The sequence below is a fragment of the Oncorhynchus mykiss genome, chromosome 6, assembly GCF_057628025.1.
Source record: "Oncorhynchus mykiss isolate SJ-2025 chromosome 6, ASM5762802v1, whole genome shotgun sequence".
Lineage (NCBI taxonomy): Eukaryota > Metazoa > Chordata > Actinopteri > Salmoniformes > Salmonidae > Oncorhynchus > Oncorhynchus mykiss.
The window spans coordinates 40,200,335-40,271,100 of NC_143027.1; the positions used below are offsets into that span (position 1 = coordinate 40,200,335).

General features: G+C 42.9%; 5 protein-coding genes across 10 annotated transcripts; 2 read left to right on the forward strand and 3 right to left on the reverse strand.

The window, feature by feature from the left end:
* The first annotated feature begins 2,745 nt into the window (after positions 1-2,745).
* LOC110525933 (glycerol-3-phosphate acyltransferase 3-like) lies at positions 2,746-21,179 on the forward strand. 3 transcript variants are annotated; one of them, XM_021606456.3, is made up of 14 exons: positions 2,746-2,868; positions 9,229-9,396; positions 10,079-10,145; positions 11,704-11,852; positions 13,061-13,206; positions 13,441-13,515; positions 13,658-13,747; positions 13,932-14,025; positions 15,095-15,210; positions 16,805-16,860; positions 17,142-17,227; positions 17,357-17,485; positions 17,587-17,666; positions 17,831-21,179. In XM_021606456.3, exons 2-14 carry the CDS (start codon positions 9,253-9,255, stop codon positions 17,943-17,945), a joined length of 1,347 nt encoding a protein of 448 aa, XP_021462131.3. In that variant the 5' UTR covers positions 2,746-2,868; positions 9,229-9,252; the 3' UTR covers positions 17,946-21,179. The 3 variants fall into 3 exon arrangements, with proteins under 3 accessions (XP_021462131.3, XP_021462132.3, XP_090094048.1); XM_021606457.3 differs by having other exon boundaries at positions 2,756-2,868; positions 9,237-9,396; XM_090237922.1 differs by lacking the exon at positions 2,746-2,868 and adding an exon at positions 7,741-7,895.
* Positions 21,180-21,187: 8 nt separating this feature from the next.
* On the reverse strand, positions 21,188-24,952 carry LOC110525935 (myosin regulatory light chain 2, atrial isoform-like). Its single transcript, XM_021606461.3, has 7 exons — positions 24,852-24,952; positions 22,340-22,441; positions 22,087-22,162; positions 21,901-22,005; positions 21,727-21,805; positions 21,587-21,635; positions 21,188-21,400 (listed from the first exon to the last, which is right to left on the reverse strand). Exons 1-7 carry the CDS (start codon positions 24,852-24,854, stop codon positions 21,296-21,298), a joined length of 519 nt encoding a protein of 172 aa, XP_021462136.2. The 5' UTR covers positions 24,855-24,952; the 3' UTR covers positions 21,188-21,295.
* A 1,328-nt stretch (positions 24,953-26,280) lies between these two features.
* Positions 26,281-31,534, reverse strand: gk (glucokinase). 2 transcript variants are annotated; one of them, NM_001124249.2, is given in 10 exon segments: positions 26,281-27,518; positions 27,635-27,868; positions 28,037-28,192; positions 28,983-29,166; positions 29,347-29,446; positions 29,597-29,692; positions 29,830-29,949; positions 30,090-30,244; positions 30,500-30,662; positions 31,352-31,531. In NM_001124249.2, coding segments are annotated over 10 exon segments (1,416 nt in total). In that variant the 5' UTR covers positions 31,412-31,531; the 3' UTR covers positions 26,281-27,370.
* Positions 31,535-35,743: 4,209 nt separating this feature from the next.
* LOC110525934 (synaptobrevin homolog YKT6) lies at positions 35,744-41,414 on the forward strand. Of its 3 annotated transcripts, none has more exons than XM_021606458.3 (8): positions 35,744-36,151; positions 36,451-36,621; positions 36,841-36,923; positions 37,015-37,115; positions 37,291-37,395; positions 38,554-38,619; positions 38,785-38,886; positions 39,094-41,414. In XM_021606458.3, exons 2-8 carry the CDS (start codon positions 36,518-36,520, stop codon positions 39,127-39,129), a joined length of 597 nt encoding a protein of 198 aa, XP_021462133.1. In that variant the 5' UTR covers positions 35,744-36,151; positions 36,451-36,517; the 3' UTR covers positions 39,130-41,414. The 3 variants fall into 3 exon arrangements, with proteins under 3 accessions (XP_021462133.1, XP_021462134.1, XP_036835989.1); XM_021606459.3 differs by having other exon boundaries at positions 35,747-36,068; XM_036980094.2 differs by having other exon boundaries at positions 35,768-36,014.
* Positions 41,415-54,539: 13,125 nt separating this feature from the next.
* npc1l1 (NPC1-like 1) lies at positions 54,540-66,021 on the reverse strand. The gene is made up of 20 exons (XM_021606462.3): positions 65,436-66,021; positions 64,303-64,464; positions 62,906-64,111; positions 62,472-62,695; positions 62,213-62,313; positions 61,692-61,864; positions 61,335-61,463; positions 60,748-60,930; positions 60,410-60,524; positions 59,758-60,023; positions 59,552-59,641; positions 59,175-59,365; positions 57,642-57,769; positions 57,375-57,504; positions 57,087-57,142; positions 56,840-56,990; positions 56,460-56,691; positions 56,105-56,218; positions 55,789-55,951; positions 54,540-55,659 (listed from the first exon to the last, which is right to left on the reverse strand). The coding sequence occupies exons 1-20, from the start codon at positions 65,490-65,492 to the stop codon at positions 55,499-55,501; spliced, it is 4,032 nt and encodes a 1,343-aa protein (XP_021462137.3). The 5' UTR covers positions 65,493-66,021; the 3' UTR covers positions 54,540-55,498.
* Between the last annotated feature and the right edge of the window lie 4,745 nt (positions 66,022-70,766).

A 70,766-nucleotide genomic window follows, 5' to 3' on the forward strand; every position in this document is an offset into this window, starting at 1 on the left:
GTGTAACACTCATCGTCGGTGGAAGGAAGAGTGGACCAAAGCGCAGCGTGGAAAGTGTTCATGATATTTATTTTCAAGAAACACTCAAACAAAAATAACAAAACCAAAAACGAAAGCGAACAGTTCCGTTAGGCACAGACAGACACTAAACAGAAAATAACACCCCAACAAAACCCAAACGGAAAATCACAACTTATATAGTGTATGATCCCCAATCAGAGACAACAATAGACCTCTGATTGGGAACCACACTTGGCAAAACCAACAAAGAAATAGAAAACATAGATATTCCCACCCGAGTCACACCCTGACCTAACCAAACATAGAGAATAAATAAGGATCTCTAAGGTCAGGGCTGACATATATCAATATATCTAAATATATGTATCTGTCTTATCCTACAGCAATATATCTAAATATATGGCTCTGGCTTATCCCAAAATGTTTCTTAAATCAGAATTATGATCACAGTATTTTTTAAATTATCAGTCCCAGAGCTGTTTCCCAAACAGACCTCCAAAAAGCTGCTGTTTATTGTGAAACAGACTGTAAAAAGTGTAGAAGTGTGTGTGTGTTAAATTAATGAATGAATCGGCAGTTAGTGACCCATCCCTTTCAGGATTAATTGACACATAAAGAAATATTAACTGATACAACATTACAAGGATTCACAGTAATAACTCTTCTGGGGCTTCATTTATCAATCATGCATAGGCACAAATCTGTGTGTAAGCCACGCGTGAGCTCATTTCAATGCAAAGTGTGAGATTTATCAGAGAGGAAGAGAGAGGCCCAACTCGGGGGAAAATCTGTCTCTCTCCAGCGTTTTTGTTGTTTCACCAACCAAGCAAGGAGTTTTTGTATGGAGGTCAATGAGAGTGTTGAATTTGGTCAACATAAAAATGTAGGGCTTATTTGCTCCTTTAGGTTTATTTGATCGAATAGAAGTTTTGTAATGCTTAGGTTGTTACAAGTGTACTGACATACTGTAAGTAGGACACATGACATCCCAGAAACTTTGAGAAAAAACCCTTTATATCAGTCGTCTCAAGATGGCTATGCATATTCATGCCATGAGGCTAGTAGCATAGCCTCTCCCTCCATCGAATACAGTCGGTTGGCGTCAACAACCCTCATCCAAACAATTATCACAATAATGAGATGTATCCACCAATCCAAAGAAAGGATAGGCGGGAGCTAGACAGCCTGCTGTGCCGCTTTGTGGACAATGACTCCCATTGTTAGGGCAGAGAGACATTCATCTTGTCAGTATATCCGTAATCTTTGGATTTATCAATATAAATGTTTGCTTGAGTGTGTACGTACAGACATTACCATGTGTACGCACAGTACCAAGTGGTGGAATGAAGGAACTGCTTTACTATAGAATAGAGAAAATATATTTTGAAAATGTGTGAAATTGTGAGAGTAGGCCTAATAATTTAATAATATTCCGATTTACTTGTATTCCCAATCAGTGAATTTTTACGATAATAATCCATATAATGTACAGTCATTTGTTAAATTACAGGGCACGTGTGAAAGTGAAACCATTGTGTAAATACTATAAAAGACTGAGATAATGGGAAATCGAATGAGAGGTGCCTGATCTTGCCCTGTTGGAAGATTTGGAACAAGCTGCATTTCGCCGAGAGCACATTTTTTGAGACAGGTGGGACTTTTTTTGCGGAAAGTACAGATTGGTTTTGGGAAACGATATCTGACGAGGCAATTTTATAGGATCTTTGCGAGGATTAAGACATACTTTAAAAAGGAAAACGCATGCCATTCCGGTGCACATCAAGGTGCTATCCACCCTCAGGTTTTGGCAACGGGCACTTCAGCAGGAGCTTGCCGATAGGCATCTCACATCCCTCTCACATCCGTCAACAAAACAAAGGCGCTGATCGTGGACTACAGCAGAGAGAACACACCCTTATCCACATCGATGGGCCGCAGCGTAGAGAGTCAAAAGATGAGGCTGAAGAAATGCGGCTTGGCCCCTATGACCCTCGTAAACTTCTACAGATGCACCATTGAGAGCATCCTGTCAGACTGTATCACTGCGTGGTATGGCAATTGCACCGGGTGGTTGTGCGGTAAGTCCAACGCATCAGCGGGGGCACACTGCCTGTCCTCCAGGACACCCCTGCCAGCCATCTACCGTATCACATCCGGTATCACAGGATGGCCAAGAAGATCATCAAGAACCTCAGCCACCCGAGCCACTGCCTGTACAACCTACTAGCATCTAGAAGGTGGAGACAGTACATGTGCATCAAAGCTGGGAACGAGAGACTGAGAAACAGCTTCTATCTCCAGTCCATCGTACTGTTAAATAGTTACCACTATTCGGCCTCCGCCCAGTGCCCTGCCCTGAACCTTAGTCATTGTTCTAGCCGGCTACCACCCAGTACTCTACCCTGCACCTTAGAGACTACTGCCCTATGGGCGCTACATACTACATACTGCCCTATGTGCCTAGAGTCAATGAACACTGGTCACTTGAATAATGTTTACATGCTGTACCCACTTTGTATGTATTTACTGTATTCTAATCATGGTTCATCCTTCATAACGTATTTGTTTATTTTTATGGATTGCATGTATATATTTTTTTTTATTGCTAGGTATTACTGCACCTTTGGAGCTAGAAAAACAATAATTTCGCTGCACCTGAGATAACGTCTGCAAATTTGCGTATATGACCAATAAACGTTTATTTTAATTGTTCCAATGGATGGCGCTGTTCTACATGAAGGCGCGCTTTCACTACAGCGGTGGCTTGCCGTCTCACCCTCAGTCACAGTTATTTGTATGAGTTCTACAACAGGGAAGGGCATGGTAGTATGGACTGAAGTTTGAAAGGTAAGATCCACTACGCGCAGGGCTGAATATCAAGGAAAAACTTTGTGATTGTCCGGCCAGGTCTGGAAGATTCGCCCACGGTTCTTTGTTTAGGGATTTGGTGAAGTTGTATATTAATTTGACTGTTAATTAATATGATTGACTTGTTGTTGAATTAGGTTTTTGATGACGTGCGTATATGTTGTTCAAGCTAAATTAAGTTGGTAGGCTTTCTTTTAAATGTCATTGACCACTCAGCCTACCAACGTTTCTGATAATTAAACGTTGGGCTTTTTTCTATCGCTTTAGAAATCGTCACGTGTTGCTGTTTTAGACATGCACCTTGGATGTGTTGATGAACGCTCATTTTGCGTTTGGTCAAACTGAACCTTGCTATGTTATTCATGTTTGTTTCATTCAGCTTTACGTAGTCACATACGAACCTTCTGTGAGCCCGTGTTCTGTGTTCTTCCTGAAAATCTTAGTTGTATAATTTTCTACCTTTTATCTAGCCTATAGTTAAAGGGATAATTCACCCCAAAACGACAGGTTGGTTTCTTTACCCAGTAAGCAGTCTATGGACAAGACAGCGATCTATGCTTTTGTGGCAGAGTCAATTTGTCTACCAAGTCAATATGTCTATTGGTATTTTTCACATTTCATGTCAAAAGCTAGCCCAAGATGTACTGCTTAGGAGTGTAGACAAGCCTACTCCTTTTAACATCCAATGACCTTATTAAATGTTATGTTCATTGGTAAACAGGCGTTGGCAGCCAAGACAGCCATTACTTTGTCTAAACTTGAATGGATTCTTAATTACTATACGGTTTTAGAAACAAAGGCTTATACTTTCATATCACATCAAAACATTTTCACAAATGCTAAATATACACTTATTGTACACTGTTGTAATACAGTTGCAGCCGATTAGTACTCACAGTCTTGTTCCAAACAGGTATTCGGAGACAAGATAGCTAATTAGAACAGGTGGTCTCGCCTCTCTTCTGTAAACAAGCGCTGTAACATGGAAATATGATCGTGTGGGAACCTAAACCCTATAAATGTGTGTAGTAATTGAACCTTTTGTTTTATGACACATCTTTCTTGATTTTTGAAAGCAAACTTCCAAAGGTTTCCAAAACCGTATCACAAGCGAGGATTATTAACGCGTAGACAGAGCGTCAGGACTGTTGCACAGTACACAGTCCCACGCCGTCGTTAATGCTTCAACTGAGAGGGAGCCCTCTTTGCTGAACAAGAGCTAGCCCAAAGCATCATTGATCAAAGCATGCCCATAGATAGGGTTGGGGAGTAACCGATTGCATGTAACCCGTTACATGTAAGGGATTACATGAACTGTAACTAATGCGTTATGTTACCAGCAAAAATATTGTAATCAGATTACAGATACTTTTGAAAAACTAGATGATTACTTCGAGGATTACTTTTAAATTCAGAAAGGATGTTTGCGGAAAAAAATATTTGACACTTCTAGGTTTCCTCTGACATTCAAATCAACGTTGAATAAAGGCTCACGTTTTTATGTTTGTTCCACCTGAGCAAGTCTGACCACAAATCAGAGACCACTATGATGACATCCCAAATGTGTTTGATGGATCGTGGGAAAAGAGCAGGAATATGCTTTTGTAGGCTTCAGTCCAAGCTATGTCTTCCAATGGTGCGACTGGTATCGAAATCCAAAGATTATCCAACTTGAATAAACACTTCGAGGTAAGGATGACAGCAGTGTTGTATTCTTTGGCGATACAGATATCACTTATTTTTTTATTGAATCCAAAACATACAATATACTTGCAGTGAAGCTGCCCAACAACTACACCACACCAGTCATCCAACAGACTCCCATTCAGAGCGACACACAGAAGTATCCATGGTCAATGCCCTGCTCAAGGGCATGTCGACAGATCTCCCACAAGGCCAAAAACGGGGACCCGAACCCCCCAATATCCCCCCCACTGTTCCCCAATAGCAGCCCATCAACCATCCGAGACCCCTCCCGCAGTCCCCCCAAGAACATATTTTTTTTATTCCATTCCCCACCCCCAAGAACCCTCCCAATGCACCAACAACCAAGAAAATGAACTAAATAGGGAAAAGACAATGAAAACAGGAAAAAAAACAAAGCACATCAAGGACAACTAAAATCATAACAGCAAGGCCAACTGTATATGTTTGAGTGCATGTCTGTCACTATTTACATGTGTTTGTGTCTATGTATGTGTGTATTTGAATGAGAGTGTGTGTATATGCATGTGTACAAACCTCTGCACGGCATCAGCCTCAGGCAAACCGGCATTAGCTGTAAAAACACGGTCATTCAAACATACTTTTTATTATGTTATATTGGTACTTTATTTTTTATACTTTTATCTTTGACCATCATTCTATCTTCCGCCCAGCAACTCCACATCCCAACCCTCAGCTTCCCTCAGCTCATCCCACCTATCTCTGCTGGCCACCCTCTTTGGATTTCTATGCATCATATATCTTTCAACTATGCTGTGATGTTTAACGTACAATTTCTATCTATCTAATCAAATAGAATTCACAGATTGCGAGTTGAAGATAAATACTTGTACTAATTGACTGACCCGGTCTCTCCAGATCTCCTAACAGTACTATTTCTAGGGTCAATTTTAGATAAATGCTGTGCATTTTCAGCCATTCCTGAACCTGAGACCAGAAACAGGCTACCTGAGGGCAATACAAAAATAAATGGTCTTTTGATTCTCTATCCTCACAAACAAATCTGCAGAGTTTCGATGATTTTATGCCCTAAATATTTAACATTTTGTTGGTGGCAAGAGTTCTATATAATAATTTTAGCTGAAAAGCACAGTCTTGTCTCTTACGTCGTTTTATATATCAACTCATACACCTTGTAACATGGAATTGGTACATCATAAATCTCTTCCAAACTATTTTGCAATCTGTATGGCACAGTTGTCAACATCCTGGTCCTCAAATGAAACTGGTATACTTTCCTATTTATGCTATTTTATTCCTCAACCAGTTTGTATCCTTTACATTGGTCAGACTGACCAGTTCCCTACCTCATCCCGCTGCCACTTGCCTCCTCCATTTTTGGGGTAATGCTGTAATCAATTGGTTGTACTCTTGGATTGAGTAGACCTTCCTGTACAATTCTGATAACTCCATGAAATACACAACTCTACCATTCCAATTTACAATATCATTGTAATGTTTGTCATCGGAAGGAGACCAAGGTGCAGCGTGGTAAGTGTTCATGATTCTTTAATTACTATGAACACCAAACAAAAAACAACAAAAGAATAACGAACGTCACGTTCTGCAGGCTTCACAGAGCTAACAAAAACAATATCCCACAAACACCAAAAGGAGAATGACAACGATAAACGGCTGCCTCTGATTGGGAACCACACTCGGCAAAAAATAAAGAAATATAAATAAAGAAACTAGAATGCCCACCCTAGTCACACCCTGGCCTAACCAAAATAAAGAATAAAAGCCCCCCCCCCCCCCCCCCCCCCCCCCCCAAAAAAAAGGTGCGGACTCCGGCCGCAAAACCTGACTTTAAAGGGGAGGGTCCGGGTAGGCATCTCTCCACGGCGGCGGCTCCGGTGCGGGACGTAGACCCCCCTCTGCCCGCAGATCCTTTCGCTTTGATGGCGGCCCTGGTGCATGGACCTTCACTGGAGGAACGATCATCGCCGGAGGAACCAGACCACCGATCATCGCCGGGGGCTCCGGACTGGGGACCGTCACTGCAGGCTCCGGACCGAGGACCGTCGCTGCAGGCTCCGGACTGGGGACCGTCGTTGGAGGCTCCTGACCGGGGACTGTCTTTGGAGGCTCCTGACCGGGGACTGTCTTTGGAGGCTCCTGACCGGGGCCCGTCTTTGGAGGCTCCTGACCGGGGACCGTCTCTGCAGGCTCCGGACCGGGGACCGTCTCTGCAGGCACCGGACCGGGGACCGTCTCTGCAGGCTCCGGACCGGGGACCGTCTCTGCAGGCTCCGGACCGGGGACCGTCTCTGCAGGCTCCGGACCGGGGACCGTCTCTGCAGGCTCCGGACCGGGGACCGTCGCTGCAGGCTCCGGACCGTGGATCAACGCTGGAGGCTCCGTGGCGTGGATCCTCACTGGAGGCTCCGTGCCGTGGATCATCACTGGAGGCTTCGGGCCATGGATCATCACTGGAGGCTTTGAACGTGGAGCTGGAACAGGTCCCCCCTGGACTGAGGAGACGTACTGGCAGCCTAGTGAGTGGAGCTGCCACAACATGTCCTGGCTGGATACCCACTCTAGCTCGGTGAGTGTGGAGTGCTGGCACCAGACGCACCGGGCTGTGCAGACACACCGGAGACACAGTGCACAGAGCCGGCGCAGGATATCCTGGGCCGTGGAGGCGCACCGGAGGTCTGGAGCGCAGATCTGGCATAACTCGTCCTGGCTGGATACCCCCCTTAGTCCGGCAAGTGCGGGTAGCAGGAACAGGCCGCACTGGGCTTTGCTGGCGAACCGGGGACACCGTGCGTAGAGCTGACGCAAGATAACCTGGGCCGAAGAGACGCACCGGAGGCCAGGAACGCTGAGCCGGCACAATCCGTCCTGGCTGAATGCCCACTCTAGCATGACCACTGAGAGGAGCTTGCACAGAGTGCACCGGGCTGTGGCTGCGCACCGAAGGCATAGTGCGCAGAACCGGATAACACGGTGCTTGACCAGTCATTCTCTCCCCATGGTAAGAACGGGGAGTTGGCTCAGGTCTACAACCTGACTCCGCCAATCTCCCCGTGTGCCCCAACCAATTTTTTTGGGGGGGGCTGCCTCTCGTGCTTGCTTCGTTGCCATGACTCCCTCGCTGCTTCCCCCTGTTCCCATGGGAGGCGATCCCTTCCGGCCAGGATCTCCTCCCAAGTCCAGGATCCTTTGCCATCCAGGCTGTCCTCCCATGTCCAGTTCTCCTGACCATGCTGCTTGGTCTGTTTGTGGTGGGATCTTCTGTAACGTTTGTCGTCGGAAGGAGTCCAAGGTGCAGCGTGGTAAGTGTTCATGATTCTTTAATTACTATGAACACAAACAAAAAACAACAAAAGAACAACGAACGTTCTGCAGGCTTCACAGAGCTAACAAAAACAAGATCCCACAAACACCAAAAGGAGAATGACAACTATTATGTTAGTCTCCCACTTTAATGATTTGATCATTTGCTGCCTGTAAGTTCAATAAATTGGTAAAAATATTTTCGAACAAGTATGGATCATCCTGATTTGGACCATCTAGATTAATGAGCCAAATCTCTTTTTCGTCCACTTTCATATTCAAAAAGATCCACCTTCCTTGCGAATCATTCCTGACAATATGTAGTTGAAAGCCATGGGTTAGAAGAAGCCTACATAACCAACCCATAAAGTAAAATGTAACATCCATATATGGCCAGAGATTACATTACTGAGTTTGGGTAATCCAAAAATGACGTTAGTGATTACAATTTTGGACAGGTAACTAGTAACAACAGATTACATTTAGAAAGTAACTACCCAACCCTGCCCATAAACTGCTTACAGGGTATGTAATTTGGGTGAACTATATCTTTAACTGTAGCAATTGAGGTAGTACTGTCAGTTATTGAACCAACAACATCCTGAACTCCTGTGTCATAAAAGACCAGTCAGCATGCCAGACATGGGCTAAAGTACACTTACAGACGGAGGTAGTAGCTCTTAGCAACACTAGTATTTACACACTAGCATTGCTGCGAATTAGCTTGGAGAAAAAAAAAGGAATCGTTTTCCAGAAGTTAAATAAAATAAAATGTCAACTTACTCTCTCGATTGCCTGTAGGCTCGGTCCTTATGCAGGGGAGAATTTGAGGAAAAAACGTCTAATGGAACGTATAATTACAGGGGGGTCTGTTGTAGACCCATGCAGTTCCTCAGCATGGTCAGTTTCTCTCTCTGCTTACCTCATTCCAAAATAAAAGTCTCCCACAAGTTCTTGCTTTTTTTGCAGTTATGCTGCACGTGCAGGACTTCTTTATTTTGACATAAGGTAAACGGAGAGGAAGTGGCTCTACAACAGACCCACATTTGGAAAGTCTGTTTACTTTATGCTCTATTAGATGTTTTTTTTTCTCAATTTCCCCCCTGCACACGGACCAACCCTATGGACAATTGGCGGACTATTCCGTTTTTTGGCAAGCCAATTTCTAGCAACGCTCGTGTGTAAATACTAGCATTGCTAAAACCAGCTAAAAGGAAGGTTACTCTGACACCCTTGGTTGAATGTTGTGTGTATTTATGTCCCCTAGCCCCCTATGTGTACACTACGACTACTACTACTACTACTATCTTTCTCCTGTTACTATTTCCGCAGGGTGACAGAGTGAGATCTGTAGCGATGGAGGATTTCTGGGCCATGGTCCTGGCAGGGCTGAAGGTGTGGGTCTGCCTCATTGTGTCTCTTCTCATGGTGCCTGCAATGTTTGGCTTCTCCCTGGGCATCTCCGAGACATACATGAAGATCCTGGTCAAAATCTTGGAGGTAAAATGCGTCTGTCCAGAAGTTGCCATCCATCAAACATTTACTCGCACAATGGTACAACAAATGGGAAAGAGGAATTCTACTACCTACACACTGTTTAAAGGCTGGTATACTGCCTCACTCAGACAATATGAGGTGCACAGCTGCATGTGTCTATAATTGTCTTAAATGTTTATTATGTATCATGTTCTAAATATAAGCCTGGTGTCCTAAATGTATGCTGTTTTCATACTACACAATATAATAAGATACAGTACACATGACTTGGCTAGCCATGGTCGTTAATTTTATTTACATTGGAAATTGTATCAGTTTCAGGAATGCGGGAACAAGAAATGCATTGTCACTGCGCTGTCATGATCAGCTGTCACATATTTACTGTAGGGAAAGTCTACTGTACACAACAATCAATTAGCACAACTCTGCACATGTGACGTATAGACATGGAATGTATGTGTGTTTTTTGACAGAAAAGCATGTATGTTCTACAGTGTAATATTTGTTATATTTTTTTGTAATTGTCCTGTAACCTTACGACCTTCTGAATAAGCCTCTGGACAGTGATTGAAAGGTTTTCTGGCATGAGAGTTCAGGGGTAAATGTGTGTGTCCTTTCTCTTCTGTCCTTGTGTGGGTGAGGGAGTGAGAGGTCAAAGACTAAAGGTGTTTCTCCTGTCCTCCAGTGGGCCACGTTGAGGATCCAAACAGTCAACAAAGCGCAACGGATAATCCAATCCTCCTCATTCAATAGTGAGTCAATGAGCAGAGCTCTCACACCGATCAATAGATTCATTTGATTGGTTTATTGGTTGAATGATGGATAGCGAGATGAAGGGATTGATTGATTTATTCATTGCTCTCTGATAATGACATCCACTCACATCCACTCTTGTTCATCTGCTGTGTTCAGAAGCTCAGATGTAAAGTGCCCTAGAATGAATGAAGTGTGTTAGTGTAGTTAGAAGGGTTGAGTGCATGGAAATCAGTCCTGACATGAGTTTCGCTCAGGTGTCAATGGTTGACTGCGAGTTGATAATAGGTTGCATTTGACAGTATACAGCTTCTCAATGTGCCCAAGCCACGTTAAACGATAAGGGAGTGGTACATTTATATAAAACGATACCTCTTGAGAACCTAGAGACCGTGTAAACCTGTTTATAGTGCTGGGCAGGGGATTGCAGTGGAGATGGCTTGGAGCAGTGTTTGTTGAATAGAAGACGGTATTTGGTCCAGCTCAGTCCCCAGAGCATTTCCGATGTGATATACGGTATTATGTGGCGCTGGGCTTGCTGCCTATCTGTCGGGCTGACGCAATTCCTCCCCTCACAATCAGCAGTCATATAGGCTAATCGGGGGGTAATTCAATTAAACTCGCAGTGCGGTGTTCACTAGCTAGCACAGCACATCAATGTGCTCTTTTTATTTTGTTAGCATATCAACTCGCAGGATGGATGGTTTCTGTATTATATGGATACCATAGACCCCTCACTTGTACTGTACTGAAGTTTTCCTAAAATAAAGAGTTTGCGTAGTTTTCAAAGAAAGCAAAGGGTGGATTGAATTCAACACAAAGTCAGTCAGTCACTCAGTCTCTCTCTCTCCTGGACTTTGTCCTGTGTTATCAGATAGTGTATCCTTAGCTGATCCCACTGTCTTCAGACCTGCTGGAGGGAGGGATACACTTTGGGTTGGAGTTGGGTAATCTGATCCTAGTACTGTGATTACCTCGATGATAGACACAAAGGGAGGCCCTTTTAAGGAAAGAAAGGAGCCTCATTTATCAGTGAACACTGCTCTCTGATAGCTGTTATCTGAAGTGGTCCCAGTTTGTAAAGTGCAAGGCCACTGACATTTTCTCTGTTTGATGGCCTGTCATTTAATATGGATTCTGTATGACAATTCTATTGGTGAGGCCTTGCCCACAGTGATAAACTCTGGATTTCATTGATTTAAATAAGTTTATATAAGGATTACTCAGATATCAGCCCAGGATATCTTGTTTTCTCAATATGGGGCAACAGTGTGAGAGTTAGTGACACAAGTGTGTTGCAATCCTCTGATTCATTTCCTTCCTCACCAGCTCCTAACAAGTCCACAGTGGTTTGACCAATTTGTCCTCCTTTCATTCAAAATGTATGAAAATTCTAAGCCTATTGACTCTAGGATTTGTAACACTGTGAATGTTGTCTTTTATCAATGGTAAAAGAAACACGGAATCATCTTCCTTATCAAATATAAATATGTGGTACGATACAATCCAATCTAAAAATGATGAGGTGGATTAGTTGAGCGTGTGTGTTTTCCCCAGGCCTCGTCCAGAGGGATGATGGTTCTATGGAGGAGGAGCTGAGGGGGTTAAGGCGCAGTCGCCCCAAACCACCAGTGGGGGGAGACTTCACCCTCAGCGACTGTTTCTACTTCTACAGACGAGGCATTGAGGATATCGTAGAGGATGAGGTGAGTCCACAGACTAGAATAAGATTGATGCCTAATTCCAAATGTATCCCTAACCCCAGACATTCCATGATGGCCCCTAAAAGAAATGAGTAAAACCTGTAGCTTCACCTAACCCTCTGGTAGTCTAGGATGAGTTTTGTAATTTATTGCCTACTGCACACCCCTCCAGTCCTTTCAAATCAATGATCACGTTTACATGCACACCAATATCCTGTTGTTATTCGGGATACTCAAGTATTCTGTTGTGAGTTGACGCATACAAATGTCATATCCCGTTTACAATAACCCGAATAAGCTTGTATCCCAGTTTTGAGAAACCCGAAAAAGATGCCTGGGTTATGCTGGTCTTGGACGGATACTTTGGCATGTAAACATCTTATCCCGTTTACTGTTGTTTTCTTGCAGTAAAATTATAGACCAAATGTATATTCTGTCTCAGTAACAGGAATCGAGAAATATTATTGATTTATTTCATCTTGAGGAAATGTGAATGTGCAATTTTCTTCTGCGACATAAAAGCTGACAGTATTTCACTTTCAACTAAAATAAGATTCCAAAATGGACTGAGTTACTATCAGAAACATGTTGGCTTGTTATTACATCTTTTAATTTCCCTGAAACTGGTCAACAAACCGATGCCATTTGGACATTTTGTGTGGAAAATCTTCCCGGGCCCTAAACGTCTTCTCTGCAAGAGAAGCAGAAATGAAAGAGAACTTTACCGCTTTCATTCCATCGATTTATTACATTATTCTGGTGAGCAAGGCTATATTTAGCATTCTAGAGGATCAAGTAATGACAGAAGCCGACCTAACGCCGGAAATTATAAGCCGAACAATATCTAAATAAGGCTTAGCTTTATTTTCAGCACCCCCTTCAAAAAATCGTTCTGTCATCACTGGGAAAATGAGGAGTTTTCTGTTTATTCATGTTTACAGGGATCCCTGTGAGCAGGATATATCAAAGGTGCATGTAAACATGTTATTCTGAATAAGACCTTAACCAGGATATGAGCTATTATCCCGGAATGCTGTGCGCATGTAAACGTGGCTGTTGAATGGGTATCAGGAAGTGCTTAGGGCCTGGGAAATAGGCATTGATTCAGGATTGGGCAAAAGAGTACAACATCAATTTTTCAAAACCCAGACTTACTTTCTGTACAGGTAGGCCTACTAAGTTGTTTTTCATGTTGTTCCTCTGACCTCCAGGTGACCCAGCGGTTTTCGTCAGAGGAGCTGGTGTCGTGGAACCTGCTAACTCGGACCAACATCGACTTCCAGTACATCAGCCTCAAACTGACTATGGTCTGGGGCCTGGGCGTGTTCATACGCTACTGCATCCTGACTCCGCTCAGGTCATTACTGAGAGTGTGAAATCAGTCATCGTCACTGTGCTCACCTTTTTTTAATAAGGCCTTAGCTCTCTTACGGTTCACATCCATAAACCAAGCACTGACTGACGTTTATGTTGCTGAATAGACAGGATTTACAGGCAGGATTTAAACCACGTAGCGTTCGACAGTGCGTTAATCCATGACCAGTGTTGTCGTGTCTCGTGTATGTTTCTGAGTCCGAATGTTTTCTTTCAGGATCATGCTGGCGTCTATAGGCCTGACCTGGCTGGTGATAGGAACCACTGCTGTAGGATTCCTCCCTAACTGGAGGTACAGTAACACTGCTTTGAATCTACAGGTTCACACGGGATTGTTTTTTAAAAACTGAGACGTTTTGTCTTGTGTGATTTTTGTATTTAATCAGCTTCATGGTAGCTTCTTACTTGCGTGCCCGTGTGTGTGTGTTTTCTAGGCTCAAGTCCTGGCTGAGTGAGTGGGTCCATGTGATGTGCTACAGGATCTGTGCTCGAGGCCTCTCCTGCACCATCCACTACCACAACAAGTCGGTGAACGCTCCTCTCCTCTGACACATGCAAACACAGCAGGCTTTCACACACACCGTCATGTCCCCCAGTGACTCTACGGGAGGTCCTCGTGATATGTGCACAGAGCTTTGTTTTGATGTAAGATGCACGTCTGCCACTTTACCGTGTGTCTGCGTGTGTTCTCTGTCTTGTGTTTTACAGAGAAAACAGACCCAGAAAAGGAGGAATCTGTGTGGCCAATCACACCTCCCCGATTGATATTGTCATTCTCTGCAACGATGGGTGTTACGCCATGGTATGTGAAATGAAGCAGAAAATAAGCCTAACTTGAAATAGCTAAACTTTTACATATTTTTTTTATACCTATATAATCAATGTTCCTTCTAAGCTGCACACATGTTTGGGCACGCAGCTCCCCCAGGACTGCTGCGCAGAATAAATATCAACCTGTGTAGAGAAGCAGGGGATTGAACTACACTCAACTTTCTAGAGTTTTCCGCCTTAGTTAACACCATCAACATTTCCCTTTACTGTGGGAATTGTGATCAAATCAATGCAAGATTAGCCACTTTCAATACAATGTACCAAAACAAACTATGCAAGACTTAGTATGCAAAATTAACGATGCAAGAGATTGTTGTAGGCAGAATGCATCGGGTAGGATTCTATTGCATTGACACACACCACTCAGCCCATACTCTACACAGACCAGTGCAGCATAACCAATCAGAGCTGCAGTAGGCCTATATGCAAATAGACCATTGCCATATATGGATCTGTGCCATTCACATTGAACTGGACTGTCTTTACAGCGTGAGTGGTCGTGAATAGATGCACTTGTTTTGAGATCAAAGCCAGAGCTGCATGTAGTCTAATTCTGGAATGTTCCTGAGATGGAAGTATGCTGTTTTGGATATGCGTTGTCAAAAGTTAGACAAGGCTCAAAGGTCACACCAAGGTTTTTAACAACCGTGTTTGTTGTAATGAGGCAACCGTAAATGTTTAGAGTGAGGTCTGACACTTTGTGAGTTTCTTGTAGCCAAGTAGCTTAATTTCTGTCTTGTCAGAGTTTAAAAGAAGTAAGTTGGTTGTCATCCAGTGTTTGACGTAAGTGGGGCATGTCTCAAGGTGGGCTGACTGTAAAGTATTGTCTTGTTTAAAAGATAAATACAATTGGGTGTCATGATCATCACCATGGCAATGAAAGTGCATGTTGTGCTTATGGATGACATTGCCAAGGGGTAGCATGTATAAAGAAAGTGCAGTCTCAGTTTATCTGTTGCTAACTTTAATCCTGTTCAGATGATTTGTCTGTGAAATGTATTATGAGGGCGTTAGATGTGATTTGATCTGATATGTTTTAGGTGGGCCAGTCACATGGTGGTCTGATGGGAGTGCTGCAGAGGGCCATGGCGAGGTCCTGTCCTCACATCTGGTTTGAGAGAGCTGATATGAAAGATCGCCACCTAGTGACCAAAAGGTGAGCTTATCTGTTTGCTATCTTATCAGCCAGTGGGTTGGGCATGTTCCTGGCACCAGACACTGGTATTCTGACTGCCAACACTCTTCCGACAAGCACTGATATGCCTGTGGAAAATTGCTACAGACCAATAAACAGGGGTGGAAAAAGTACCTAATTGTCATACTTGATTAAAAAGTATTGATACCCTAATAGAAAGTTACTCAAGTAAAAGTGAAAGTCACCCAGTAAAATAGTACTTGAGTAAAAGTCTAAAAGTATTTGGTTTTAAATATACTTAAGAATCAAAAGTAAATGTAATTGCTAAAATATACTTGATATGAGAATTTCATTATCAATGATCATAAACTTCAATTAACCTACTCTCTGCAACCCAGAGTTTGTAAGGTTCTGGTTTAAATGAAACAGACAGAGTTCCCAGCTTACAATAGTCAAAATGTTTATTCACGAGAGCACTCTCCAGTCCATTATACAAAGACATCCATTTTATACCATGCTCCTTACTTACGCACATACATACACACGAACAGTAGGTGAGTTATATTCTTCTCCAGAGTTCTCACCACTGTATAGCACTACCCAGCCGACAGTTCCATTCCCCCGAGATTAGGGACACCTTGAAGAGTACTCCCTGTCCTATCATAGGTTTCTCAGAGTTCTAGCCGGGTCGGGTCAAACACAGTTTAATTGTGCTCAGTATTTTCTTAGGCACACACATTTCTCTCCCTTACAGGTCTCTTCTGATCCTTGTTGGACTTACGTTTACGTTAATACTTTAATTATTTCTTATACCTGCTACATAAACTATAATCCCTAATAGTTAGGCTTCAGGGTAATCATTATCTTTAAACATATACATTTTTTTATCAATACTTAAGGATTAAAAGTATAAATCAAATTCCTTATATTAAGCGAAGCAGACGGCACCATTTTCTTGTTTTTTTTACATTTACAGATAGCCAGGGGCACACACCAACACACAGAAATGATTTACAAACCATAGGCAGTAGGGATGACCAAGTGTTCTCTTAGTGTGTCAATTCCACAATTTCCTTGTCCTGCTAAGCATTCAACATGTAATGAGTACTTTGGGTTGTCAGAGGAAAATATACAGAGTAAATACAATATTTTCTTTAGGAATGTAGTGAAGTAAAAGTTGTCAAATATAAATAGTAAAGTACAGATACCCTCCCAAAAAACAACTTAAGTATTTTACACCACTGCAAATAAATCAGTCATATATCTTTTTTATTTAACCTTTTATTTTGACAGGGTGTCAATGCTGTGACCAATATATATTTTCCAGATGAACCCTGTTAAGCACAATAATACACATCAAATACAATCATAAGTAAATACCTATCTTATTTCCTTATCCAGATAAAACCCTCATGCCAGTCCGATGACATTGTTATATAGGTGCTTGTCAAAATCCCCAACTGTAGAACATTCAAGCATAAATGTCATTGCCATTTGACAATTTAATACTAAGATTTCCTGGTATGGACATAGCTTTAACTAAAACCATATCATGTATGTTCACGCTCCTCCCAGATATAAAGTTAGGTTTTCTAATTGTTGTTCATGTTTACAGGTTGAGGGATCACGTGAATGACAAGACTAAGCTTCCTATATTGCTCTTTCCGGAAGGTAAGTGCTACAATGGAGTAGAATGAAGTCAGTGAGTTTAGCATTGGTTCGGATAAGCTGCATTGGTGTTGCATTGGTTATGTACAGTAAGGTCATCCTATACCTGTACATATGAGTAGCATCTGCTACAATGCATTTTTCTCCCTTATCTGTGATTTTGGAGAGCGTTGTTGTTATCATAGAGATCCTATCTGACCAATGAAATTTGATTTGATCTTTATATATATCTCTGGTCGTTCTGGTTATGGCTTATCTGCAGTCCATATTTCTGGTTTCCTCAGGGACCTGTATCAACAACACATCTGTCATGATGTTCAAAAAGGGAAGTTTTGAAATCGGAGGAACGATATACCCGGTAGCCATCAAGGTAAGGTACTCTGTAAGGTACTTCTGTTCAGTATTTGACTTTTCCCTAAATCATGCAAAGATGACATTGGAAAAGTTGCGTGACAAAGTCAGCAAAGATTTGAAGAGGTTTTCTGTCTCCCTCCCTCAGTATGACCCTCAGTTTGGGGATGCGTTCTGGAACAGTGCCAAGTACAACATGGTGAGCTACCTGCTCAGGATGATGACTAGTTGGGCTATAGTCTGTAACGTCTGGTACCTGCCAGCCATGCACCAACAGGTGTGTATACAACACCACCCACACACACACACACACACACACACTTACACAGTACCTACCAATTAATCACTAAGTGCCACTAACTTATTGCATGTTTTCAGGAAGGGGAGGATGCTGTCCAGTTTGCCAACAGAGTCAAGTCTGTCATCGCACATCAGGGGGGACTAGTGGACCTGTCCTGGTAAGAATCTCCTCCCATCTTACTATGAATGGCATCCTGACTGTCTCATACTGGCCCTCTGCTATGCATCTCTTACACCTCAGAATGGACACATTTGCAGTATCTCTTGCACACAGATTATTTTGTGTTCGTATCTCCTAGACCAGGTGTTTGTTCCCCTGTAGGGACGGAGGCCTAAAGAGGGCTAAGGTGAAGGACACGTATAGAGAGGAGCAGCAGAAGAAGTACAGCAGCATGGTGGTGGGTAGCGAGGAGGACCGCAGCGGTAACAGTGACTGACACCCTCCTCTAACCTGTGAAAAGGGCAGCTCGTTCTCGAGCAACCTACATCGCGACCGCTGGAGACGGGAGTTTTACTTTGGCAGGGGTCGCGTCGCATTTCGGTTTCTCCCATGATCACGCAGCGTGAATACATTTAGCTTTCACAGTGTACAGAAGGTGGGCGTAGGCCCATCCAAAAGTTCTTATCTGGGAGTTTGGAAAGGAGCTTGGCCATCACTGCCTGAATACTGCACTGCTGACGACCCCGGACTAGACTGCCATCGAGTGAATGAACCGTTTTAAAGTGCGTTGCGGACTGTAGAATGTTATAACTGATTAGCCAATTGCATTACAATTACTCTCGTCTACTGTGACAACACAGTGAAGCGGAACTGTAAAGGAGATGAGGTGTCAGGTCCAATAGCATCCGTTTGGGATTTTGAATAGCTCTTTCTTGTTCTGCTATAAAACACTGTTCTAATTCTCTGCTGGAAAATTACTATAAAATCCTGTGTTAAGACATGAGAATCAATGGATGACTTTGTGAATAGTGCAATTGTGACTGTAGAGACTTTTTGATCCCAAACTTCTAAATGTCAGTGTTATGCGACGACTATCTGAGGTTATTTTATTTTGTCTTCGTGTTTCCCCCCCCCCCCCCCCTTTTCGTTTATGATTGTATGAGCTGCTGAAACGTTCAGAGCCAGTTGATCAATCCTGTCGATCAATCATTACTGCTAATCGTTTGGAAATAAACATGAGCCCACAGCTGTTCTCTCTTGCTTTAGTGGCGTGTTCATTAGCAAGCTAAGCTACCAGAACAAGGTAGTCAGAATCAGGAAAAACACTTGTCAGTTGACGCTTTGAAATGATTTGCTTACGGTACTGTTGACACGAGTCGTACATAGGTTATGAAAGGGAGCCAAACAGTACAATAATAACAAAAGGCGATTGTTCGGTAGGCAAAGTGACAGGCATGGATTGCAGTTACAGTCATTCCCCTCAAAACATATATTCTCCCTCTCCCTATGTTGTTTCTATGATTCATCACAGTAACAGGCAAGGAAGAGAACTTGGGGTGATCATAACGACTCGATACGATGGGATTATATGGCACTAAGTAGAACGTGGTGTTGGGCATCCCATTCATAGTGCTGTGTCTCTAAAGAAGGGTACATGTTTGGGATTTTTTCGAGCTCTTCTCGTTGGTTTGTTTCCCTGAGGTTTTGCCTTCGTCACTGCCTCCTTTCTTCTGTTGCGTGTTAGGATCTCTGCTCGCACCTGGAAGAGTTGAACCAATTTAAGTCATTCATATTTCGGTAAAAATGTATGTTAACACTAGCATATAAGGTGCAGGAAATTCCCTCTTCCTTACTAACTTACCGGGTGAGAAAGTGTCCATGTTCTCTCCATCTGGACCAGCACGGTGTTGACTGGTATCCTGCTTTTAGATTAAGCAAATGTTATTTAACTACGTGAAAACACACAGAACAACATCTAACGTGTTGATGTATTGCATCAGTTCATGTAAATGTACTGTATATTTGGCCTGTTATTAACAATGATGACACTTACCCCCAAAATGGTGCTATTGTGCTCTTTCTTCCATGCCTGGCTTTCCAGATGCCTGTTAACATCAGATCAGATCAGATGTAAGTGTACTGTCGCTACCTTGCAGTCCAACCAAGGTGCACAAGTAATTGAAGACAAACTGTGCGAGAGAAATTCTATCATTGTCTGAGGGAAGAGCTTGACCAGTTGAAACATTAAGGAGCCTGTTTAGTGCCTGACGTTCCTACGTCCTGCTGCATAGTTCACATGTAAGAGAGGGTACTATCGGATGGACGGTGAGAGGCAGCACTAAAACAGCTTTTGTTGACCAGCAATAAAATGCCTTCAGATGATAACAGCAAAGTTATTGAAATAGCCTAAAATTATGTGATGCATGAATTCATTGCATTTTTTATATATATATATATTTTTTTACTATTGTTCTTAATGTTAATTGTAGCGGACACATGGACATGAATACAGTATGGTGTGTTTCATGAGGATGCAACATTTGTTTTCAACCAAGATGTCACTTTAATTCAACAGAGTAAAGATCAATCCACCCACCTTCTTAAATAGGAATCAAAGTTCTTGACAGGTTTTGCCTCTTTCTTCACCCCATCTGGTGTCCACGCTATGGATGTATCTATCCCCACATCTACTCTACCCTCAGCTCCAGAAGATATAGGCATCTCTGCTTCTTCTGCAACAACTACATCTCACACGGCAAAAAACGACAAAAATCTTACAAACACCTAACCGTAGGGACTTAGAAGCAGGGACTTAGGTAGCTTGTATCCCCAGCCTGGCTTACAAATTTGGGTGAACCTTGTCTCTCTAGCTCTGTTTGACCAATAGATGTGGTGGCTGTTTGGCAGTGGAGTTAACGGGTTTGTTGTTGTATCCACGGCAACCGAGGCCTAAATGACTGGAACCAGAGCCATATATTTAGAATTGTATTCTAAATGCATAGCTCTGACTGGAACTACACAGGCTCATTGCAGTGTGCCCTTTCTCCTGGATGCACCTTACAGATCACATTTGGGGTATTAAAGGCCCAGTGCAGTTAACAATGTGATTTTTCTGTGTTTTAGATATACTGTAATTCCACCCTGAGGTTGGAATAATCTGTGAAATTGTGAAAATGATGATAATTCCCTTTTAGTGTAAGAGCCTGACATTTCTGGCTGTTTTGGTGGGATAGAGTTTTTTGATCTGCCTGGTGACATCAAAAGGCAGATCATCACAGCTAGTTTTCAGTTTTCCCCTCCCCACTCAGACCACTCCCAGACAGTCCTAGCAAAATTCTTGCTTGAGAAATTGCTCTTGCGAAGAAACTATTTTTGTTTCGTTTTGACTATTTTAATTGTTTTCAATCACAGCAAGGTACCTAATTGTGTCCCAGAAATGATTTGACATTGATATAAAAATGGCTGCATTAAACCTTTAATCTAAATCGTGCTGTGTTTGAGGGGGAGATGGATGTGGGGGGGGGGGGGGGTAATTAGGTTTACTTGAACATGTTTTGTAGTGGTTAAGTGTAGTTTGTGAGTGTTCTGGTCCCAGTATCGGCAACAGCTGTCAGAAACAAGAGTTTGTACGACTGTAAAGAGGACAACACTTTCATTCAACTGTGCGATAGTACAAATACTAACTGTACTGTATCTAAATGTAACCACAAATAAACATAAACATTTTACAGACAGGTGTTGATTTGATTTCTTTACTGGATTGGCAAAAGACAACCACAGAGGAGATTCCAGTTCTGCCCTATCAGGGGTTATGGGTCGGGGGTCAGGGTTTTTTGCTGAGGGCCTTTAGGACTCCTCCTTCTCGTCTCCGTGGGTGATGATGTAACACAGTGACTTGTAATCGATGTTGCCGGCCACGTCAATTGGCGCCACAGAGAACGCCTGGTCCACCTGAGGATTTCATCAGAAGACAGAGAGGGATTAGGCAACAATGTGAATTGACCAAAGGCCTACTTTCTATGTAGGACTGCTGATAGGATGGTTTATCTCTCTCTCAAGTAATGTCAACTGTGTGATTTGTTAATGTATCATTTTAAAGAAAAAAGGTAGGTTAAAAAGAGAAAAAAGAATACCAACCTCCTCTGCTGTGAATTTATCCGCCTGGTTCATCAGTAACTGTTTAAACCTTTAAAGAATACACAGCTAATTAATCATTCATTGCCCACATTGTCATTGTATATTTTGGCAATCTGTGTATAGGTTCAAATGATACTGACTCATCCTTGTTGACGAAACCTGTGCCGTTTGGGTCGAAGAGCTTGAAGGCAGCGAGGATGGTGTCCAAGGGGTCTGTGCCTGTAAAGGGAGGGTTATAGTTCCGTTAACATGAACCGAAACCAAAGACGCATACAGCAGAAGGATGGAGAAGCAGAGGGATGGGGTCTTCTTACCGTTGAGTTTCTCTCCAAATAGAGTGAGGAACACAGTAAAGTTGATGGGACCCTTCCCCTCGTTCAACATCTCATCCAGTTCCTCATCCTTAACGTTCAGCTTCCCTGGTACACAAAAACATAAATCGACATACACACACACGCATGCACATACACACATTTTGTAAAGTGAGACAATTAAAATACCTAGCTGTCCATAGGTTTCTCTCAGGTCCTGTTTTTTGATCACACCATCTCTGTCTTGGTCAATACATCCGAAAGCCTGGAGATAAACACAGTACATCCGTTGTTAATAGATTTCTCCCCCTTCAGAATTTTACCTTCATCGTAAAATAAATGACGAATATCCAAAATGTATTTATGTCTAATATTATGAGCCGTTTCCTCTGATGTCTAATGTCTATGGACCAGCCAGTGTAAGTGTACTGTAGCCACGCACCTCCTTGAACTCCTGTATCTGACACTGTTCGAACATGGAGAAGACATTGGAGCAGCTCTTCTGGGCTCCTCTCTGTCTCTTATTAGCAGCCTTCTTACTGGCCTGAGAAACCAGAAAAATAGACAGGAGGTTACGCATGGCCATATCACTGTCACCAGTCGTAAACGAATGAGAGCAGAGGAATCCAAAAAAGAATAACCACGTCAACACGTAACAATGGAAACCATGTATTCTATGTGAAAGAATAAAAATGAGTAATAAGGTCACATGTCACATACATTTAACACATTTTTTACAGTAAAACACCCAGGTTTACTTGACCAAGGTCATCCGGAGTTAGTATGATTTCAATATAAATCAGTACTAACGACTTTCTAAGGGATTAGTCATTTCTAATTAAAATAGTAGGACACATACTAAACTCAGCATAAAAAGATACTTCCCTTTTTCAGGACCCTGTCTTTCAAACGTAACTCGTAAAAAATCCAAAATACTTCACAGATCTTCATTGTAAAGGGTTTAAACACCGTTTTCCATGATTGTTAATTCATTCATTAATGAACATGCACCCATGGAACTGTCGTACTGCAGATGTGGCCAGGGCAATAAATTGCAATGTCCGTACTGTGAGACGCCTAAGTCAGCGGTACAGGGAGGCAAGATGAACAGCTGATCGTCCTTGCAGTCACACACACACACTTATCTTCTACTCAGGAGTGTGTGTGTGCGTCTCAATGATTTGTATTTCCAATTAATAATGGTAACATCCTGTTTCAGGCTTCTCTAGACTTGGAGACTTCACTACAGGCTGACGGAGTCCCTAGGTTGTTACTCAGGCTACCAGACCACGTGTAACAACACCTGCACAAGATCGGTACATCCAAACATCACACCTGTGGGACAGGTACAGGATGGCAACAACAACTGCCCGAGTTACACCAGAAACGCACAATTCCTCCATCAGTGCTCAGACTGTCTGCAATAGGCTGAGAGAGGCTGAACTGAGGGCTTGTAGGCCTGTTGTAAGGCAGGTCCTCACCAGACATCACCGGCAACAACGTCGCCTATGGGCACAAACCCACCGTTGCTGGACCAGACAGAACTGGTAAAAAGTGTTCTTCACTGATGAGTCACGGTTTTGTCTCACCAGGGGTGATGGTCGGATTTTTGTTTATCGTCAAAGGAATGAGTGTTATACCGAGGCCTGTACTCTGGAGCGGGATTGATTTGGAGGTGGAGGGTCCGTCATGGTCTGGGGCGGTGTGTCACAGCATCCTCAGACTGAGCTTGTTGTCATTGCAGGCAATCTCAACGCTGTGCGTTACAGGGAAGACATCCTCCTCCCTCATGTGGTACCCTTCCTGCAGGCTCAACCTGACATGACCCTCCAGCATGACAATGCCACCAGGCATACTGCTCGTTCACTGCGTGATTTCCTGCAAGACAGGAATGTCAGTGTCCTGCCATGGCCAGCGTAGAGCCCGGATCTCAATCCCATTGAGCACATCTGGGACCTGTTGGATCGGAGGAGGGGGGCTAGGGCCATTCCCCCCAGAAATGTCCGGGAAAGTTTTTTTTTTTGTCGAGTTTATAAACGTGTTTTTGACTGTCGAAGTCGTACTTTTTAGTTAAAATTTGAAACCTATATCTGGGCTTACTCTCTACAGTCAAAAACATTCAGTGCCTTTTGAGAAGTGTAACTTTTTATTTCACCTAATTTTAACATTCTGTCATAAAGAGCACGTGTTCAACTTCATAAAAAACGTTTTTCAAGAGGTTAAATAATATATTTTTTTAAAAAGGACTATAGAAGTGCCAAATAAGGTAACAGGGTTGTGCGATTGGGTTGTGACAGGGGAAATGGAAGCTTGTTGTGTGCAACAGGGAATGGCAATTGAATGCGCACTTGAATGCATGTTTTAACAATGTAATTGTTAAAACAATTCTAGCCTATCTATGGATAACAAACAGGGTTGACGTCTTATGCTCCACCCACTCAATTTTCCATCACAAAATACAAACAAATTGCTGCAAATAGCACAACCAGCTCTATGACTTGACTATTCAATGTTTCTTTTGAAAGAAAATATTTAAAAACAAATAGTTTCACTATATTAAAAGAAGAGTAAAGTTCACCTAACAGAGTTGACCTTAAAAATGAGGGATAGACATCACTGAATCACTGATCACAAGAAATAAATAACAATCATCCGAAATTGTTTATATATTATATCAAATCTGATTTATTGAAGTCTGTATGTGGTGTATATTAAAGGGCACTTCATTTAATATAACAGGCTTTTAAAATCCAATATCGGTGCACGATTTCTACTTAAAATATCAAAGGGACGCAAAGGGCACTCTTTTCGTGGAATGACCATAATATTTCATCACAACAATGAACTCCAGATTAAACAATAACTTCCAGATAAACGTTACATAAAGATTTTGCTTATGAGTAAAGTCAGATGGCAAATGATGTATAATATTGAGTCATTGTTCTAGTACTCACCATGTCTGTGTGTTATAGTGGCTCTCTGTGCCCAGGACTAGGTGTGATGCTGGGTAGAGTTTATGTATGGCTCATGTTATCTTCTGCCCTCTTATAATAGGCCTGCAGTGTGTACCACAGTCCCATACATGGCCATATTCTCTCTCTCTCTCTCTCTCTCTCTCTCTCTCTCTCTCTCTCTCTCTCTATCTCTCTATCTCTCTCTATCTCTCTCTCTCTCTCTCTCTATCTCTCTATCTCTCTCTATCTCTCTCTATCTCTATCTATCTATGTGGACACGATAAGGACCCGACCAGGATTCCACAGGTGGTAGAAAAAGGAAATAGGGAGAAGGAGCAGGAGAGGTGATAGGATGAGAGACGAGAAGGGAGAAAGAGACAGAGGGGAGGTGGATTTGGACAAAATGGTGTGAGAGAGGAGCCAGTGGGATATGGCAAGAGAGGAAGTGAAGATACCATGTTACCCATGAGTATGGCCAATGGTGGAAAAAGTACCCAATTGTCATACTTGAGTAAAAGTAAAGATACCTTAATAGAAAATGACTCAAGTAAAAGTGATAGTCAGCCAGTAAAATACTACTTGACTAAACGTTTTTAAGTGTTTGGTTTCGAAAACTCTTAAGTATCAAAAGTAAAAGTATAAATAATTTCAAATTACTTATATTAAGCAAACCAGACGGCATACATTTCTTGTTTTTTAAATTTATCGATAGCCAGGGGCAGTGGCGGTTCTACCTTGTATGGCTTCCTCGGCAATTTTTCTTAACAATTTCGCACAAACCAGAAAAAAATGCAACAATATGTCTGTGAAACTATATATTCACAATATTATGAATGAATTGTGGTTTATTTGGTAACATTTCGTATTGTGACTGATTTTACTAATTGTATTAGTACTGTACAAAGTTAAAGGTGCGCTATTTGATAGATTCTCCCTCGGGCTTGCAGTTGGGAGAGCTGAGGTCAACCTACCCCCGCCCCCCCTCCCCATCTCGTACTTCTGAGTGGGAGACCTTCCCAGGCAGTAGCCAGTCTAGCTCACAAACTAGAATCAGGGTTCCCACTCCGACAAGGTTAATTGACCCACAGTCCCACAAGGTGACATGAAATCATTGAAGTAACGTGCAAATGAGCGATAGAAAACCGATTGCTCAAATGTCACATTTTATTTTGTGCAGGCGTCCCGTGCCGCCCCCGGCAAGATGTTGCCCCTGGGCGGCTGCCTAAATCCGCCACTGGCCAGGGGCACGCTCCGACACTCAGACATAATTTTCAAATGAATCATGTGTTTAGTGAGTCCGCCAGATCAGAGGTATCAGCCATGACCAGGGATGTTCTCTTGATAAGTTTGTGAATTAGACCATTTCCTGTCCTGCTAAGCATTCAAAATGTAATGAGTCCTTTTGGGTGTCAGGGAAAATGTATGGAGTTAAAAGTACATCATTTTTATTAGGAATGTAGTGAAGTAAAAGTAAAAGTTGTCAAAAATATATATAAGTAAAGTAAAGTACCGATACCCTAAAAAACGACTTAAGTAGTACTTTCAAGCATTTTTACTGAAGTACTTTACACCACTGAGAATGACTGTAGTTTACAGTCCTATTCAGTTGCATTGGGTGTTTGCCTGGGAAACTTTGTGTGAGTTGCTCACTTTACTGAACAGAAACAGAAACCTGACAGTTCTTTGTGACAGGATGTGGTCATGTACGCTAAAGCCACTTCAGTTATTTGGCCCCTTCAATTTCAAATGACGATAGGCACACAACAAAAATATTTGTATGTTACAGCAACTTTACTTACAACAATAAAAAATGGTCACATTACAAAGCACATTATCATTCTTAGATATACATCATAGGAATTAAGACCTTTACGCTCATCACAGATACATCACTTTTATCAATATGCTATCAAATAAATATTTAATTTCCCACGAACAGTAAGTGAAAGACTGCACTGCAACACATTTGAAAGGGATAATCCCTTAGTTTTAAATTTATATACGGTAACATCTCTGGATTAAACAGACAGCATCCAACTAAAAAACATACTGATGCTATAAATCAATGCCAATCTTTTTCCCTTTAACATTATATTACATTATTAATGAAGCTTTAAATACCTGCAATCAGTGGAAGCTTGAGAACATGTTGAAACAAGGGTTCGTTACTTTCTGGGACTCACCACTTATGCATTGTGGGACTGCAGGGAATTTTCAGAGGCTCATCAGTTCAAAAACACATCTGTATAATACTGTACACTGGGAAAAGTGATGATTGAATCTGTCTCTGTGTATCCCATGTTGTGTGTGCTGTGTGGTGGGGTTATTTGTATGTACAGTGAGTTATCCACACTCGTATTGCTTCTCTCACCAATGAGGAGTTACAGATTACTCTGTGAAAGCTTCAAGAGGAGGCCAGAGCTGGATCACCCTAGATGAGGTATAATTTACTGTATGAGGTCAGAGTTAAGCCTGGTTCACCTGCATCGCCCCCTATAGGTGGGAGGCTGTTACGACTCTCAGGGTGTCAGCATGCACGCTGCCATCTTACAGGCTACTGCCGAGATAAGTGCCGCCCCCCGGCCACTCCCTTCCTCTGATTGGATGAAGGTGATGTCACAGTGAGGCGTCAGCTCCCGCACAACTTTGTGGAACCTGTCCTGGAAACTGCGGAGGGAGATTAACATCAGAGTTAGAATACAAAACATGACATTGTCGCTAGATATGACTAAGATTATTTGTATGTTATACTTGGTGACTCCCTCTCCCTCCTCCCTCCTCACCAGGGGTGGAGTTTGTAGACGGAGCCGTCGATGCCCACAGTGATCTTCAACACCGCCAGGCTGCGGCGTTCTCTCATACGGTTGATGACGCCGGCTAACCCCGCCCCACACATGTGTGCTGCCCGCGTGGACACGCTCTCACAAGCTAGACGCACTATGTCACAGTCCAGCTCCGACGGCAACACGCCCAGCGTAGACAGGATGTTGTAGATCTGCTTCCTGTCTCCAGAGTCACTGAGAAACACACAGGGAGAGAACACACACTTAGACTTAGTGAGGGAAGCTTTGACTGGCTCGGACAGAAGACAGTCACTGACACAAAGAGTTGGAACTGTGTCGATGGCATTGTAATAGTGTTGACAGTTGTAATTCTAATGTCATTGTTGTGTCGTGACCCCTCACCCCTCTATCTGGGAGACGTAGCGCGTCTCAAAGCTGCCGCGAGTCTTCAGCAGGTCAGAGGCTTCTCCGTTAAACAGCAGCTCCTCGTTCACCAGCTTCAACAATACCAGCCGCACCAGCTCTCCCATGTACTTCCCACTGATCAGCTTTTCATAGCTACGGGAGCGATGGCGAGGAAGGAAGAGAGAAAGGGGGCAGAAGGGAGAGTTGAGGGAAGCAGCGGGGCAGAGCAAGTGGATGGAGGAAGAGAGAAAAAGAGCTGTGCGTCACACAACACGTGAAAATACATCCCTGTCATCATAATTTCCCAGCTAGGCCGGGGAGAAACAAGAAAGTGAGAGATTGAAAAGCAGGAGAGCGATCTCTCGGTCTGGTCGCTGTGGGGCGGAGAGAGAGATAAAGTGCTAGGGTGAGTGAGGCTCAGCTCAGCGGTTGCCTGTGTCAAGGGCCTGTCAGAGTAGACGGTAAACAGCCATTAGCCTGGCTGACATTAGCTAGCGCTGGACAGGAGCTCATTAATCTGACCCTGATGTCTAGTGACTGGGCTGCCACTAGCCTCGACTTGGAAAACAAGAGGGTTACCTAGTGACCACACATAGGCTGCAGGTTAGTGTCAGGTGAGTGTTATAGACAGGCTGCATGTGCATTGTGTCACAGCAAAGTACAGGTCTTTCAGAAACTCTTGACTCTCACATACTTTGAGCTCTAAGAATGGACACATTTATACATGTCTGGATATACTGTACATGCAACCAGTACTGCACAAGAGAAACTAAGAACTACTTTCAAATTTCTGCAAATTCCTGGAAAGTAATCAATTATTTTAGCCACTTTATGCCAATTAAAGGTAGTTTTATCACCAGTGGAGATGGTAACACTCCCTAAACTTAGGAAGGCCTAATTAGGTTATTGTGCTGAGATAAACAGTGTAAGGCCCAATACTCACAGTTGTTGTCCAGGGTTGAGTGATGTCTCGTCCACCACCCTGTCGTACTCCAGTCTAAACTCCTCCAGCTCTCCGTTGGCTCCAAAGGCCCCCCACTCTGTGTTCACACACATCCTCCCCTCTTCCCCCTCCACCAGCTCCACTGTCCGCATCTCCTCCATGTAGCAAGCGTTACACCCAGTACCTGAGGACAGGACAATGCTCATATTACATTTGATTTGTGTGTCGTATTACAGACAAATAGCAACATAGTAGGCTTTAAGGAGAGGTAGAGAGCTGGCAGGTAACATGAGATAAATGGCTGATAAACCTGTGTGTGTGTGTGTGTGCGTGCGTCTGTGCGCGCGTGCATGTGCATCCTTACCCACAATCATTCCCACTTCGCAGCTGCGGTCCTCATAGTAACAGGATATCATGGTGGCAACTGTATCGTTCACCATGGCAACGACGTCCATCTCAAAGTCCTGAAGAGTAAAGGAACATTTCAGTACGGCTCTATTTACATGAATCTAATACGCATGTTTTACAAATGTATCATAGCATGTCTATCACAACATATCTATTATTCTATGTATCATAAACACAGAATCCTAATCCTGAAGTGAAAATCCTACCCCTCTCCTCTTGATGGCATCTCTCAGTAGTCCCACCACGTTGTTACCCTCTGCTCCAGACGCCTTGAACCCTTTGGTCCAGTTCAGTAGGATGCCCTGGGAGGAACACAGAGGGTTTGGGTTGTTAGCAGGGCTTAGACACTAACTCAGATACTCAGATAGTCACTCGCGTATCAAATCTCTAATCTGAAGTCTGTGCCCTGTGCAGATCTTGTACTTAGTCCATCTCCAACCTTGTCTATGTTCTCGTGTCGTACAGGAAAAGAGAAGGTGAAACCCAGAGGAAGCTTCTTGTGCTTGATGTGTTGTCTGTTCAGGAAGTCTGATATACACTCAGCAATGTAGTCAAAGAGCTGAGAAGAGCGGGGAAGGAGGGAAAAGGGTGAAGGGAGAGAGAGGATGGTGAGTCATGATGATTTATGGGGGACACTGATTAAACTAGTCGACACAATGCAGTTCTGGGTGAACACTTCTAAGTACACTGCACTCTCACCATCTCAGCCGTGCCTGTCATGGCGTCCTCAGAGATGGAGTACATCTGGTGTTTGGTCTCCACCTTCCATCCCCTCTCCTCATCCTCCCCCACCTTCACCAACATCACACGGAAGTTAGTCCCCCCCAGGTCCAGGGCCAGGAAATCACCCACCTCTGACACAGCGCAACACACAGAACGGTGTCATATAGGATCAAACACACACAGCAGGGGTTTCTGGAATAAGAACATTGTTCTATCTTATTTTTTTGTTTTTTAAAGCACTACAAATTGAATGTCAAATAAATCTAATAAGAAATGTCATGTTCTTTCATGTGCCATCACCCATTTAGTACAAATAGCCTAGGTATCTTGCATTTACATTGTTATCTCGCAAGAAAGCATGATATAAACTAGGTATATGCCTCTACCTGATCCTTCAGGGGTAGAACAGACGTAGGTGGGCAGCATTTTGACACTGGCCTCCTGGTGCGTCTCTACACGCAGTCCCCGGTCCATCTCCCTCATCATCCTCTTCATCACCTCCTTCAACTGCTCCTTCTTCAGCCTGAACTCCGACAGGATCTGCTCCACCTGGGGTGGGAGGGACAGAGCCCTCACAAGTAACCATCATAATATTCATTCCTAGAATACCTTGAGAATAGAAGAACATTATTTACCCAACGGAACTTCAGGTGTGGCATTTCTCAAGTCCAAGGACACTTTACATACGCACGTCATGAGTAGAGTACAGAATTTAAAGCACAGTAAAGGAAAGTGTGAAGAATGACAGTAAGGGTAAGGATAATGAAGATCTATTTCATGTTTAACTTCAGCCCTTTCTCTCTCTAATTTTTATTCATCTAAAATGTCAGCTGCGGAAACAGAAGCGTTGAAAACCAATCAAAAAAAATAGAATAATTTCAAAGACATAAAAGTTGCGTCATGCCGTATGCTCTGTGTTATGGTGGCTCTGAAATACATTTCGCCACCAAGATACACAGTTTCATCCAGGTATTTCACAAAGAGGACAAAGTAGTAAACTGAATGTCTGACAAAGCTTCTCACCCAAAACTTCCTCTCAAACAACATGGAGCAGTATATGTGTGAAGACTTGAGTTAATTCAGACAACATTCATGCAGAGTAGAAAGTGAAATTATAACATTGTTAAGGCAATAATGTTCAAATTATTTTTTGAAAACTTAATCAACTCAAGTAAACCAAACCCAAATGAGATTATTCAGAATTTCTGACCTAAACTCTTCAGAAATGTGTCTCTTACCATGATGACTGTCTCTAGCACAGAGCTGAGGCTACAAGGCATCTTCCCCATCTGGCCCATGAAGGAGCTGACGCACAGTATCTTGTCTAGCTCTCTAAATCACTTGCGTGTGTATCTAGGTGTGTGGTAAGTGTGTGTTTGGCATGAGTGTGTGTGTATGCAGAGGCAGTGAACTGTAAATGTAGTTGAATGAGGACCTCGGCTGTTTTTATGCTCTGGTAAAGGGGGCTGGCCGGGGGAAGATGGAGGCCCACACAAATGCCCACCCCCTAACCCTTCACCCCATCTAGCCAAGGACATGTGGTCAGATGATATCTACAATTTCTGAGACAATATGACTCTAGTAATACTGCAAAAGAAATTGACAAACCAATTCAATTTTTTTCCTGAATACGAAGTTTTATGTTTGGGGCAAATCCAATAGAACTTTCCATATTTTAAAGTATAGTGGTGGATGCATCATGTTATGGGTATGCTTGTAATCGTTAAGGACTGGGGAGTTTTTCAGGATAAAAAAGAAACAGAATCAGCTAAGCACAGGCACAATCCTAGAGAAAAAGCTGGTTCAGTCTGCTTTCCACCAGACACTGGGAGATGAATTCACCTTTCAGCAGGACAATAACCTAAAACACAAGGACACATTTTCAGAGGACAGAGGTTTTACCAAGAAGACAGTGAATGTTCCTGCGTGGCCTAGTTACGGAGTTGACTTAAATCTGCTTGAAAATCTATGGCAAGACCTGAAAATGGTTGTCTAGCAATTATCAACAACCAATATGACAGAGCTTGAAGATTTTGTTTATTTATAATGGGCAAATGTTGAACAATACAGGCTTGTAAAGCTATTAGACTTACCCAGAAAGGCTCACAGCTCTAATCACTGCCAAAGGTGATCCTAACATGTATTGACTCAGGGGGTTGAATACTTACAGTATCTAATCAAGATGTATTAGTGTTTGATTTTTCATAAATTTTTTAGAAATGTTTTTTTTTTTTTTATTGTCCACTTTGACATCACATAGTATTTTATGTAGATTGTTGACAAAAACAATACAATTCAAACCATTTCAATCCCATTTTATAACACAACAAAATGTGGAAAAAGTCAAGGGGTGTGAATACTTCCTGAAGGCACTGTTGCTTGCTACGCTATAGAATGTGAATTATCACCACAGGTCAATTTGAACAGCAAAGTATTGCAGTGAGAAAATCTTTCATATGCGTAAAGACAAACCCAAAAGCAGGCATACATACAGCTAACTATTACTGTTGCTATTTAACAGCATTTCTAGTACAAGTAACCTACATTAATTTCCACTCTGTATCCATTTGATGGTATGAATGACCAGACTTGGAAGTTTGTCTGTTTAGTAGAACAGGTAACATGGTCATTTGAGCTTAGTCATTGACATAGAAATAGTTGACATTCATAGATGACTGTGTTTGCTTAGAAAACGTGGCAAAGGTGTGACCTATTTTATTGGGTTCAACAGAAGCCTCTCACAGGATTATGATTTACAGTAGGTCTGAATATATGTACCTACAGTATTAAGATATCTTCACATAGGGAGGTAGATCAGACACTGGTATAAAGAGTGTAATATTGCTGTATTCAAAGTCTTAGTCATTGTTTAACTAGCTCAATATTAGATGTCAAAGCATCTAAATTTAGCGCACTGCAAAGTTGAATGACCGATAAAATCAATAATGAAGCGTTGTAGGCAAAGGTCTCCTGTGCTTATCACCCGAAAAGGTTTAATTTTAGACATGACCAATGGTACTGTCAAAAACAACTCCAAAAATAGCTGTGGTGACCCTTTCCTGAGTGCCCCTATCTCCTGATTTCAGAATAAATGCAACAGTAACTCTTACCAACAGGCTGACACACACTTTGTCAACTACAACCCGCCTTATCGGGAGATTAATCATGGATTTAATTCAAATAGCGCTTTAATTTATATAGCACTTACAGGGAGAATCTCAAAGACAGAAACTGAATTAGCTAAATGAATTGGTAGCTCATGCATGTACAAAACTGCCTGAACAAAGATCTTCAGTAGAGGCTGGCACAAGTCCAGATTATATTTGACTCGGCCTGTTTCCACAATAATAAGAGATTGAGTTCATTTAAACATTCCATATTCTTTATTCTTTATCAGTATAATCTTGTGTAATAAATCATTGTACTGTATTATGAAATCAAACCTGAAGAATATGTTTTCTTGTGTGTAAAGTTTGATTGAATAGCCACCCCCCAACATGCACATGTGCAACATAAATCAGAAAAGAGGTGAGGATCTTAATTCAACCTTCCTGTATAACCCTGGGCAAGGATGCTATAGGTGTTACAGTAACACACACACACACACACACACACACACACACACACACACACACACACACACACACACACACACACACACAGGCACACACACACAGGCACGCACACACATGCATGCTGCTGTTTGACAAATCCATCCATGTTTGATTGGTGTCAGGTCCTTTTATGGATGGAACTTGAATGTGTGCCAAGTAGCTCCATAGCTGACGTTTTTGGCTAATTTAACCCAGTTAAAGCTCTCCTACTGGGCTGTTTGCTGAGATGGCCTGATGGGCAAGGCTTCCATTCACCTGACTCACTCCTCAGATGAGACCACATAAAACCACCCACTTTTTATTCATAACAACTGTCTACAGTCATTCAGCTAACACATCCACCTTCTTAAAAACCAAAAATTGCGAAAGTCATCTCTCAAAAGTAAAGCAAAAATAGTACTACTTGTACAATGCCACATTTAGAATGTTAAATGCTGTAGGCAAGTCATCTAAATAGCCTGATAATTCATTTTTCATATACACCTTATCTGATACCCTGTTTCATGCTTTCATGGACTTTGGCAGTGATTTATTTTTATGCTTCTAAAACTCAGTTTGCTAGAAAGTAGGATTTTCCATTGCCCTGGAATGAGACTTTCTAAATAGGACAACTTAAAGCGGCCCTTCAGGGAATCTTCCATTAAATGGATAAGATTATCCCAATATTTTTTACCTTATCCATCGTATGAGGATCCATATCATACATGTCCTGCCGGTCATGGGTGCTGTCTGCTGTGGAACAGTAAGCGTGTTGTCCAGTTAGGCTACGAGAGCAGGTTGGAAAGTAGCAGTTGGTCTTGAATCTTCATCTGTTAATACAGGCCTATTGAACATGTGTTTGAGGAGTGTCCAAATGATTTATGTCCAACCAGTTCCTCAGTGGACAACATTGTCTGCTGTTAGGCTAGTTATTCTGTAAAATAATACACACTAAAGGCCTGTATAAATAAACAAACACTATTTCAGTTAAAAGTGTTCACTCAAATGCCTGGAAAAGTCTGTGTAGGCTAGTCCTAAAATACACTTTTTTTATTCATTAGTGCGCTTTTGTAGTTCATGACGCATCCACTGCGGCCATCAATAACAGAAGTGCACTGGCCCAAAAAAAACGACTCAACCTCAGATAAAATCAAGTCCTTCTCACCATGGTCCTCAGATCCCAAAATGTAGCAGTAACATTCAAATAATCTCCATCCAAGTAACCTCAATGTATATCCAAAAATAAATGTTCTTTTGCTTTTCCGTTTGAGAAAACAATCTCACATACACCTCCAAAGCTCTTAGCCTACATCTCATTAACTAGGCTGCTATTCTTTTCTCAATATCCATGGCAACCAAAACTGTCAGATTAAAGGGGGGGAAACACCCCTTATCCTGCCACAACCACCCTGTCAACATATGCTCACAATAGCTTTCTTTCACTGTCTCCGTGCCCAACGTTTTCAATTCGCTGCCCTGGGAGTCAATAATTTATCTGCACACTTCTAGTATGGAAAGCACTTAGCACCGAGTTAAGTGGCCAGGAGGAAATTGTTAAATTAAGCAAAATTACTTAGGAAAACAACAAATGAGAGTGGTGAGAAATCAGAAGTGGCAAGGCCTATACCCGATCGAAAGGTCACTGTCTACTCATGACCTGTCCTAATAAGCCTAATAATAATAATTTGTGGGGGTTTTATACACTCCTTAACTTCTTTATACTTATTTATTTGGACAGTGAAGCTAAAACGTTTAATCTGGATATATACTCCAGCATTTTGGATTTGAGATCAGGGATTTTTTTTTTATATCAGTCAAGTCAAATCAAATTTTATTTGTCACATGCCCCGAATACAACGGCTGTAGACCTTACAGTGAAATATTTACTTACAGTAAAAGCCCTAACCAAAAACACAGTTTATTTTTGTAAAAAAAAAAATCGTTTAAAAAAACAAAACAATTAAAAAATAATTAAAGAGCAGCAGTAAAATAAGAATAGCGAGGCTATATACAGGGTTACCCTCAGAATCCCTACTTCCCAGAGCTATGCCTGTGACACCAGCAGGGAGTGGGGTCACAGCCAGAATCCCTACTTCCCAGAGCTATGCCTGTGACACCAGCAGGGAGTGGGGTCACAGCCACTCCCATTGATATTAAGCCTACACGCAACACAACATGTTCCTATGCTTACTTTTTCACACCTCAAGCACAAGCGATCTGGAAGTAGGAACTGAACACAGAATTGTAATGAGGCCTTGTTGCATTCCGGAACAATTACCCTGTGGGACATTGCTTCGATCGTGACGTGGTTGGTGTTGCTAGAAAGAGACGAACTGGTCATAATACTGATAACATCCTACAGGTCGTTCACTAAGTTATTATGGAATAATTCAGTTGGTATTTTATTCTCAACAGTTAACAAACCATTTAGTGCAGTCTTCTCTGGTAAGTAAGTACGACAAGGGAACTTGAGCTAGCTCCATCGTTCTTGGCACTTAGTTTAGCTAACAACAACAACAATTGTGCTAACGTTAGCTAGCAAGCAGCACACAAATATATGGCGAGAACGGTAGCTACATGTCGATAAACGTTAGTCTATCGTGGTAGCGTTAGTTAGGCAATCGTTTGGATTGTAGAGTATGTGTGTAGTAGACAATAAGCTACCTTGCAGCTTATGTATTGTGTGGCTGTACGGATGGTTTGGCTCATGTGATTTGAATTTGTGTCCCTTTCTTGACATGTAGGCATTGCGACCTCTAGGCTGCTGCGCTGGGACACGCCAGTCATAGCCCTGGGACTGTCTGCGTCATCATGAAGCTGTACAGCCTAAGCGTTCTCCACAAAGGAGCGACTAAATCCAATCTCCTCAAATCCGCATATGACCTCTCCTCCTTCAGTTTCTTCCAGCGCTCCAGGTGGGTCTTCCTCTTGGCACATGGGCTGAAGTGCATCTCAATAGTCTAAGAGGGTTCCTTCCCTCCATCTTCACTGATTTTTGTACATCAGGGCAGATGAAGAAGTTAACACCCCTGTCATTAATAGCCTATCTTAAACCTGTCATGGATTTACACTTCATTAGAATTGACAAGAACACCAACAATGTTTTCACCATTGTTTGTGTTTGGTTTTGGCAGTGTCCAGGAGTTCATGACCTTCACCAGCGCCTTGATTGTGGAGCGTTCTGCACACGGCAGCCGAGCCTCAGTCAAAGAACAAGGTTAAGCCCTGATACATTGGGCTATAGCATATGGGAGTTTTTTATTTGTTATGTGAGGACATCTATAATTTCTACCCTTTCCTCCCTCCAGAGTATCTGTGCCATGTGTATGTGAGGAATGACAGTCTGAGTGCGGTGGTGATAGCAGACAGCGAGTACCCCCAAAGAGTCGCCTTCACACTACTAGACAAAGTGGGTACACTGCCAATATGTGCATTACCTCCTTAGCAACAAGTGAAGAATATTACTCTCTGTTCTGGGTCTTGTTCCTCTCAAGGTTTCTTCCAAAGTTATTGCTCCTCGCCAGGCCCTTTCGGCTTTATTTTTTATGTTTTCAGCTGTTCTAGATTGATGTTTGATCATGTAGGTGCTAGAGGAGTTCTCCAGGCAAGTGGAAAGTATAGACTGGCCATCTGGAAACCCAGACACCATCAACTACAAAGCCCTGGACATCCACCTGGCCAAATACCAGGTACACATGGCATCCTGTCTCTGAAATAGACACATAAAATGCACCACCATTCAAATGTTTGGGGTCACTTAGAAATGTCCTTGTTTTTGAAAGAAAATCACATTTTTTGTTCATTAAAATATCAAATTGATCAGAAATACCGTGTAGACATTGTTAATCTTACCCGCAAAACACCAGTCTCAACATCAGCAGTGAGGAGGCGACTCCGGCATTCTGACCTTCTAGGCAGAGTTCTTCTGTCCAGTGTCTGTTCTTTTGCCCATCTTAATTTTTATTGGCCAGTCTGAGATATGGCTTTTTCTTTGCAACTCTGCCTAGAGGGCCAGCATCCCGGAGTCACCTCTTCACTATTGACGTTGAGATTGGTGTTATGCAGGCATGCAGCTATTAATGAAGCTGCCAGTTGAGGACTTGAGGCGTCTGTTTCTCAAACTAGACACTAATGTACTTGTCCTCTTGCTCAGTTGTGCACCGGGGCCTCCCATTCCTCTTTCTATTCCGGTTAGAGCCAGTTTGCGCTGTTCTGTGAAGGGAGTATTACACAGCAATTTCTCTCATGGAATAGCCTTTATTTCTCAGAACAAGAATAGACTGATGAGTTTCCTCAGAAAGTTCTTTGTTTCTGGCCATTTTGAGCCTGTAACCGAACCCACAAATGCTGCTGCTCCAGATACTCAACTAGTCAGAAGGCCAGTTTTATTTCTTCTTTAATCAGAACAACAGTTTAAAGCTGTTCTAACACAATTGCAAAAGGTTTTTTTTAATGATCAATTAGCCTTTTAAAATGATCAACTTGGATCAACACAGTGTGTCATTGGAACACGGGAGTGATGGTTACTGATAATGGGCCTCTGTACACCTATGTAGATATTCCATTTGTTTTATTTTTTATCAGCTGTTTCCAGCTACATTGGTCATTTACAACATTAACAATGTCTACACTGTGTTACTGATCAATTTGATGTTATTTTAATGAACTAAAAAAAATGCTTTTCTTTCAAAAACAAGGACATTTAAGTGACCCTAACTTTTGAACAGTAGTGTATATTGCACATAGATTAATAAAATAACACTTGAATAGCCAACCCTACTTTGAGTCCTTCATGTTTCTTCTTGGATGATTGTGAAAGTTTGACAGAATTTGTGTTCTCTCCTCAGAACCCCAGAGAGGCAGATGCGATGACCAAAGTGCAGGCTGAGCTAGACGAGACAAAAATCATTTTGGTGAGACACTTTAGTCGACACTCGCGTACAACTCCAAAACATCTCCCGTAAGAACATTTCCCCCCTGTGTAGGAAGCTTGCACTACTGCATATCTGACACTGTTAGTGCCTGTGGTTGGTAGGATGCTGTATATGAAGTGGACTGGGCTGTGATTGTCTCTGCAGCACAACACCATGGAGTCTCTGTTGGAGAGAGGGGAGAAGCTGGATGACCTGGTGCAGAAGTCTGAACACCTGGGGAACCAGTCTAAAGCCTTTTATAAGACTGTGAGTGGTGACTGAACTGCGCTCTCCAGTTAAAATAATCACAGCATCTTTGATTAAACTTGTGCTACTTTTATCCCAATTTAATTTGCTACACTTCATCAACTTTTTTTATTAAGGCTAATTTCCATTACATATGTATCCTTCTCAGTGTGAAATTGATATTGTAATCGCTGATCAGTCACTTTGTCTGTGTTTTCTATCCAACAGGCACGGAAGCAGAACTCATGCTGTGAGGTCATGTGATGTTGCTGACTGTCCTCTTGGATATCTCTCTCTTGGCCTTTCTGCTCATTCTACAACTTCCATCGTGCCCCAGCCTCCAGGAGACCGAATGGCCTCCACTCAGTCTCTGGGAGGGAGCAGGGGAGGAAGGATGTGGGATCTCTGGAATTTCTTTACATGCTTACTGGGGAAGAGGAGAGGATGTGGGGCTGCAGGACTGGTGGGGTTTCATCAGGAAGATATCATACGTATTGGCTTCATTGTAACAGTTCAAAAGGTGTTTTGAGGAGGTTCCTAGCCAGCCAGGACGTGTTTGTTGTTCAAAATGTCTTAAACCGTTTCCTGAATTCAGACTGTATCAGAGTCTTAATCTGAGTTTGAACTCAGCTTTCTGGGAGTTTTCATCTTATGCTTGGCGTTAAAGAAACCCTGACAATCTCCCTCTGTACTCATTGCAGTAACTCACAGGATCTGCTGGTGATCTCATTAAGGTCTGGTATTGACATTTTATTTCCTCTGCCCTGTAGATGACACGGTTTCCTCACATTCGTGGTTCAGGGCCTGAGACAACAGAACTCCATGATCAAATCCTCTTGAGTTTGTTTTCAAAGCTCATTTCTACAGGACATTAATTGGATTAGTGTTTTGATTATGTAACCTAATCAAAACAACAATATGTAACCCATTGATGTTTTGTTGTTCTCTATGAACACGTGAAAACTTTGAAACATTCCCAGGTTTTTCAAATTCATAAAAGTTGATTGGTATTGTAGCACAAGCGGGTGAACTTATGTTGAACTAAAATAGGGTGACCTGTACTTATAGAGCATTGTGTAGTGATGTCTACAGATTCTCATTGATAGACAAAGCCTTATTAAAATATGGGGTTAGATTGAAGTCCCCCTACGTATGAGTATGTGTTTGGAAAGTGTCCTATTGGAGGGGCTCTCTGACTTTGTAATCCTTCTAAAGCTGTTGTGTTTCTAGACTGGACAAAGGCTTAAGACATGGCACACAATGAATCAGCCACGACCCACCAATGGGTTTTGCTCCACCATTAGGTGTTCTACTGCAGCCTTATGTCTGCAGCTCTGCCCCCTGTTGGCAGTGTGAACATACTACATCTGGATTGGATTTCAATTCTAACTGAATGATCATGACAACACATGTTGGGTAGTTAACTTCACTTTTGGAACAAGGAAATTACTACCTAAGGTTATTATTTCATGGTGAGCAATGCTTCTAATGTTGCAGGTAGAAATGTAATGTATAGAACAGACAATATTCCCTTTTCAGCATAACACAGAATCGTGTGCGTTTTACAAATATTTCAATCAATGTATTCTGTTTCATTTAACAGGCTCAGCTTTGGGTGCACAACACACTCACAGATCACTCATTTTGTTGCGCTCAGTATTAAACATACCCATTTGATTTTCTTTTTTTAGCAGAAATGGCTTCAGGTTGTCATTGTGTTTCCAGACCCCAGCGGATATGTGAGATAAAAGCGAGGCCTTTGATATTTTAGATGTAGTGTATCTTGCTGCCTTATTTTGTGTGTATGACCTGGTTGTGTGTATGTGTAATTGTTTGTGACTGTGTGCAAAGACATAATTAGTCAGACTTTAACTGCTCTTATTGCTTTACGTCACAACTTCTGTGCAATCGTAGGCTGACTATATTCTCTCCAGATAATGTTTTATCTTGAAACCTGTTTAATTTGAGTAGGGAAACAGTTCATTTGACCCCAGTGTTTCCAATGAAAGATACTTCTACGGCAGCACAGTCCTACTTTAATTTCCTCAAATGTTTTTGTTAACCCTGCTTTTTGGTGTTAACCAATGATTTATATAGGCTACATTAGATGACTGACGGAGCGCTGTTTTGACACCACCGTGCCTCCATCTTGGCACTCCCCCACTATTGTAAAAAAGTTAAGCTATAGAATGTCTACATTTGTTTTTGTCACCTTTATTCTATTACAGTCCCCTTTTAAATGCAGGGATGGACAACTCCAGTCTGCAGGGGCCGAGTGATGTCACACTTTTCCCACAGCCTTACAAAACACAGCTGATTTAGCTAATTGCGTTTTAAACTGCAGGTCATGATTAGTTCATTATTGGAGTCAGGAGTGTTAAGTGTGACACCAATAAGGCCCCTGAGGACTGGAGTTGCCCATCCCTGCCTTAATGCATACTTTAAAATTATACTGAACAAAAAATATAAAAACGCAACATGTAAAGTGTTGGTCCCATGTTTCATCAGCTGAAATAAAAGATCCCACACAGTTTCCATATGCACAAAAAGCTAATTTCTCTAAAATGTTGTGTACAAACTTGTTTACATCCCTGTTTGTGAGCATTTCTCCTTTGCCAAGATGATATGCCATACTTGTCAGGTAATTGATTAAGAAGCTGATTAAACAGCATGATCATTACACAGGTGCACCTTGTGCTGTGGACAATAAAATGCCACTAAAATGTGCTGTTTTGTCACAACAATGCCACAGATGTCTCAGTTTTGAGGGAGCGCACCAAATTGGCATGCTGACTGCAGGAATGTCCACCATAGCTGTTGCCAGATAATAGATTGTTCATTTCTTTACCATAAGCCGCCTCCGTCATTTTAGAGAATTTGTCAGGACATCCAACCGGCCTCACAACCGCAGACCATGTGTAACTACTCCACATCCGGCTTCTTCACCTGCGGAACGTCTAAGACTGGACAGCTGATAAAACGGATTTATGTCTGTAATAAAGCCCTTTTTTGGGGAAAACTAATTCTTATTGGCTGTGCCTGGCTCCCCAGTTGGTAGGCCCTCCCAAGCCAACTCATGGCTGCACCCCTGCCCAGTCATATGAAATCCATAGATTAGGGCCTAACTAATTTATTTCAATTGACTGATTTCCTTATATGAACTGTAACTGGGTAAAATCTTTGAAATTGTTGTGTTTATGTTTTTGTTCAGTATATATTATGAACTAAACATCACATGTAAAAACATTTTTCTTGAAGTAGAATTTTTTTGAAAGTATTATAGTGTTACTGTCCCTGTGACAAAAATATTTAAATACATGCAATTTTGTCTTTGAAACATTTAATTTAAATACTGTAGAATTCCATTAATTCATAAGGAGGACTGCTTCTTCTGAGGAGTGCCAATATGGCAGGTCATGTCTAGATGGGGTACAGCTTTTGTCAAATTGACATAAAACTTTTTTCTTTTTTTTTTTTACATTTGAGCTGACCCTTCTCCAAACCTTATCCTAATGATCATAATCAGCTATGTTAATTCTACTAACCTGCTGCGTAGGTTTTCTTAAACCTGCTATGAAAAGTACATTTTGACAATAGCTGTATCCCTTCTAGACAAAAAACCTATGGTAGGTAAGGGTCGGTGGAGTTAAAGTAAGCATATTTTCGAGTTTGATCAGAGTGGTGTAGGTCGAGGATAAGTCTATGAAATGCACAAACAAGAAGATGTTACTGAACGCCTCTGGTGTGATTTTTCCAGGAACTTTTGTGTGTGTGTACTGGGATTGTGTTTCTGTGTCCTATATGCTTTCTCAATCACTGTGTAATCACATTGCAAGGCTCACAATAACTTATGATAAAGTTGGGTAGCTGATATTCAGAGCTTAAATAGACACATTTATCAGTCACAGGAATCAGGACTAATAAAGACAATGCAACTGTTCTACAAATGGTGGGCCTACAACATGGATGGGCATTCATAAAATTCAGTTGAGGGCTGACATGGTAGGCTACAGCCCAGTAAGTACGAGCCAACGTCTTTTTTTGGTCCTGTCCAGACCGGACGTCTTTTTTTGTGTGTTTTACAAATGGAAGGCTTACCTCATACTATAGATGGGCATTCATAAAATTTCAATTCAGGCAACACTGTAGTAAGAACTGACCGACTGCACCTTTTGGACGTCTTTTTTTGGTGCAGTCCAGACCGGCCTTGATTTCCACATCCACGGACATTGGTTTTTGGTCTGGTCTGGACCAAATCTAAACTAATCATAGATGTCTATGTTTGGTTCAGATTTGGTGCGGTCTAGACAGGCCTTGATTTCAACGTCATAGATTTTTGGTCCAGTGCGGATCTCAACCAATCATAGTCGTCTACTGTATGTTTGATTCAGCTTTTGTCCAGTCTGGACCAGCCTTGATTTGGCCCAAACATAGACGTCTATGAATTTCGTATTTTCAACTTTCATTCAGAACCAGAAATGAGCCTGATTTCAACATCTGGAAAATAGATATTCTTCAACATCTGGAGAATAAGTATTTTTTCCACTTTCATTCAGAACCCGAAAATGAACCTGATTTCATTGTCCGGAAAATACTTATTTTTCAACACCCGCAAAATATATATTTTCAACGTCCAGGAAAATATGTATTTCAAACTTACGGAAAATACGTCTCTTCACCTTTCATTCAGAACCTAAATCAAACTGAATTTCAACGTCTGAAAAATATGCCTTTAAGACGTCTTTTCAAAGTCATTTTGCTTAGTTTTGTGGGGCAGCATTTTTTGATCTCGCCTAGGGCGACAGAACAGCAAGGACCGGCCCTGCACACAGCACATATGCGTCTAAATCTTATTCAAGTATGTATTTTTTCAGATTCTCAAGGTTCAACGGCCCTTCCTCATCCCTCGAACACAGATGACTCACCTGCCAGAGGCAGTGGCATCATCCCAGGTGACACACACTCATCACTTGTTTGCATTGACAAAGGCATGTCTGTGTTGCCTATGTGAGACGAAGATGACAGTTTCATTGGTGCATTGATCTGTCAGGCAGATTAAACAAGCCATAGCTCAGTTTGCCTCTCCTCACACTTTCTGTCTCTCTCTTGCTATCCTCTTATCTGATTTTAAGCTTTTAGTTGGAACATTCTCAATGTTTCCCTGGTGGGTTCCATTTCATTTCAGCAAGTCACCATCTCAGATTGTTCTGAAATGGGTTCTGTACTTAGAAACAGATAAGATAAGCATTCCTGAAACATTATTTTGTTGTAAGATCATTTGAAATTAAGCTAATTGGTTGAACCCAAATTGGATATTTAAATTGATAGAATTCATATAATATTCAATAAATATAGTACCCAACATCCGATTTGTACCACACATCTTCTAAACAATGATTAAGATGTGAGGAATCAAAACAAATGAATGGTCTAAAGTTACCCACGGACCCCCCAAACCCCACACCAAGCACATCCCAGTGGCCAGTATACAGTATCAGTTCTCTATTTGACAACTAGTATGAAGCTGCATCTTGGAGTAATGTATATTCTTACTATGTAATGTATTCTCAGTGAATTTGGTGATTTCCCCCCCTGTTCAAAGCAATTAGCTATTGAAATTGCTGGCGTTTCCGCCTATTAATTAATGTGAAAGTGCCCAGTTTTGCCAACTAGATGCTGCAGTAGATCCTGCCACACAGCTTTTATACTTTTGTTTAGTCTCTTGTGTTTATCAAATGTATCCCATCATGACCTTTACATCTTTGTGTAGAAAACCAATTGTTACTACATTCTGTGGTCAAGCCAGTCCTCCAGGAAATAAATTAAGTTGTTTCTTCTCTTAGCAACCTAATCATTCAACCCAACTCTCCTTGAATAGTTCAACAAGTGACAGCTCTCCGAGAGGGCTATCCCTATGGTGCCATTCTGATAATAGGCCAAACAATTTGATGGAGAAATGGGCTAGTGACTAAAATGTTGTGACAACCCTAATTAAAATAACACAATTATAAACCATTGCATGCCAGCCATGTTTTTCAATAAAATTATTAGAAAACATCTCTATGTTACAGTTGAAGTCGGAAGTTTACATACACTTCGATTGGAGTCATTAAAACTTGTTTTTCAACTACTCCACAAATTTCTTGTTAACAAACTATAGTTTTGGCAAGTCGGTTAGGACATCTACTTTGTGCATGACACAAGTCATTTTTCCAACATTTGTTTACAGACAGATTATTTCACTTATAATTCACTGTATCACAATTCCAGTGCGTCAAAAGTTTACATACACTAAGTTGACTGTGCCATTAAACAGTTTGGAAAATTCCAGAAAATTATGTCATGGCTTTAGACATGGCATCATTTGAGTCAATTGGAGGTCTACCTGTGGATGTATTTCAAGGCCTACCTTCAAACTCAGGGCCTCTTTGCTTGACATCATGGAACATCAAAAGAAATCAGACAAGACCTCAGAAAAATAATTGTAGACCTCCACAAGTCTGGTTCATCCTTGGGAGCAATTTACAAACAACTGAAGGTACCACGTTCATCTGCACAAACAATAGTACACAAGTATAAACACCATGGGACCAGCATCATGGCAGCATCATGTTGTGTGGGTTATTTGCTACAGGAGGGACTGGTGTGCTTCACAAAATAGATGGCATCACGAGGAAGCAAAATTATGTGGATATATTGAAGCAACATCTCAAGACATCAGTCACTAAGTTAAAGCTTGCTCACAAATGGGTTTTCCAAATGGACAATGACCCCAAGAATACTTTCAAAGTTGTGGCAAAATGGCTTAAGGACAACAAAGTCAAGGTATTGGAGGGGCCGTCACAAAGCCCTGACCTCAATCCTATAGAAAATTTGTGGTCAGAACTGAAAAAGCGTGTGCGAGCAAGGAGGCCTACAAACCTGACTCAGTTACACCAGCTCTGTCAGGAGGAATGGGCCAAAATTCACCCAACTTATTGTGGGAAGCTTGTGGAAGGCTACCTGAAACGTTTGACCCAAGTTAAACAATTTACAGGCAATGCTACCAAATACTAATTGAGTGTATGTAAACTTCTGACCTACTGGTAATGTGATAAAATAAATAAAAGCTGAAATAAATCATTCTCTCTACTATTATTCTGACATTTCACATTAACTGACCTAAAACAGGCTTTTTTTGAATCCTCAAATCAATGTCCAAATTGGATGTTGGATACTATATTTATTAAATTCAACAAATTGAAATGGCAAAATCCTAGAGGAAAAAACGGTTCAGTCTGGGTTCCACCAGACACTCTGAGATTAATTCACCTTTCAGCAGAACAATAACCTAAAACACAAGGCTAAATCTACACTGGAGTTGCTTAGAAGACAGTGAATGCCACTTACAGTTTTGACCTTGAAAGTCTATGGCAAGACTTGAAAATGGTTGTCTAGCATGATCAACAACCAACTTGACAGAGCTTGAAGAATTTTTAAAGACTAATGGGCAAATACTGTACAATCCAGCTGTGCAAAGCTCTTAGACTTACCTAGAAATAGTCACATCTGTAATTGCTGCCAAAGGTGATTCTAACATGTATTGACTCAGGGGTGTGAATACTTATGTAAATTATGTAGATTTCTGTATTTCTTTTTCAATAAATGTGCAAAAAAAAACATGTTTTCACTTTCTCATTAGGGTATTGTGTGTAGATGGGTGAGAGAATATATGTAATACATTTTGAATTCAGGCTGTAGCACAACAAAATGTGGAATAAGTCAGTATGTATAATATAATTATTATATATATAATTTAACCAACATAAATATTCCTGTTAGTGGTGACGTTTGGGATCATTAACGTTTAGAAAAAAACATAATCTTTTTACAACATTTTAATCACAGTACAGTTATCACAAAACAACCACTAACAGGTCCCGATCATCATCAAAAAGACAACATTCGGCCGCGACCGGGAGGTCCGTGGGGCGACGCACAAGTGGCCTAGCGTCGTCCGGGTTAGGGAGGCTTTGGCCGGTAGGGATATCCTTGTCTTATCGCGCAATAGCAACTCCTGTGGTGGGCCAGGCGCAGTGCACACTAACCAGGTTGCCAGGTGCACGGAACACCGACACTTTGGTGCGGCTGGCTTCCGGGTTGGATGCGCGCTGTGTTAAGAAGCAGTGTGGCTTGGTTGGGTTGTGTTTCGGAGGACGCATGGCTTTCGACCTTCGTCTCTCCCGAGCCCGTACGGGAGTTGTAGCGATGAGACAAGTTGGTAACTACTAATAATTGGAAACCACGAAATTGGGGAGAAAAAGGGGTAAAATAAAAAATATATCAAATACATTTTAAAAAGGCAACATTTAAAAACTTAACAAATGCCTAACGCCTAGTGCTGTAAGTAGGAGGAGATATGAATCTTTCAAATGATTTGCCACGGATATAAAGTGCTTTGCACGTCATCGTCATTAACAGTTGGAAAAATTGCACCAGAGAGACTATTTAAGGTTGTGATGATTGTACATTTACTGATTGACAACCATGCAAATTACCCAACAGTGCTAGGAAAGGAGAGGTTTGAAGTGAATCAGATCAGCTGCAAATTTGCTCTGTCAAATACTAATACTTGTACACATACTCTTCAAACTGTCTTGTTATAATTAAAGGAGCATGTGCCTCAAACACCACAAAAGGGGTGTGGTGTTCTTGTGGCTCCTTCCAGACTCGGCTCCACTCCATCCAGTGAAGATAAACTCAACTTCTGGAAGAGTTCTGTACTGGCCAGACCCTCCCCCAGACACACACACGTACCCGAGGAGGAGACATGCATACCTTAGGATTGTTACATGCATAGAAGATCATGAATGGGTCTTGCCTTCTAAAGTGTCCCTCAGCATCCAGGAAGTGTTGTGGGTTGAAGGTGTCTCCCATTCAGTCTGATCAAACTGCACTGAGTTCAGGTTGGTCATCAACATCGTACCCTAGAAGCAACATCTTGTAATGCATCATTTGGAAATTGAGCAAATTGAGGGGATTAAACTGCTTGGAGTAACTCTGGATTGTAATTTGTCATGTTCAAAACAAAATGATACAACAGTAGCTAAAATGGGGAGAAGTCTGTCTATAATAAAGCGCCGCTCTGCCTTAATTCAGGATTGGTGAGCTAACGTAGGCTAATGTGATTAACATGAGGTAAGTAACAAGAACATTTCCCAGGACATAGACATATCTGATATTGGCAGAAAGCTTAAATTCTTGTTACTCTAACTGCACTGTCCAATTTCCAGTAGCTATTACAGTGAAATAATACTATGCTATTGTTTGAGGAGAGTGCACAATTTTGAACTTGAAAAGTTATTAATAAAACAATTAGGCACATTTGGGCAGTCTTGATGCAACATTTTGAACAGAAATGTTCATACACTGCACATACACTGCTGCCATCTAGTGTCCAAAATTTAAATTGCAACTGGGCTGGAATAATACATTATGGCCTTTCTCTTGCATTTCAAAGATGATGGTACAAAAAAAAGGTTTTTTTTTCTATGTATTATCTTTTACCAGACTAATGTGTTATATTCTCCTACATTCCTTAAACATTTCCACAAACTTCAAAGTGTTTCTTTTCAAATGGTATCAATAATATGCATTTCCTTGCTGCAGGCAGATACATTTGGGTATGTCATTTTAGGCGAAAATGGGAAAAAGGGGTGGATCCTTAAGAGATTTTAACAACACTATCAACAAGGCAGGCCCTAGTGGCCTAGTTTTGTCGTACCTGGACTACTGTTCAGTAGTGTGGTCAGGTGCCACAAAGAGGTACTTAGGAAAATTACAATTGGCTCAGAACAGGGCAGTACGGCTGGCCCTTAAAAGTACACGTAGAGCCAACATTAATGATATGCATGTCAATCTCTCATGGCTCAAAGTGGAAGAGAGATTGTCTTCATCACTACTTGTTTTTGTAAGAAGAGTTGACAAGCTGAATGTCTGTTTAAACTACTTGCACACAACTCGGACACCCAAGCATACCCCACAAGACATTTCACCAGACGTGAGAACAGACTATGGGAGGCACACAGTACTACATAGAGCCATGACTACATGGAACTCTATTCCACATCAAGTAACTGATGCAAGCAGTAGAATCAAATTTAAAAAAAACTGGTAAAAATACACCTTATGGAACAGCGGGGACTGTGAAGAGACACACACAAAGTTACAGACACACACATACGCACAAAAGCACAAAATCACACGCACTCTACACACATGTACGTTGTAATATTGTTGTATGGTGGCATTATACATTTTGTATTGTACATTCTGTATTGTAGACATGTAGTGGTGTAATAATGTTATATGATGTACTGTTTTATCTTTTGTTTTATGTGTGATTTTAGTGCCTGAGTGTGTTTCGACCCCCAGGGAGAGTAGCTGCTGCCTTGGTAATTAATAGAAATACAACAACAAACAGACATAAGAACAAACTCCAAAAACTGCCCTACACATAACACAACACATACACACCTTTGGTATGAAGTACCGACACACAGCGTAGTGTCTTTGTGTGCCATCCTGGGTGCGTTGAGAGGTACCATGTTGCCCATCCTCTGGATCTCGTGGATGACAGCGTCCGTGAAGGGCATCTTGGCTCTGTGTATATTGGACTGGAGGGACAGGCCTATCGCTGTCTATCTCAGGCTGGACCTTATCCATGTGTCACAACAGAGGGCTTAACCAATCAATCAAAATCAATCAATCAGTGGTTCTCAGGACCTTCTCTGTGGAGGAATATCAGCTTCAGTTCTGATAACTGTCAACCTTAGCATACATCTTAATGAGGGAGACATACACTGAGTATACCAAACATTAGGAACACCTTCCTGAAGTGGATTAACATCAATAAGGGATCATAGCTTTCACCTGGATTCACCTGGTCAGTCTGTCATGGAAAGAGCAGGTGTTCTTAATGTTTTGTATAGTCAGTTAAACGTCTATCAGGCACACCCTGTGTGTGGGTGTGTGATCATGTAGAGCAGGGTGGTGGTGGTCTCTGTGCCAGGCAGGAACAAACCTTAAATTGTGCTGTCGGGGGAGGTGTTCATCCTCTCACGATGTGAAGGCCTCAATCCCAAATTAAGGTTTTAAAGGTTGGTGGCGCCTTAATTGGGGAGGACGGACTCGTGGTAATGGCTAGAGGGGAATTAGTGGAATGGTGTCAAATACATCACACACGTGGGTTTGATGCCATTCCATTCGATCTATTCCGGCCATCATTATGAGCTGTCCCCCCCTCAGCAGCCTCCTGTTTTAGAGGGTCTGCTAAAAGACCCAAATGTAATAATTGGAAGGAAATAGCATCAGAGTAACAGCCTTACATTCGCCATCTCTATGAGGAAGGTGTCTATGTGTTCTCGCAGTGCGCAGGGATCCAGGTCCCGCCTGTGTCTCTCCACCTCCTCCCAGATGAAAGCCTCCATGGCCTTGCGATGGCTGGAGATGGCATTGTGAGGTCCTGGGAGGTGCTTCATCATGCCAGGGAATGCCTCGTACAGCTACAGGGATAAAACATGGAGCTTCAGTGGGATTGTTTGCCTCACTGAGGAGGGACACCACCTTCATTAAAGGTGTAATCTGTCAGTAAACTTTACGGGCAGAAATAGACTCTTCTGAGTGGGAGCTGCCCCTGAAAATAAAGAAGACTGATAATGGCCTATGCCATCCGTGTCTCACTTCTGCTGATGGTGTCCTTCCACTCATGTCCTACTGCTGGTATCCTACCTGTTGATGTCCTACTGCTGGTGTCCTACTGCTGGTGTCCTACCTGTTGATGTCCTACTGCTGGTGTCCTATATGCTGGTGTCCTACTTCTGGTGTCCTACTGCTGGTATCCTATCTGTTGATGTCCTACTGCTGGTGTCCTACTGCTGGTGTTCTACTGCTGGTGTCCTAATGCTGGTGTCCTAATGCTGGTGTCCTACCTGTGGATGTCCTACTGCTGGTGTCCTACCTGCTGGTGTCCTACCTGCTGGTGTCCTACCTGGTGGGGTCCTACCTGCTAGTGTGCTACTGTTACTGTTCTACTGCTTGTGTCCTACTTGGTCGGGTCCTACTGCTAATGTCCTACTGTTACTGTTCTGCTGCTGGTGTCCTACCTTTTGGGGTCCTACCTGGTCGGGTCCTACTGTTACTGTTCTACTGCTGGTGTCCTACCTGGTGGGGTCCTACCTGCTAGTGTCCTACTGTTACTGTTCTACTGATGGTGTCCAACCTGTTGGAGTCCTATCTGATCAGGTCCTACTGCTAGTGTCCTACTGTTAGTGTTCTACTGCTGGTGTTTTACTGCTCATGCCCAACCTGGGTCCATAGGGATCCCACTATCAGCATGGCCCCAGATAGGTAGTTTAGCAGGGTCTGGAAGCTGTGGTCGCTGTAGTCACTGCGCCTCTCAAACTCCAGCTGATATTAGACATAGCAATAGTTCAGGAGAGACACAGGGCCAAAAGGCTCACCTGGGTAGAAAGAGAAGGGCGATTGTAATAAAAAGTAAACGCCCGCTCACTGCTACTGCTGTCTGTTGTTGAAACTTGGAAATACAAGGTTGACAAACAGCATTCATATTTAATTACCAGAGCCAACTCATGTCGGAAGTTATTGATGTCAGCGATGAGGAGGAAGAGGAAAATAAAATCCAGACTCACCTGAAGATCCTAGAGCCACATCAAGTACCACTAACTATTAGTCATGTATCAGCTCAACTAAGTCCACAGTGGACTTTCACTGTTTACTTTTAGGGCTGACTGACGCAACCTGCCTGTAACTTCACCCGTCAAATACATTTCAGCTGCCAAAGCCTGGGAGTCTGGCACTATACATTGTATTGCCTTAGTAAGGTAGGAGCAGGTAGAGAGTGACAGTCTGAATTCAAGAGACTTCACATAATAATGATTTGAGCTTTTCCAGATCCTAAAGCAATGGATCTCAGCTCATATGTGTAACACCCAACTGGATGATGACTCTGTGTTACGAAGCTCACCGCACATCAGCTATCTTTACAGTCATAGCTATATAACAGCTATAGCTGTTATGTCACATTCATTGAGAATGCTATTATTTGACTACAGCTCGGTGTTCAACACCATAGTGCCCTCAAAGCTCATCACTAAGCTAAGGACCCTGGGACTAAACACCTCTCTTTGCAACTGGATCCTGGAGTTCCTGACGGGCCGCCCCCAGGTGGTAAGGGTAGGTAACAACACATCCGCCACGCTGATCCTCAACAAGGAGTGAGTGCTCAGTCCCCTCCTGTACTCCCTGTTCACTCCTGACTGCATGGCCAGGCATGACTCCAACACCATCATTAAATTTGTTGATGACACAACAGCCTGATCACCGACAACGATGAGACAGCCCATAGGGAGGAGGTCAGAGACCTGACCGTGTGGTGCAAGGACAACAACCTCACCCTCAATGTGATCAAGATAAAGGAGATGATTGTGGACTACAGGAAAAGGAGGGCAGAGCACGCCCCCATTCTCATCGACGGGGCTGTGGTGGAGCAGGTTGAGAGCTTCAAGTTTCTTGGCGTCCACATCACCAACAAACTAACATGATCCAAGCACACCAAGATAGTCGTGAAGAGGGCATGACAAAACCTATTCCCCCTGAGGAGACTGAGACTTTCACTTTAATAACTCTACCTACATGTACATATTACCTCAATTACCTCGACACCGGTGCCCGCGCACATGGACTCTGTACCGGTACCCCCTGTATATAGCCTCGCTATTGTTATTTTACTGCTGCTTTTTAATAATTTTTTACTTTTATCTTTTACTTATTTAGGTATTTTCTTAAAACTGCATTGTTGGTTAAGGGCTTGTAAGTAAGCATTTCACTGTAAGGTGAAATTGAATACCGGTTGTATTCGGCGCATGTGACAAATAACATTTGATTTGATGTTTGATGTTGGGGATGATTCAGACAGAGATTGATGTCTTTCCTGCGCACTTCTCAGTATTTGGTATTTAGACTTAGCCATCTAAATATATGCATATTTGTCTCAGTTTCAGCATCAATTGGTAGATTTAAAAATCCCCTGATCTTGTAGATTATTTAGGTATAGGAATGTTTTTGTGAATCATAAAAAATTGGTTTGGAGAGCCTTTAAGCACTAAAGAAAGAAAAAGGTGGTTTGATTCATTTAGAAAATTGCCACATTCAGTTCTTCAACCCATGGTAATGTTGGAAGTTTAGTGTACATGTAATTATAATAGGGAGAACAGTGTACAATAGTAGGCCAGTTGCCTGCACTAACCATGGAAGTTTGTGATGACATGGCAAAGTACTGCGCCATGGGTTGGGTTCAAACTGTTACAGCTTGGTCTGCGCTCCACTCCATAACAAGTTAACTAGCCTACAGTGCATTCGGAAAGTATTCAGACCCCTTGACTTTTTCCAGGTTTTGTTACGTTACAGCCTTATTCTGAAATTGATTAAATACAAACCCCATAATGACAAAGCGAAAACAGGTTTTTAGAAATTTGTGCAAATTTATAAAACATTCTAAACAGAAATACCTTTTGTGCATAGCTATTCAGATCCTTTGCTTTGAAACTCGACATTGAGCACAGGTGCATCCTGTTTCCATTGATCATCCTTGAGATGTTTCAACAACTTGATTGGAGTCCACCTGTGGTAAATTAAGTTGATTGGACATGATTTGGAAAGGCGGGCACACACACCTGTCAATATAAGGTCCCACAGTTGACAGTGCATGTCAGAGCAAAAACCAAGCCATGAGGTCGAAAGAATTGTCTGTCGAGGCACAGATCCGGGGAAGGGTACCAAAACATGTTTGCAGCATTGAAGGTCCCCAAGAACACAGTGGCCTCCATCATTCTTAAATGAAAGAAGTTTGGAACCACCACGAGTTAAATATGTGTGGTTATTAGGCCTACTGACGGTCGATACTGATAATGGCTAATATTTAACATATTTTAAAAATCGGGGGTAGCCTATAATTAAGACATTCGAGAGTTCCCATTCCTGAAAGTTAATAGGCGTACAATTTCAATTCTGCATAATGGCACAGCATTTCATAAACTTTACTGTCGGAAAGTTGATGTGTTAATATGCGTCAGTTTAACGCCGTATGACTGGTTTCACATTTGTCTTCAGCGATTATAAGGTAAAATATATCTAAAACAAGTTTCATTTATATTTGCAATTCCCTTATCCAAATGGATTACTCTTTCCTGCTCTTATCAATAGCACTTATCAAGTTGTAAATCACAGTGCATGGACAATGGTGTTGTTTTTAATGAGATTTGTTTTTAAAGATGCTTGTTCCACTTGGAAACGGTAGGTACACTGGTTTCCTCTCGCTTAAAGGCATTGGAATTATGAGGGAATTAAATCAAGGTCAGAATACGGGATATCTGTAGACACACCTCCGCCTCGCCTTAATTTATTCTACCTCCACCCGAATGAATAGCGAGCGGGTGAATGGCATGCTACTCTCATGCTTATGTTCAAGGTCAGAATATGCATGAGATAAAGGTGCATTAAAACTTCGTTTGGAATCGGCCCCATTGTGCTTATGTAATGCATTTATAATGAATTATGAAAATCATTATGCCATTTTATTCCTGGGGTTACCACAGCCTACAAAGTCAAGTCACGCATACTTTACAGACAAGTTTAATAGTCATTTCACAATATTTTTTTACAAACAATACAGAAAATAATGATTTACTGGAGTGTTTTCTCTTACTGTAATTTAGGGGAAAGCAACTAGATTCAGCTGCAGGCCGAATTTTGTCGGAGTGGATGGAAGGGGAACCGAAACATAATTATAATAATTTGTACACTGCAAATTGACCACAACCAAAAGAGATTGTATTTGAAAATAACTATACTTTCTTACCTTGATTACATTCAGACATGATCACATCTCTTTTTTATTCGTGGGAATACTTGATGAACAGATTTTGTTCATACATTTACATTTAACTGACACATAAAACAATTCTAATAGTATAAAAAAATAATTTTGTTAGCATATTTGTATGTAATTTCTCACTAGGAACCACTTTGTGCCTGCCTAATTTGCAATGCAGAAATCATCCTGCCAGTTCCTCCTGCCCAGGCAGAAACTGTCACATGCAGAATATGGAGATGAGAGACTACATGTCTACATTACACAGTATACTATTTATTATAAGTGATGTCTCTGTTGAACGACCAATAGGTCCCTCAGCTCAGTGCGTGGTTATGTATCTCCACTCCACACAGTTCATCTGGTAGTAGATATTGCACGGTCGTGTCTATTGCGGCCTTCAGTCCTGCCTTTCCTGAATAATGGGACATTGCCGCTAGTGCCATAGATGAAGATCTGCACATATGGCTCAATATATAGAATCTCTATTAGACCCTGCTTTGCCACATACATTGTCCTTGCTTCGGGCTCTTGCGGTTCCTATGGTTATGGAGGTATATGTAGATAACCTGGAAACAGTTGGTTAGGTGGTGGTGTTCAGAAATGGCCCACTCTCACCACTTTATCCAGCTGTTCCTCAGAGATTGTCTCTGTGTGGGGAGGGGGTGGGGTATTGTCTCTTCTATCGCAACCTTTTTGAGGTTCTCAGTGGTGCGGGGTTCGTACGGGGTGATGGGGGTTGGGGCTGTTCTCCTGGTTTTCGTAGCCGATGTTGTCGTAGATGTTCTTGGCGTTGCTACTCAGCTCCAGCTCCTGGGCCTTGGCCTGTTGTAGCCGTAGCAACACTGCTTTATTCACTCCAGGACCTGAGAGACACACAGGATAGGGAAAAAGGTATCAGTCCAAAAAAGGTCACAGAGTGAAAAAACCTTAATTCAGTGACTAATCTGTTGGTTGACACGCGCCCACGCACGCACACACGCACGCACTCTCACCAAAGTAGCTGAGCAGCACGGGCAGGAATATGAGGCCATGGGCCATGCCCAGCAGAGTGATAACCAGGTTTAAACGGAAGAAGAATATCTGGATGAGCTGGGCTTTGGCAAATGCCAACACAACTATGCCAGGCAGGTTCGTCATGGCGACGCCAGCAAACACCTGTAGAACCGCACAGGGACAAACAGACGTTCAGCGTAAATAAAAAATTAAAAAATGAAGTCCATTAAGTGTCCACATATATCTTTGTGGTTTTGACAAGGCCATGTATCTAATGGCTGTACAGGGATTGTGTGGTCTGGCACTTGGACTCACCGCACTGCCCATAGTAGCAGTAGCCTCCTTGGCTCTCTCTACATGTGTAGGCTGGATGCTCATGGCAAAGGATCGTGTCATGTGAGATACAAACTCCACAGAGATACCCACCGCCTGTGGACCAGACAGAGAGGGAAGGGGGAGGGTTAGGGTGTAAAAACGCATGTTTGCTTATGTCAAGTGCAGCTTGGGTGGGGACAGTGGCTTATAGTCCATTTCAGGGAGTAAAGATTGGGGACACTATCTACAGCATGTTTACAAACAGGATTTATGAGGTTTCAAACTGGTGCTGAAGTTGAGACACGTTGCAAGAAGTTGCACCCGCGCCAACACAAGTAGTGCTCTGGTTCCTTACCGTGACCAGGTTGATAAGAGCCACAGCGTTGTAGTCGATGCCCCACAGTGTCATGACGCCCACGGTATCCACGGTGATCATGATGATGGTGAGGAGGTTGAGAACGCCGGAGCGCAGGTCCATGCCCAGCAGCAGACAGCACACCACAAAGGTTGGCAGTAGGCACAGGGAGATGTTAAACAGTCCCTCAGACACAATGGTCAGGTACTGTTCATAGAACACATAGGTCACCCTGGAAGGAGAGGAGGATGACAGTCTGATTAACTGATGCTTGTCCACAGCCTCTCCCAGAGGGGAAAGGAGGAATAGATGTATACGGAAAGATGTGAGAAGTGGAGAAAAAGACGAGGAGAAAGGAGGAGGACGCTGAGCTAACATACGTGTAGGGGAAGACCTCAAAGTCCTGGGATGTGCCAGGTATGGATCTCATGCTGAGGGTGATGTTGTGGGCCAGCTCTCTGGCTATTTTTAGAGCTGCAGTGAACTCCTTGGAGGTGGTCAGGGCCGTGTGGTACGCCATGAACCTGGTGGCTAACAACACAGAGACACAGGTCACCTTCGACTTCCGAAGCTTTATTGTCTGTGTATTAGGTTAAAATGTGATAAATAATATCCAGTATTCCTCACCTATAATTTCTCCACTCTCATCTGTGATCACAGCCTTATCATAGGCTCCAAGACCTCTGTTAGGAAGAGAAACAGACCATTACACACATGCATGTGTGGATGCGTGTGTTTGCATGTGTGCGTGTGTGCGTGTGTGTGCGCGTGTGTGCGTGTGTGTGTGTGTGTGTGTGTGTGTGTGTGTGTGTGTGTGTGTGTGTGTGTGTGTGTGTGTGTGTGTGTGTGTGTGTGTGTGTGTGTGTGTGTGTGTGTGTGTGTGTGTGTGTGTGTGTGTGTGTGTGTGACACTCACCCCTTAGGGCACTGCAGGTCGGGCCTGTTGCCTAGGAAGTCTGGTAGGAAGCGGTTGAATTGCTCCTTGTCGGGCCTCAGTACCCCGTTAAGGGGAGTCTTCATACACTTCTGCCCACACAGGAAGGCCGCTACGCACACAACACATTATACATCAGGTTAGATACATGTTTCTTTATGTTTTATTCATGCATAACAAACAGAGAGGATAATGTTCTTTGTTTTTAGTTCCCATTGTCCGGCTGTCTCTGAGGTACTTGGTACTCACATTCGCTCGCGGGACAGAATTTCCCTTTGTTAGGACCGATGGAATAGAGCCGACAGCATTTGGATCCAGGGTTTAGCCAGTCAATGAAGTCGTCCACCCACGAATTTGCTGGGATGGCCATGTAAGATCTGTTAATCATATCAATGAGTTGGGACTCATTAAAACAAGCACCGTTATCTATCAGAAAGTACCCATCATTCTGCCATCGTTACGAACTTCCCCCTTATTTTATTTCACTTTCATCCACGTTCACGCAAAACCCCCAGAGTCAGCCGAACTTTGGCTTTGGAGTACTACCTTTTACGTTTACAACACCAGCTGCTGATATGGCAAATCGAAAACAAAGGTGCATTAATGAGGTGGTGATACCAGCAGCCCTGAGACCTTATCTCCACGCTAGAGAGGTCAGAAGTGTGGCGCTTTCTGACCACAAAGGCTATTTAACCACTAACCCTAAACTTAACCCTTACCCCTAACATTAACCTTAATCCTAACCCTAGATTAAGACTGAATAGGTTGCTCATCAGATTTGATGATATAGCCTTTCTATCCTCTTGAACATAATCCCTGATATATTCTTGAATGTGTTTTGCGTAACTGGGTTGATCAGGGAGCGTTGTGATTGGCTGTGTGCGAGGTGGCCTTGTGGATATCAATAAGTTCAAGGTTGAGTGCAGTGGGGAAAAGGGTGAGGGAGGAGTCAGAGAGACAGACTGGAAACAGAACAACAACACCGTTAGAAGGAAGTAGTGTTTGAATATACACTGAGTATACAAAACATTAAGAACACCCTTCCTAATCTTGAGTTGCACCCCCCCCCCCTTTTCCCTCAGAACAGCCTCAATTCGTCAGGGCATGGACTCTACAACGTGTCGAAAGCGTTTCATAGGGATGCTGGCCCATGTTGACTCCAAGGGTTCTAAATTGAACCGAATAGGGTTCTACCTGGAACCAAAAGGGTTCAATATGGAACGAAAAAAGGTTCTTCAAAAGGTTTTCCTGTGGGGACAGCTGAAGAAGAAACCTTTAATGTTTTAGATAGCACTTTTTTTTTGTGTGGTGAATCATTCTTGGTACACTCGGGAAACGGTTGAGCATAAAAATACAGCAGCATTGCAGTTCTTGACACAAACCGGATGTGCCTGGCACCTACTACCATACCCCATTCAAAGGCACTTTAATCTTTTGTCTTGCCAATTCACCCTCTGAATGCACACACACAATCCATGTCTCAATTGTCTCAAGGCTTAAAAATAAGTTGAACCTGTATCCTCCCCTTCATCTACACTGATTGAAGTGGATTAAAGTGACATCAATAAGTAATCATAGCTTTCACCTGGATTCACCTGGTCAGTCTGTGTCATGGAAAGAGCAGGTGTTCTTAATGTTTTGAACACTTAGTGTATACAAGCCTATTTACCCACACCCAATATAAAGTGCTTTGAGACCAGGTGAAAATAACTAGCTTTCTAAATGTAATTATTATTATTGTTTTTAATCCTCCGTTTAATTTAAAATCGAATGACTACTCACAGGTCAGGGTATTCAGTGGCGTACTGGATCTTCTGAGTGAGAGAGAAGGGGTCACAGCCCACACTGGAGCAGGTTGCATTCATACCCGCTATGCTGGTGAAGTTAAAGCCCTTTGTCGTGACAAAATAGGTTGGGACGCCCACCTCAAAGTACGCATACAGGTACTTGAAATACTCCAACATGTAGGAACCCTGAGACAGAGGATGAGAGGAAAAGGTGTCACGTGGCCAGTACATGGATGAAAATGTACTGTTATTTAGGCTGTTTCCTGTCGTTCATACTGTATGTTGTTATATGTTATTCATGAATGAATGAAAGAATGAATGAATAAAGGGTCATGGGAGGTGCATTCAAGCAGTAGTCCAGGTGTCACTCACCTGGGGCATAGCCAGCTCCTGATCCAGACCCACTGTCACATAGAACATCAGGTAGATGGAGGAGATGAACATAAAGATGAACACAACAATCTGGCAGAGGGAGAGAGGAGGAGGACTTCAACCACAACCGTAACCAAAACCAGCCAACTGAGCTAACTAGAAGGAACACCAATGTATAAAAGGTCAAAAGACAATCGTTTATTTACCACTATGACCCTGGTGACGGGGTGGAGGAGGACGGGGGCATAGTATTTCCTCATGGCGGGCAGAAGGAAACCCTCGTTGGGTTTGGAGGGGGCCGTGGTCTTGACGGCGACGCAGCAGGCCAGCTCGCAGCGGTTCCCGTCCTGCCGTCTGGCGTCCAGGGACAGCAACGCCACGAAGGCCGTCATCTGCAGCACGAAGTCCATGAGCACAGCCAGGGCAGCGTACAGAGCAAAGGACTTGACAGCAGGCATGGTGCTCAGAGCGCCTGGGGGACAGAGGTGAGGAACAGGAGTGGTTAGTCATTAACATAGAGTATGTAAACCCCCTTCACAGGCGCCATGTGTATGGAATTGATTAAACGGATGGAATGTAGGCTACATCCTGGTATGTATAGACCACTATTGTCATTGCCATTGACGGCGACATTTGAAAGAACGCGTTGTTGCTAACCTTGTACCCAGGCTCATTGCTACCACATAGGTTTGACAGAGAGAGTCGGCTGGTGGACGAGTCTACATATTTGCACACCTGATGAATTACTACAGGTTCAGAGGAGTCAATAAGAAAAATAGCATCTCTCTGACAAGAAATACCAGTGTCTTTTCTGTGTGCTCTGTTCCTATGTTCTTGAGTGCGCCAATGGGAGCTCACCCAGGAAGAAGCAGACAGACTCGGAGAGAGAGCACAGGAGCATGCTGGGAGCTACATTTCCAAGGACACGTCCGATCCGCTCCTCCCTCTTTTCGCCTGGCCTCCGTGCGTCCCTCTGGGGGAGAGAGTTTTACTATTACCGGAGAGAGAAAATACTGCCACCTGACGAAGAACATTATGAGTGAACCAACTGAACAACTGGTCGTTGTGGAATACCAAAACAGTCAAGTGACTTACAGCCACACGCACAGGCACACACTCAAAGCAGCTGAGCAGTAGGAATATGAGACCGTGGGCCATGCCCAGCAGAGTGATAAGCAGGTTTAAAACACACACACCTGGTACTCCAGGACGAAGATAAAGATGTTGTCAGCTCCTACGGCCAGCACCAGGAAGGGGACAACCTGGAGGATGATCAGAGAGGAGGGGATACCGATCCAGGCGTAGAAACCCATGGAGGCCAGGACAGAGCAGCCCACCACCAGGATACCACCCAGACCAACCAGGAACTTCGAGTCCACCTGTAGGGACACCACAGAGGTCAGGGGCAGCTCCTGTTGACCACAGTTTCCTGTATGGCGTAGGAAAACATTTTAATCCACCCCAGTCACATACAGTACAGTTCTTCATCTATTTTACAAACTAGCGTTACAGTTTTTGACATTACGGAGAATTCCATTTGGGTTCCATCTAGCCCTCCAAAAGGCTAAGCAGGCATAAAAATCAGCAATTTTAGAGAATATGACTGCCTGCATCTGGACATGCTGTATCTATACAGTCGTTTCCTCCTTTCTTTCCTTGTGTAACTACTAAGGTTATTGATTTGACTTTCTGCTTCGGGCCAAGTGTTTTCTGTGTGTGTCCGGCTAAAATGGCAGCAGTTGAAAGGCAAATTGGCACATTGTATTTCCCCGAGTGGCCTCACCAGTATTCGACTGAAGGAGGTGTACTCCCCCAGAGCCACAGCGATGTACACAAAGATAACAGCATAGCTGATCATGAAGATGGGGATGTCCTCCGCTGTCGTCCTGTTAATCTCATCCTCCAGTGACCTCTACAGAGAGAGAAATAGAGGGGTTCGGAAAAGGGGTGAGAGATGGGAGAGAGCAGTGGCAGAGAAGTATATAAAAGAAAAGGAGAGAGGGGAGAGAACAGAGAGAGGTAATTCTAGACTAATAAAGCAATGTATTTCAATATTATGACCATGTAATGTCTTCCAAGGTAAATAGCAGGTAATCAATAAGTAGACTGTCTGTATGGGCGATATCCCTGGTTTGCGTACCTCAGCCATGTACGCAAAGGTGAACGGGTTGCCTGGACTCTTCTGGTACTCTTGGACTATGTCCAGGAACCTTTGCTCCCACTCCAGGGCCACCTTGAACTTAACGTTGTCTCGAGGGTAGTTATTGAGGGAGAATGTCAGGATGAGAGCTTCTGCTGTAGTGTAGCCTTCATCTGAGAGGGGGGAGATTACGAAAGCTGGGTTAATACACAGGATTCATCTGATATATAATAACAAATGCCATTTAGCAGATGATTTTATCCAAAGCGACTCACATTTCACATACGGTTGGTCCCGGGAATCGAACCCACTATACTGGCGTTGCAAGCGCCAAAGCTGTGCTATGCTCGACTGACTGAGCTACGGAGAACCACTAGTCATCTAGTCTATGAAGTGTCGTCAAGCTACTAGGTTAGTGTCGGCATCTGTTCTGCGGGATTGGTAGCAGAGCCAAAGAAGAATGCAATCTAGGGACTAATTAAAGTATTATTACAAAAAAAATAAACGACATGAAGACTTACTCTCGTATCCTCCCACTGCGAGGAAGGGGAAGACTGGTGCTCCATAATCAGCCATGCAGCTCAACTGCAGGTCAGTGATGTCTTTGAACGACAGGGGAGAGCTGCAGGGAATGGGGCATAGAAGATCATGTTTCATTTAGCTGCCTTACTGTCAATGATATAAACATATAACAACGATAAATTAATATTTAAAAACGGCCCTAGAATCTGATTGTGTTTTCACTGACAGAAAGGGAGGCGTGTCACAAATCAGACTTACTTGACGCAGTAGATGAAGTGGTCTCTCCAGTCCACCTCCTTGGTCACTCCCAGCTCCGTCATGTTGACTTTAGCGTTGAGGTTGTCCACACTGTTCTGGAAGTACTGGGGCAGGCTGTTGACAGCACAGTCAGTCAGGGAGGGGTTGGAGGGGTTGAGGGGCGCGAAGCACACATCCTTCAGACTTGCCATACGGTTCAGATCATTCGACCAGAACTCAATGTTCTGCAGATAAGAGTTGAAACAATAAAGGAGTTTAGTATTGCATTACTTTAGTGATTTCTGATTATCACAATCATTAAGAATAAATACAATATGTCAATAATCACATGTTCTCTATCATAGAACTGGTAGAACTACTACTAACACAATGTTCATGATATTTCATTAATACCAATTGTAGTGCCATTAGTGTTGGTGTCTGTTCTACTCTACCTGAATCTTTTTCTGCAGCTTTAGAAGTTCCAGGATCAGGTCTTTGGCAATGATTCCACTGAAGTTCTGCTTCCCGAACAGCAACGAGTCGTAGAAGTGACCAGGTCGGCCCGGCGCTGTTAGGATCATCTGGTTGGTTCTAAAGAATGGGTCAAAGTGCTTGTCATGGAAGTCCTTCTCCATACGGGCACGGCTGTTTGGGGCTGACCACAACTGGACCGGGTCAGTGGTCAGTTCAATGTGCATGAGTCCTGTGGCGAAGGCAGCTGTGACCACAGCCGACGCTAGCAACACCTTGAGGGGGTGTGAGGCGACGAGGGTGCCCCATGCCCGGAACCCAGAACCCAGGAACTCCTGAGTAGCCAGGCTGTTCTTGTCTGTACACGTCACCTCCCACGGTTCAATCAGCCTCTCACTCACGTTGTTCCCATTCTTATCCATCCCTTTCCCCTTTCCTTTCCCTTTCTCAGAGTCCTTGCCCTCTTCCTTCCTCAGGAGGTAGGTGGAGAGCACAAAGAGCAGGAAGGCTAGAATGAGAACGCAGAGGAAGATCACACATAGCACCAGGTAGCCGTCCACCCCACCGATGGTGAAGGGTTCTGCGGGGGGTGGGGGAGAGGGTACGACCGGGCACGAGGCCTGGCAGTCCTGGCAGGAGCAAACCTCTGCCCCTGTTGGGGTCATCTCGTTACACCCCAGCGCCCTCCCAGCGTAAGGTACTACCCCATCGGGTATCCCCTCGGTGACCCCTTCTGGGATCAGCCTGAAGTCGATGTCCAGTGGGGCCAGTCCATTACTGGAGTCTCCCTGGAAGTCATACCAGCGCTGAGCCGTACAGAGTGCTGAGCCATAGCGTCCACACATGGTAGCGATGGCATACCCCCCCGTGGCGGGAATCCTCACGTTCTTGCAGGACTCAAAGGATTTGTCGGCAAACGAGGTGGACAAGTAGGCCTGGTAACCCACCACAGCCTCTTTGACAATCCCCAAGGTGGTGATGTTCATGGTGCGTGTCACGTTAATGGTTGTGGTCTGGTCAGGGCTGCAGGTGTTGATGCAGTGGAGGTGGGCAAAGTTGTCAGCACAGGAGGGGCAGCGCATGAGCACTGCCTTGGACAGCATCAGGCTCATTTCCAGGGACTTGAGCTGCTTTATAGAGCAGCAGGCGGTGGTGCTGCCCTCTCCACGGTCCAGCATGGGGCACACCTAGAATCATAACAACAGTTAGGTCATTTACCTGAAACTTGACATTGCTCTGTCGCTTTAAAACACTGCCAATGTCAGCTCTCTCTCTCTCTCTCTCTCGCTCTCTCTCTCTCGCTCTCTCTCGCGCGCGCACGCTCTCCAGAGCAAACAGACAGAACCACCCAGAGAGTTACTGGGCCAGAACCACTGACCTTTTTGAGTTGCTGGTAGTGCTCCCCCTCGAGGGCTCGAGCACGGCTGTAGTTGAGGCAGGGGATTATGGGGGGGAGGAGGGATCCCGCCACCGTTGGGTTTCTACCACACTCCTCGTAGAAGGCACAGTATCCTGGCTCATGACGGGCCTCTAAGACAACCTGGGGGAGACATACACACATAGGATCTCAATTTGATCACTATTTGTTGCTGAGAATTGTCCTGCACAGCAGGAAATGCAAACTTGTAGTGTATTTGAGTTTTAAAAATGTTGTCATTACCACTTTGACTTGATTTGCCCTAACGAAAAGTGTATCAACCCCTACAAAAATGTCCATTAATTATAATCCACATAATAATTCACATTTCCTGTTGCTGGAGGATTATTTCCTGCTGGAGCAAACTGGCTCAAATGAAGATCCTAGTGAAATGACAGAGTTCGTATGACTGAGGGGAGATAATGGTGGTGTAACCAGAATACACTTCACCTTTTCATCCTTCTGGTTGGGATACCCTTCTAATTTCCACTATCTATTTTTCAACTGATTTCTGGCCTACAAATATTCTTCTGTATTCGCCTTGTTTTTTTTTACCTTGCTCTTTGCTGTTTGTGCGTAATGACAATAAGAGGGTGGAGAGAGTAAGTTACTGTATGTTTCAAGGCTTAATCACCAGCACAGATAGTATTAGTATGTACAGGAATAGAGAGACTAGAGACAATTTAAAAAATAAAAAAAAATAGAGGAAACGTTATTGGACTATGACCACTAAGTAAACATGACGGTCGCCCCTTAGTGAATAAGTATAAAAACTACAGTCCCTCTATTTTACAATGAATTGCATAATATTACATACACCTAAACTTTGCATTAACATAAACACATCCCAGTAGATATTACAGTTACACTTTCCTTTAAGTCTATTATTATATTCAAAGAAATATAGTCTCATTCGAGCACTGGATTCTGAGTTATTGTGATTCTGTTAGTGTTGAATGGCAACGTAGACACTTGCAAGTTGCTTAACTAGCACACCCTGTAACACCAGTGGTGGAAATGGAAACGCCATCAACACAAAACGTTCCGTCTCTACCTCTGGGTAACAGCCATCGGGGAGAAACGGAAGGACTTACCAGACAGGCCAGGAGTGTGAGCAGGGCAGTGGCACGGCTCATAGTGGGTCTACCCATGCTGCTATTCCACAGCACCTCACAGCTTAGAAAGAGCCTGGAACTCCAGGTAGATTAGGATGGAGTGTCGGGTTTAGTTGCCGTCGTACTATGGCAGGTCTCCCCTTTCAAAAGAGAGTTCTAATCTCAATACGATCACTTGAATAAATAACAAAAATTAGATGGTTTTTTTTCCAGTGAAGGGATGATATAGTGAGAGAGGCCTCTGTGTGTTAGTCCTCTCTCTCGTTCTCTGTCTGTCTGCCTGCCTGTCTGTCTGTAAGTCCCAGGGGTGAGAGCCAGGGGCAGGAAAAGGCGAAGACATCAGCCACCCCACCCCATGACTAGTATCAGTGGTGTGATGTCACCTGTTTTATCTGGCCTGATGCAGCAAATGCCAATCAGAACGAGCAAAGAGACATTCATCTGATTGATAATTAACCGGGGCAATGAGGATGGTAGAATGTTACCAGGAGACAGAGAAACTGGGAAAACAAAATAACAAACATACCGCCACCGCCCTCTACGGCCCACAAAACCCCTGCGCTTATCCCCCTTACCCCTATTCCAGCTTTACCCCATTAACTCAAGGTTTGCCTCACTTGTATTTGTGTCAATGAACAGGGAGGAAACGAGAAGGAGACAGCGAGGGAGAAACAGAGAAAGAGAAAGAGGGTGGCGGAAAGGAGTTTACAAGAGAGAAAGAGTGAAAAGTTAGGAGAGAGAGAGAGGGGTAGTGAGAGTTGCTGTAATTCATAGGCTGATGTCCATCTCTTGAGCACGTGTGTTTGTTTAACTGAATGTAAATACTTCTGGGTCGATAGGAGCTTTCTATTCCAGAGCACTTTATGACCTACAGTTGGACAGGTGGTATCAGAGATTAGTTTAACGTTGTGTTTGGGTCCCTCTGATATCTTGAAATGTTCTGGATTAACTGACCATTATGTCTTTTTTTTCTGTAAAAAAAATATATGTTTTACCCCATTTTTCTCCCCAATTTCTTGGTATCCAATTGTTAGTAATTACTATCTTGTCTCAACTCTCGTACGGGCTCGGAAGAGACGAAGGTCGAAAGCCATGCGTCCTCCGAAACACAACCCAACCAAGCCGAACTGCTTCTTAACACATCGCTCATCCAACCCGGAAGCCAGCCACACCAATGTGTCGGAGGAAACACTGTTCACCTGGCGACCTTGGTTAGTGTGCATTGCTCCCGGCCCGGCACAGGAATCGCTGGTGCGCGATGAGACAAGGATATCCCTACCGGTCAAACCCTCCCTAACCCGGACGACACTAGGCCAATTGTGCATCGCCCCACGGACCTCCCGGTCGCGGCCGGCTGCGACAGAGCCTGGGCACGAACCCAGAGTCTCTGGTGGCACAGCTAGCACTGCGATGCAGTGCCCTAGACCACTGCGCCCCCCAGGAGGCCTAACCTTTATGTCTTAAAGTAATGACGGACTGTCGTTTCTCTTTGCTCTTTGCTTATTTCAGCTGTTCTTGCCATAATATGGACTTGGTCTTTTACCAAATAGGGCTATCTTCTGTATACCACCCCTACCTTGTCACAACACAACTGATTGGCACAAACGCATTAAGAAGGAAAGAAATTCCACAAATGAACTTTTAACAAGGCACACATGTTAATTGAAATGCATTCCAGGTGACTACCTCATGAAGCTGGTTGAGAGAATGCCAAGAGTGTGCAAAGCTGTCATCAAAGCACAGGGTGGCTACTTTGAAGATTTGTTTAACACTTTTTTGTTACTACATGATTCCATATTTGTTATTTCATAGTTTTGATGTCTTCATTATTATTCTACAATGTATAAATAGTACAAATAAAGAAAAACCATGGAATAAGTAGGTGTGTCCAAACTTTTGACTTTGTAGTGTAGCTAAAGCCTTTCTCATGAATCTTATCAGGGCCTGCTTGGGATATGGTCTCTACTGAGTGTGAACCTTAGACCATGGCCTTCCATGAGGAAGGCTCAAGGTCCCATTCCTGTTCCCGGCCATAGTGCCCGTTGTGTGGGGGAGGAGGGAGGGATGACACTGGGCGATCACTGATCATTCTCTGCACACACCTTATACAGTCTGTCAAAGCTTATTCTGTTATTCTCTCACCCATATATAATCAAGTAATAATGATGGCCAGAGACTACTTTCTCTGTCCACATGGTTGTCATACCCTGAGCTGCTGTAAAAGGGGCAGGAATGTTAGATTGTTATCAGTTAGGGCATTCCTTTCAGGCTCACAGGGTAGCATCAGAACATATCAGCAGAAAGAGACGCATGACATGGCCCAGAAACACAGCAGCGATTGCACTTGTGTTTGCGCTCATGCTTCACTACATGGTTCCGTTTACTTGGTGGTTCACATATTTCTTATTAGAAAATACTGGGGTCTGTTCTTTTTCAAAAATGACTGATGAACATGTTGGCAAGCCATCTGAAGTGGGAGGTAGGAATCATCACATTATCTAACCTTGAGTTGCCAAGGGTTCAGGGCTAAGGGGATGTTTTTGGAACTGGGCGATCACTATCTATCACTCACTTCTCAGGTAGGTAATTAGACCAAAGGACAGTAGCAACCTATCGTGCTATTATAACAGGACAAGAGTCATCTCATCATAAGATCTATGCTTATGTTTGGCCTGCCTGGACTGTGTCCATCACTATTACACGTCAAGGTAATCTGTGAGGTACAGCCTCTGCAGCTCCATGACTGAGGCTATGGGGAACCAAAAATGCTTCAATCTCTCTGTGATAACACACAGATATGGGTGATAAGACAAGAGGTGATCTGCCAGAGATAGTTCTTCCTCAACAGTGGATATAGGGGACAGTCCACTGGTGATGTCAGGTGCAGTATTTCATAGTAGTGGTCCCTATATTGAACAACTAAGGGACATTTTTACAAATCGGTGCTCTTAGTCTGGTCTCATTAGGGTTCATTGACACAAGTGCCGCTTGTACCACTGTTGTGCTGAACTACAAATACCAGAAGGCTAAAGAGCCTAATAGAGGGTTTTTGGTTGAAATCCCAAGACTGATGTGTGAAATCCGGTGGTATTGTAGTCTATATTGCTTTCCTCTTATCTTATCTCTTATCTTACCGCTTTTCCTCAGCAGGCTTGTCCTTGAGCAGGGTTCAGTGTACTTATACACTGTCTGGCACACTCCCCATATGCAAACACACAACAATATTTGGTAACGTCTTGGTGACAATTGGTACTTCCTGGTGTTCGATGCGAATACTATTATTAAGTATTATCGAGTAATAATTATGTAATCACACTGTTATAGTTTGTAGGTAATTAGTGGGCTGTAAAATTAAGTGTTACCATTATTATGTTTTTACTTTGAAAGTGTGAACTAATTTCATAATAAATCAAATATTTAAGAAAAGTTGAATGAGTAGAAGGGTGACAGAGCAAAAAAGTGATTAAACAGGCTGACTATCCTTTATTGGCCAACACAATATGATGCCAAAGTAATCTTTCGGGTTTTTATACCATTCTCATCAGCAATATAACAATTCCCTCTTCGTCCTGCCAGTGTGTGCGTGTGTGAGAGAAGGTACAACCCTGGCACATGTCCTTTAGAGCACAAATGTGAAGGCCACTCCTTTCTTTCTCATTCTAAACAGCGTCATGGCTCCTATCATCCCACAGAAATCATGATGGCGTGATGCTGTGTAGGCCGACATCATCAATGGGAAGTCATGGACACACGCCTGCATGGATGCACACACACTCACACACTCACACACAATTACTCATGTACTTAGCTATAATTTCTATTAAAAAAGTGATGTAATACATAAGTCTCCAAACAAAAATGTGTATATTTGTTTTCTTCCCATGATAGGAAAACTCTAACATAATAATCGGTTTATTGCAGTACCTATACTGTGGCTGCCCTAAAGCCGTAAACTTTACAGTCTATCGTTCATCTCCTCTGCAGCCAGTAGCCTTTGAACAGCCTACAGGCCAATCTAAAAGTAAACCACATACAAAATAAAACATCATAATGAACAGACCTTTATTATGGTCAGGCCAGGCTATTCTACGCTATGGTTTTATATGCTTGACAAGTTAACATACCTCTTGCACTAGGAAATGTTTGTTCCAATTGCATCAACAAAACCAATTGTATCACAAATAATATTTTATTTCAATGATAACTTTAACCTAACTAATCCTGATTCAAACATGCAATCTTGCAGCACAAGCAGCCGCATGCCTATACTTCTAAATGCCTGGTTATCCAATAATTATTATGATCAAATTGAACAATGTGTAAACCCACTGATATAAGACCCCTGTGGTCTGTACAGAGATAGAAGGACCCCTGGCTCTGTCTATCTGTGTAGTGTAAAGGTCTAATCACTAGATAGCTAGGCAACATCGCTCATCTGATACCTAATATCGCAGGCACACTTCACCTGTATGGGAGATCTGAAAGTTGTGTGGAGATATTCTGGTGTGATAGAGTGGAAAAGTCATGACCCCACACCAATTAACAGTATAAGGGGAGTACTGTATTGCAAGGTCCGGGGGGGGGGGGGGGGGGGGGCATTGTATGGTAGATACAGAGCATTCGAAAAGTATTCAGACCCCTTGACCTTTTCCACATTTTGTTATGTTACAGCCTTATTCTAAGATTGATGAGGGGAAAAAAAATATTTAATCAATCTACACACACTAGCCCATAATGACAAAGCAAAAACAGGTTATTAGAATTTTTTGCAAATGTCTATAAAAAAAACTGAAATATCACATTGACATAAGTATTCCGACCCTTTACTCAGTACTTTGTTGAAGCACCTTTGGCAGCGACTACAGCCTTGAGTCGTCTTGGGTATGACGCTATAAGCTTGGCACACCTGTATTTGGGGAGTTTCTCCCATTCTTCTTTGCAGATCCTCTCAAGCTCTGTCAGAATGGATGGGGAGCGTTGCTGCACAGCTATTTTATGGTCTCTCCAGACATGTTTGACCAGGTTCAAGTACAGATTCTGGCTGGGCCACTCAAAGACATTCAGAGAAAACCTTCACAAACTTTTACAGATGCACATTTGAGAGCATCCTGTCGGGATGTATCATCGTCTGGTATGGATGGCAACTGCACCACCCACAACAGCAGGGCTCTCCAGAGGGTGGTGCGGTCTGCACAACGCATCGCCGGGTGCAAACTACCTGCTCTCCAGGACACCTACAGCACCCGTTGTCACAGGAAGGCCAAAAAGATAATCATGGACAACAACCACCCGAGCCACTGCCTGTTCAAC

Coding starts and splice junctions, on each gene's coding strand:
- gk (XM_021604925.3), bottom strand. CDS start 30,194: ATGTTGGTGAAGGTGGGGGAGGATGAGGAGAGGGGATGGAAGGTGGAG. Junction 29,447..29,596: donor ATGCCATCAAGAGGAGAGGG/GTAGGATTTTCA, acceptor TTTACTCTTCAG/GACTTTGAGATGGACGTCGT. Junction 28,193..28,982: donor CTCAACCCTGGACAACAACT/GTGAGTATTGGG, acceptor TCGCTCCCGTAG/CTATGAAAAGCTGATCAGTG.
- LOC110525935 (XM_021606461.3), bottom strand. Junction 21,806..21,900: donor ATTTGGAGAGAAACTCAACG/GTAAGAAGACCC, acceptor CTCCCTTTACAG/GCACAGACCCCTTGGACACC. Junction 21,636..21,726: donor GGTTTCGTCAACAAGGATGA/GTCAGTATCATT, acceptor TATTCTTTAAAG/GTTTAAACAGTTACTGATGA.
- LOC110525934 (XM_021606458.3), top strand. CDS start 36,518: ATGAAGCTGTACAGCCTAAGCGTTCTCCACAAAGGAGCGACTAAATCC. Junction 36,924..37,014: donor AGCCTCAGTCAAAGAACAAG/GTTAAGCCCTGA, acceptor TCCTCCCTCCAG/AGTATCTGTGCCATGTGTAT. Junction 38,620..38,784: donor ACGAGACAAAAATCATTTTG/GTGAGACACTTT, acceptor TTGTCTCTGCAG/CACAACACCATGGAGTCTCT.
- LOC110525933 (XM_090237922.1), top strand. CDS start 7,824: ATGCTGCTTGGTCTGTTTGTGGTGGGATCTTCTGTAACGTTTGTCGTC. Junction 13,516..13,657: donor GGATTCCTCCCTAACTGGAG/GTACAGTAACAC, acceptor TGTGTTTTCTAG/GCTCAAGTCCTGGCTGAGTG. Junction 17,486..17,586: donor TGCCAGCCATGCACCAACAG/GTGTGTATACAA, acceptor GCATGTTTTCAG/GAAGGGGAGGATGCTGTCCA.
- npc1l1 (XM_021606462.3), bottom strand. CDS start 65,492: ATGGGTAGACCCACTATGAGCCGTGCCACTGCCCTGCTCACACTCCTG. Junction 59,366..59,551: donor AGGAGCTGGCTATGCCCCAG/GTGAGTGACACC, acceptor CCTCTGTCTCAG/GGTTCCTACATGTTGGAGTA. Junction 57,505..57,641: donor ATTCTGTCCCGCGAGCGAAT/GTGAGTACCAAG, acceptor TTGTGTGCGTAG/CGGCCTTCCTGTGTGGGCAG.